We start from the raw sequence: 72,089 nt of genomic DNA on the forward strand, positions 1-72,089 counted from the left end.
AACTTAAAAAAAAGCACATCTAAATTATATGCAAAGAAAACTATAATTTCTTGATCAATTAACACTATAAAATCCTCAATTTTTCCTAGTCTAAATGACTACCACTCAATGCTGCCACTTTTAAAACAAGTTAATCCATTGAATGAATGATGGACTCAAATTTATTCCATTAAAATGGACAAAAATATAAAATAATGAATGAAAAAAATATGTATGTACTTTATATTCAAAGTTCACTACAATTATCCTATTAAACACTTCAGGTCATAGATTTCATGAAAATATAAAAAGTAATTACTTCCTAAAATTAAAACTTGATGGCATGTAAAGGTACACATTTTTGCGAACAAAATCAGATATATTCAGTATGATTTTGTATCGTTCCGCCTGCAAAACCTATTTACTCTGCATATCCGACTTTAAATCCTATTTCCAAAGGATTCTACTTCTTGAGTATTTCAAAATTACACCATTTGATCGTCAGCTCAGCATTAAAAAACAAGTTTATGCTACCTTTTGACTAGTGGTGATAATGGTTGCTCTCTCTCTCTTCCTCTGTAAAGTCACAGTAAAGTAACAGGAAGCAATTGAATTAAAAAAGATATTCCTGCATCCTATAATTTTGTAAAATCATCAATTAAAATTAATTGTTCATTTGGAAGCCAATGTATTTCCAACGTGAATCACTTACTAAGGAGGCCAATTTTGATTCCAAAACACATGTGTAATAGGACATTCTATCTCAAGTGAAGTAACATTCCTTTCGAACGAAATGCTAGAAAGTAGAAAAAAAATGAAAACAAGGGGTGCATTGGGAAGAGTGAGAGGTCAGAGTGGGAGCAGACCACTACGTGCGTACGTACGTAGCAACCTCCTGGGTTGCCTGAATGCTGAAAGTCGTTTGAGTGCTATGCTGAAGCATTTGATTTGTTAAGCAATACACCAATGGCCACCAAGAAAAAATATTTGAGCTTCTGCCAATCAGTGCAGATCAAGTAGCAGCCAAAAAGACCGCTCTTAGAAATGACCGAGTGCTCATACTCAGCCGCTACGTAGCAGCCGTCAGCAGGAAATTTTGCAAATGCTGTGTTAGTACCCTAGAGGGCTCACTCTCCAATTGCACCTACAGTCTTTCAAAGATTGAGAATTGCTACAAATAGTTTGAAAATTTAGAAGGTAATTCTACATATTATCTATAAAGTGTAACATTTCTCAAAACTAAGTTTGAAATTAGGGCTTTGTAGTCAAATGAACGCATACTATGATTTAGGCATTCTATTTAAATTGCAGTAAATTAATGAAACAGACAGAATGTAGTGGGAGTGCTCTGACTCAAAAGAGCAACTTCTAAGAATTTACCATGAAGATCAAGATGGTCCTTGAAAACATTACCCAGATTTGCACATTTAGTGGGATGAACAAGAATCGGTTCAAAGACTTTTGAATGATAACCAGTCAGATAAGCTCTCACTTAAGTGATATGGTTCATTATTTTTAGGGATGGTCGGATCAGATACCTTGGTTCCAAATATCCGCAGATATTGCCCTTCATCGGATACATCGGGTCCAAAGTCACGGAAGACATTGGATCTGGATCCTATTTTAAATACTAGCTTCAGTGAATGCAACTCCCCATAAGGATGGAAAAAATTCCGATTCTCTCTTCGAATGTGCCGTCGCATGCGATTCTTGTTCTACTCATGAACTATTTTGTTTGAAAGCTCTCTTAGGAGAATTTCAGCCGTGGAAAATAGAAAAAGGCAAAATACGACTGGCACATAGTGTGTCTCTTCCCAAGAGATAGAACAATCATAGGGGGAATCTCAGCAACAGGAATTTGAAAATGCATTTGGATCCGAAAATTTCCAATCCGAAAGATCCATCTCCGAAAATAAAGGATCTAATCCGAATCCGGATCCGAAAAAATCCTGGATCCGTCCATCCCCAATTATTTTAGGACAATCTGGAGATATGTAAAAAAACTTAGGGTAGATAAGTGAGCATTTTAACTATCCATTACATGCTCTTGTTTCTGGATAAAAAAGAAGTGTTCTAAATTAATAAATTGATAACTAACTAATGCCTATAAGATTTAGAGGTACACACCAATATGTTCTGAAGTCACTTAAGGTGATAGTAAAAATATTGATATATTTCAAGTAATGACTATGACATAGATTTCCTGCTCTATCATCAAGCTATGGAAGAGCAGCGCACAGAAGAACTTAGCACCTTGGTTGTGAAGAAAAACTTAAAGCCATCAAATTGGCTAATGGAAGTGTTTCTGCACACACAAAAACCTCCGAGTCACAATCACCAATGGTTACAAATAACACACTGGGGAATAATCCCAACGATTGCAGTCATTAATTGTACTCTTAAAGCCATTGTCACAACACAATTAATGTTCATAAAAACCATCAATTCATTTTACATAAATTATGGTCTAAATATCTTCAGGTATAAGTCACACCTCACTTTCAAGTGAACACTAAAATCTGACTAAATGATATGCAAAGCTGCCAATCATGCATGAAACAGACTTTAAGAGACTAACTTAAAACAGAATCATTTAAAACAGACTCCCTAATTTTGATCCGAAAACATGAAGTGAAATACAGTAGACCCCTGGAGCCCTATTTAAAATGGGAATTGACCCCATGGCGAATTTCACACACGACCTGAGCTGATTGTACACGTGATTTTTTAAATTTAATATTTTGCCTATTTTGTATCTTCTAGCACAACATGTCATCAATTATCAAATTTGATGACTTATTTGTTAACAAAACTGATTTTTAACAAAGAAAAATTTACATTCCCTAATGCTCTTTAGACTGATCCTTCATCTAGAAGATAATAGCATTAAAAAATATGATGGAAACTGCTCATCAGCCCTCAAGGAAGGAAGGCAGAGGATACGGCGACTACGAGAGGTGAGAGAATTTGATTGGCCCATTTGTTGGTGATGAGCCCATTGAATCTGCGCCAAGTAGAAAACTTCCACAGCAAAATTAGGCTCTCGATCTCAAGAAAGATGGAAGTGAATTTCACAATAACTAAACTTCCCTCTACTTTTACATTTCAAGGCTCTACAGCATTAACATTATCAAGCTGGATGTCAGCCACATTCTTGGTGAACATTCTTCGCATCATTTAGGAGCTGAGACATAGCTTCATCCTCCTTAAGTGATGATACCCTGATGCCAGTGAAATCAACTTTCTTCACAGGCTCAAGTGCATGTTACACATTGTTAGTTTTGGAAACCGATAAACTAGAATTGTTTGACTTATACTTGAAGATAAAGAGTAAGGTGATCTTTTTTTAGCATAAACTATTATGAGGAACAATTACCAATGGAACTTAAGAATAAACTTAGCTCTGAAACAACCAGAAAAGAAATCATATAAAAATAAGTATAAACAATATACTTTTAAAGAGAAATGACAGTTTGTGACAAATATATTACAGGTAAAACTAAAAAAATATCCCTTTGGCAATAAATGTTCCCCCAAGAGAATATTATTCTTAAAACAACATCTGTTGGAGCCAAATACAAATGTAGAACAGACACACCATACTTTTGTGGTGAGGAATGTAAGAAAACTATAACAGCAGCACCAAAAGAAGTTTTCTGAGGATTTATTCATTGACAGGTACTCTTTAGCAGGGAAAGACGTCATGTGAAAAAAATTCCCTCGAACTTTATCAGAAAACTTTAGCCTCATTAATTGAAATAGTAAAAATGGAATCTTTACTTTAAGGAAGGGCACTACAAAAATCATATTTATGCTGCTCCATTGTCACGCATAACTTAAAAATATTTACAAAAACATCATAAAATATGTTATTCTTGGAATATATGTATACTGCAATGAGTGTGCTTCTCCTCCGTTAACAAGCAATAATCACATCATTTTCACAGACTTCAACATTATGCACTCACAAGATCTCTAAATTCACAGTCTGACCTTTAGTTCTTCCATCCTTTGCTTGATTCTGCGGCGCATTTCCCTGTACCTGCAATGGAAATATAAAAATTGCATGGGTCGCAGAAACAGCACCAGGAAATAATCGACAACTAACTTAAGGTCTCACAGGAACAAGCTGAGTTTTGGGGTTATTTACCATGTTGTTTTGGCATGTTGCACAACATGTTTCAAATGCATTTCAGCACAGACCTACGAGCAATCTAAGAATTTGAGAGACAGCTCTTGAGAATGACAGGTGAAGTACATGGAAACTAGTAGAGGAAAAAAATAATAAATGGTGTAGAAAATGAATACGTTGTCTCTGAATCTGCTATTAAAGAAAACAGCCTAATAGTGAGCTTACTTGGCACGGGTCCTCTTTGCTTCCCTCTCTTCTTCCTGGTTGAACTGCTCCAATATGGCTCTGCACTCGGCGATGCTGAGATTCAGAAACTGCGCAACTTCACTGCTTATCTCTTCCGTGCCCTGCCTATCCATCAAGAACAGCTTGGCCACATCCTCATGGGGACCCAACATCACTCTCACCAGCAGAGGATACTCATCATCACGAAGTCTCCTTTGCTCTGCAACGACCAATGCATGCATTGCATCAGCAAACAAGACATGTGTAAGTACGTTTAACATCAAACACTTCAGTACTTTTCCTATTTTAAAACAGACATTTATTATCTTTTAATTCTTTAACATTCAATTGTTTTAATAATATGGAGGTGTTAATGTGGATGTCACTCATTAAGCAAAAATAACATTTATCTCAGCTTTACAGATCGAAAGCATTCAGATACAACTATTTTGATTTATTTATACGTCTGAACATTCAATTGTTCATATTTTTTGCATAGTGTATACAATTACAGCCATAGGAAGAGTGAAAGCAGGAGCAGATTTGTTTCTAGCTGTTCTGAAACAGCTGCTTTCATTAACTTTAAATAGGAACATTTAATTGTTTAAATTATTTGCATAGTGTAAGCATTGATAGTCAAAGAAAGGCATGTTACAAATGATGTAAAATTCAGTTTTAGCAGCTAGAACTCTTTCTGAAACAGCTGTTTAAATATATGTATTTTAACTTTTTAAACACTAAATTTTTAAAATGGTTTGACAGTAAAATGCAATTGCCAAGGATTAAGCAGCAATGAATACATATTCAGCTTTAGTGGATCCAAAACATCGTAAACAAACATTTCAGAAAGGGATAAAGTACAAAAGCTATCGAAAAAGTGTTCAGAAGATGGAAATCGTTTTGAAATCCGAGCTCAATCGCACACTTGGGTTGTTTGACTGTTAATATTTCTCATACCCTCCATGGTTTGATTTCATCACTGCAGGTTACTGTTCAGCCTTTTCATCAACTGCCATGTTTATGAAATAGTCGGTTACGATTTGTCTGGTTACCAATTTTTGCAGTTATTAGATGTTGTGATTACAAACTGTCCGATAACAAGATGTCGATTATGAGATGTCAGTTACAAAATAGCCGTTTACATATTGATGCTATCATTATCTTTCTGGGTAAAAAGGACAGCCAGCTTGGCTGGATGGCATCATGAAGGGATTCCTTCCCACTTTTGTGAGTTCTGGCCTTCTACGAACATGAGTGAGCACCACTCTCATTCATCCACACCAACCTCCAGGTTGAATCACTTTAAAAATGAGCAAATGCACCAAAAAGATAAAACCATTTACCTCCATTGTCACGAACCACAAAGAGAGCAAAGTTGTATGGCTTGCTGTCAACCTTGTACTTCTCCAGCATGAGGTTGATGACTTCGTTGGTGCTCACCAAAGACGTCACCCATACACTCATTTGACTTCCGTAAGGGGGAGTGAAGAAGCTCGTCTCCCGGTTGTAGAAGTGGCCGTTGATGGAGCAGCGCCTCTTCAGCTTTGTCCTCGAGCGCAGCCTCCCTCCTGGCCGCCTCCGGATCGCAGTGCTCCCCGTCTTTGCAGGCACGTGCGGCGGCAAGTGGCTCATTGGTCCATCTTTGTTCCGACCCCCGTTCTCCACCCCGTTCCTAGAGCAGTTCTCATTTCCCACCACACTTTCATCTGCAACACACAAGAAATATATATTTATGGCAGAGCCCCAAAAAAGCCAGGATTTGAATTCTGAATATGGTCGCCTAATTATGTTTCACTGACTGGCAGCTAAAAACTAAACTCTCTGTGCCTGAGAATTGCATTGAAATAAATATATACTTGAACTATGTACCTATATATTTATTCCAATTCCAAGTAAGAAGTACTTGAACTAAGTTCAAATTTGAGTTACAGGCCAACATAAGCTTCACTCTTTCCACTACGGGTTTGCACACCAAAATTTTTATTTTATAAAACAATTATTAAATTCATGATAGTGCTACCCTGTTTTACAGTTTTTACATCCGAGTCCATTTCCCCCAAATCTTACATGGATGAGCCCACCAATTTCAGAATGTCATCTGTGCTTCCAAAAAAAATTAAATAACCCAAAGAACTGAAGCCGGAGCAACAAATTGCTCATGATAGTGAAGACGACACGTAGGAAATTCTTGTGGCAGAGCTCTGAAGAAGCAAGCATTCATAATCCATGTTAATGGAAGGTTTCCGAATAACAAAGTGAAGGAGAGGTACTGCTCGTCAAGCTGTGTGTTGAACATACCGCAAACACAAGATAGCCAACACTCAAAGATTTAATCTGTGAATTAAATAAAAACTTAGAAAGCAGTAAAATTCATAAAAACTGCTGTGAGTAGGCAGAGAGCATTGTACAACCTTTTTATAAATTCTATAGAGAGCAGCTATATTTTGGAGGCTACATACTAGGCTGAGACTGCTTCAGTGATTAAAAACAGATATATCTTTGAGAGCAGCCCATAAATAGGCAGTCACCCATTGTCATCAAAACCTGAGAAATCAAGATTGAACTCTACCCTGAGTTGGCATGAAATGACGTGTTATGTATTTATTTTCCCTCACAATCCACACTTTCACAACGCTATGGAATTTCTTGACTATCCAGGTTTTAAGTTGGGAGGGTGGCCTCCCAACTGCTCGCATGATAAATCCAAATAGAAGAATAGCTCAGAAACCACTGAGAGAGAAATAGAGAGGTATTGAGAGAAAGATACCAGCGATTCCAGAGTTTCATTGTTAAACACAAACCTACACGCATCACTGAACACCATCATGTCATGCTTTCAGGTTGAAACCTTAATGGAATCAACAAGATAACCACTTCAAACTCACACCCTACAACATATTATCAATTGCTACCATTAGCACACCAGCTGAGCAAATTCTTTTGGACCACTCCACGCTGCAAAGCAATAAAATCAATGCGTAGCACACTGAGATCTTAGTAAAGCAGTCACAAGTGACACTCAGGTTTTGATTAAATAAACCATTCATTTAAAAATAATTCTTATTGCAGAGAAATGTTAAACATTTACAAAAAGCTTACCTACATAGTGAAGACTAAACAAATGCATTTTGAAGGAGGGTTACAGCCCAACCGATCCAAAAATATTTCGTACTGAATGAACTATGTCCCGAGGTATTTCTTACTTTTTCACATACGTACATTAAAATGAACTTTCCTGCTTGTAACAGATACAATTTAACCTCAAATATCATACCTCAGACCAACTACATATTAATTAACTTAGGATATGAGATTTAGCGAATTTGGACACACTTGAACAAGAGATTTTTTATAAATCATCTCATTTTAAGAAACCATTAGCTTTTTTGCAAAGCATTGAGGTGTGAACAATTCCTCCATTTTACTTCTGGGAGCAATTTCAATTGGCTTTGAAGACATTAGAAAAGCTGGGAATATAAGCCATGGGAAGTCACGACTGGGATTTATTTCAGTTAGTGTTATTGTAATTATAACTGACGAACTCATGCCTACTCTTATAAAGGTAAGTATGCATGCAAACAATATCACACACAACAAACTAAAGGTGTTCAAAGATTAAATTCAATTCAATAAAGAAAGACTTCTCAAACATTAGTAGAAAGGCCAGAGTTAACAAAAATATTGTAATTTCAACATGAACAAGTACTTGTATGTACATTGAAGTTTGTATCATAAAGTCATCATTCCTAGTGCAAAATTCCAATCCAAGTATACCACCTTAGTGTATACCATGTACTAATTCAAGTTCATCTGGGACATATGTACTAGGAAACAAAAAGATACCTTTGTCCAACCATTGAGCTCATACAATAATGCATGGACCGTAAACAAACAACATGTACACCAAGCTTAAACATAATACTTAGAACTACACTGTGCTTAAGTACCTATATCTTGCAGTGTATGCATCAAATTTACGGATTAAAAAGTGTCATTTGCTTAAGAGTAAACTTGAGGCATATGTTGATAAGGCATATACATATGATATACGGCAAGTCGACTGATAGTAGATGAGGGCATCACTGAGAGAATTGCATCCATTCACAGGCTGGAGGAATTACTTTTGAAACAGGATGATGGATGAAATATTTCAACAATGATCTTCAATTTTGGAGTAGTATGCTGTACGTATTAATGTATTATTAAGCATGGTAAAACAGAAAGAATATGCCCAATTTAATTTTGAAACGCTATATTTATTGATCATCCAAAGGGAAAAACGTGATGTCAATTCCAAAAATTGGATACATGTAAGTACACCTACAACACCTCAAAGGGGACTGGAATTCTGCCTAGGCGTTTGCATTACAGAAAGCCTCATGCTTTCATTAATTTTTTTATAACCAGAGATGATTAATACCAAACAATGGCAAATAAGATTTGAAACACATAGAATGCTCTTCTCAACTTTTTGGTTTTAATTCTGAGGATTTAGCAAAAGTTTTTACTTTTATTCAGCCAAACTTTTTGACATAAAAAATCATTGTTTAATAAAAATTGGATACACAAAAGTGACCAAATAGACCATAGTATTTCACTAGTGCAAACATTTCTGAGATCAATATCACAGACCCTGTCATATTCTATTCAATCATCAATTATGTGCCAGAAAAAGAGTGCAAGAATTCCTCAAGGACATCAAAACATCTACTGACATACGTTGTTCTTGATGCTCCATTCATGATAAACATAGATAATAAGCGTATCACAGGGAAATTGTTTACCCAGTTAAGAAAATATATATAATTTCCCCAAAAATGTATCAACTTGTCTTTCTAACACCAACATAAGTCCTTAAAGATTATAAATTACTGATCCTCTACAAAAAAGTCCTTGGCTATTGAAAAAAAAAATTCTAGGGGAGCTATCAGAAAAAAAACCTTGGAACAAGCCTTTATGTAAACATTTGTAGGCTGTAAATGAGGGCCAAAATGATCAAGTACTTAATGTTAAAGTAAGTCTCTTCAAAATACCTATATAGTGAGGCCAAATATGTTTCAAATGCATTTCCATGCATTCAAATAATTGGGATCTACAGGAATGGGTAGCGTTCTCCAAAATACATCACAAACTTTCACAGGGCAATCTAAAGCACACTCGGCAAGACAAAATCCTGGGAGGGAGAGCTAATCAAATGCACGTTGAAAAAGATAGAGGTGATTCAGGTGACAAACCTTGAGTCATCAACTTTGTTGAACCACCACTGCACCTTACCGTGTTCACGGAGACAGGGGCAAACTGAAACCTAATGGGAGAGAATGTTGAGAGTGCAAAGAATGAAATGAATTGAAGAGAAACCAGCCAATAGCGTAGAAAATGAACCGCAGTCCAACAAAATTTTTTGAATAAACTCATCCCATCCTCTGTGGTTGCAGCAAAAAGCTTTCACGCCTGCCTAAGTATTTTCAATATAATATTGTGCCTCTTTTGTGTATCTAACACAGGATTTCTCTTAACACTAGGTTACCACCATGGATCACACCACATCCAAGTGCTTCAGTATCCACCGAAGACCCACCCACAAACTATTCAATCTATAGTCAGAAAGGACGCCCTATAGTCTAAAAAAGTCAAAAGCATTGGAAATTTCACCATTATAAGGAGCTTGTCACCCAGGAATTTAAATACTCAACTCATTTTCTAGTTTGCCTTTAAGGTATTGTGTACACTGGATCAAATGGTTTTAGGAAATCTATAATATTTTCAGTATTTTAGTCATTAACACACTCAAAATTTTGCTGTCATTGAGATTCAACGCAAGTTTACCTTTTGATGAACCCTGAAGACTTTAACAGAACTTCTAACAAATGGACCAGGCTTAGTATATTGCCATGGAGTTCAGCAGAACTCTGCTTTACAATGGGTTTGACTTTTGATGAATTTGCCATATTATCTGAGCTGATTTGGTACATGCATTTGAAAATTTCAATTTTAACAGATTCCGTTTTCACTTGCACCATACCTCATCAATTATGTTACTCAACATCTCATATAAAATTCCTCCAAGAGCAAGATGGCTCAAGAAAGCAGCTCCTCACTCTCCCCCTCAACGCATGACTGTGACTAAGGTCCGTATTCTTAGTTGACCATACATATCCATCCCTACAAAACAAGAGGCCCTAGACCAGTCGACCCTACATAAGTGGTGGGGGGTAATTGCATCATCAAGTTCTCAGAAATGACGTACATGATGGCACAGTACCAGTATTCCCCTCTGGTTGCGTAACAAGACCCAACTACGAAACTAAGAAAAGACGTCCGATAATTGTTAGGGCAATGGCTCAATGTAAATAAAAAATCGGTGTGGTCCGCCAGGTCATATTGGTACATAAATTACCACTACAAATGCTCTAATATCGAGCCAAAAGTGAAATCAAATTGTCTTCAAAATTAAATGCGATGGTGGTTGGCGTAACATGGTGGAACTCCTCCATGATGCACAAAGATTAAGAAAAAGACTTTGCCGTTCCACAAAATAAAATATATTTGCGACCGGTTTCGATACAGCGTATCATCATCTGGCAATTACAAGTATCAGAACATAGAATTTATACCCTTGAAGGCGTTGAAGGGGCGGTGGAGTGGAGGTGTAGAAAGGGGGGGGGAAATGGAGGAGGGGGTAAGGGAAGGGAAGGTAGGTTTGGGAAGTACGTCGCTGATGGGTCACTGCACCATTCCCCCCCTTTCTCCACCTCCACTCCACCGCCCCTTCAACGCCTTCAAGGGTATAAATTCTATGTACTGATACTTGTAATTGCCAGATGATGATACGCTGTATCGAAACCGGTCGCAAATATATTTTATTTTGTGGAACAGCAAAGTCTTTTTCTTAATCTTTGTGCGTCTTTAAATTACTTCAAAAGCGGTATGTACAAGATAGTGATAAGTACACGACAAATATGATCATTGACGTGAGAGCTTACTTGCATCATCAAGGTTCGTCATTCGCTTTTACCTTCCGTAGTTAAGTTCATTATGTGGCAAATAGCACATGAAAATATGTTTTCTATGGTTATACCTAAACAGTATTGGTTTTTCAAAACTGTACCAAGAGCCACAATGTGAAAAAATTAATATATATCCACAAAAACAAGGTGATGTATACCACTATATTGTACATATTATACTTCAGACAATTTTATTATTTATTTCACTTGATGGGTATAATGTGGTAGCATTATTGCCTTTCTGCTGTGTTACTGTACATTTTAAAATGGTTCGTTTGAGCTCGTCTCCCTTAATATCCATCGTAACGTAGATTCTTTAATCGATGTGATCAGCGGAATAAATTTGGCCGCCATGTTTTTGTAGGGTGTAGGGCTTGTTCAGGCACTCTACATCAAGAAGGGCCCGTTTAGTTCCAAAAACGGCCATGTGTGTGATGTGGCGTATGTAGGGCGAGATCTCTTTATGTAGCGGCTGATGACGTATCCAGGGTCGGTTGGCCCCACAGGGTCGACTAAGAATACAGGCCTAAGTCTGGGGTGAACTCTACCCTTACCAACTCAAACAATCCTAATGTTGAATCAGAGAGTGAGATCCACAACTAAGACCATGTAATTGAAAACCATCTCCATGGAACACATGGGAAATTGAGGAGACTTGATACTATTCAAGAAACTTATTCATTTATTGACCAGAGAGAAATGAAATATCTCTGATGGCACTTTTCTATCGAGAATATCTCACGAGTGGGATGGCAAGGCGAGCAAGCACCGAGGGGGCTCAGCTGACGCTAGCTATGCCACCCACTGCAGCAAGGGGCAGAGTAACAGTAGTGCATCCATTAACATGGTCCCTACTCCAGAATGAGAACTTGACTAATCGGCAATTATGGTAGCTCTCGCGGAAAATTTTAAATTGGTAGATTAAAATGCATTAATATTACTTACTGGTGATATCAATTTATTAACATTATTAATGCATCCATCCAGCAACACTAAACTGAAAATACTCCTCAGGAATGTAGGTGTCGAGTCCTTGAAATGTTCACTCAGATACAGAATAGATGAGGTGGTTTCTATAGAAATAGTAACTGAGCAACAGAATGAAAAACAAATTAACCCTACCAATGAATTTCTAGAAGCATGATACCGACAAAAATTATTGCGAATGCTGATCAACACCTTTAAATACTAGTCATACAAGTACAGATCAGAATTAAACTCAGAAGTGCTGCCAAAACCAGCCAACAAATGAATTTGAGTACAAATGTTTTTCTATGCCTATAGCCCAAGTAAGGCAAATCCAGAATAATGTAATTATTGCCTTCCAAGGAGGAGTATCAAGAAATACGAATTCGTACAAGCTAGAGAAAATTCCTAAGGACATTTCTGGATGAAACTTAGAGAAGGTTAGTAGAGAAAGTGGATGCCAAGTGGTTGATTGAAATTCTTACGGAGGAAGACCAAACAGTTACATCAAAAGTAGTGAATTACTTCCAACTCATTGATTTAAATCTAAACCAGTTGTTGACTTCTATAAAACCTTATTACCATTAACAACAAGCATAATACAAAAAGTTGCATTACATTTGCTACCTACCATATTTCTAGTTTTCTCTAATACAAATGTGACCGTCAACTTCATATTACTGTTTCTTTTACATATTTCTACAATTGAGGATTACCTTCCAAATAATTTTTAATCATTCTATCACTAAAACTTAGCCAAAGGCATATATGTATGTACTAACCTAATTCTTCTTCCACACTCGACTGGGACGATATTGTGGGCAGCCCACTGGGCATTGTTCGAAAGACTTTTTCACCTTCCTCAACCTGCCTCTCCACCTGCAGAAGATCATCCAATTCATCCCATTCCATTTCCTTTTTACCGAGCTTAACAGGAAGTGTCAGGCATTTCTGAACGTCCGGACTTTCTTGGGCATCTTCAGATTCCACTACAAGCTCATCGGCGTCAACAATACTTTGATCTCTGTCAACATAATCCATTGACTCAAGCTCGTCGTCATCTTCATCATCTAGGCCATTAACTATTGCACTACGATAAGAATTACGTTTCCTGATAGTAACAACTGTTCTTTGGTCATCATCTTCCTTCAAATGTATCATATTCAACACACCCCAATGAATCCGGAGAGCACCTTCGAGCACTAATCGACCGTTAACCTGAAATAAATTGTGGAAATTGTAATTGGAATGAAATTATCTTCAGCCATTTACCACAAAAGAAGATGTTAATAAAATGAAAATGCAAATAAACATGCATACTTCTCTACTTCGGATTTCACCACTCTTCCCATCATAGTATTGGTTGAATGCTTTGATTTTTGTCTCCAAGTGTGACCTGCAACGAAAGTAGTCAATTTGTGTAAGCATGGAAAGTAAATACCTACATAAGAGAGAATGATGCTTGAATTATATCAGGTCCCCATACTCATAGAAAACTAAATCATCAATATCTTACAAAGTATTCCAGAGGCGATTAAATATAATTTAAACTCATAATGTAAGGATATGGCGGGCCCTAGGATAAATAATTAATAATATTCAATAACATTACTAACACATTACATATGCCATTGAATTTTTAGTACGCCGAATAACGAAGAAAACCCTTTACCTTGACATGTTGGTCCCTCCAATACGATTTTCCACTTTTCCAAAACTGGTATGCGACTCCACTCGGGTGCCATGACCGAACAATTGGGGACCAAATAAGGCTCCATAACAAGGTACATGGCAGTACGGTACACCCTTGTGCTGCAACATAATGGCATTGATAAAGTATGTACACCTTGATTGCATTATATATACTAACAAATAGCGATTAAGTGAATTAAATAGTACCTCAGCGTGCTGCCCAGGATTTAATCGTTTACCACACTCTTCACACCTGAGACATTCCGGGTGCCAATCGTACCCCAGGGACTGCTTCCGTTCGGCTGAAAAATCAGAGCGGCTTAGGCATGCAGTAATAAATATAATGCACTCCATTAAAACCTCCTGTAGTCTTTCTTACCGAAATAAACGGGTTTTCCGCACTTATGGCACTTCCACATAATGACGGAAGTTATTATATCCTATGTCACAGTGCGAATATACAACATAATAGCCTTTAAATAACTGAAATGAGAACTAAAAATGCTACCCTGAAGTCAAACGTTAACATATTACAGTGCGTCAGATGAGACTAAGACAATTGTTTGTCTTTTCCCTTATCCGAATTTAACAAAGCTCAGTTCCCATTAAGGACAAACGGGGGCACTGCACGACGAATTTTTCGATATATTCGCTTCTCTTTTGTTTAACACATTTGGCACGTAATTAAACTGCTTTGATTTGTAATCATCAGCAATTCTTACTTATCTGGGATTGTGTGTTGATTTTATACCTATAAAGGATATTTATTTCATTGATCCTTGTTATTTTTGGGATTTGCATATTCACATTTTGCACAAATGAGTCGTAGGAGGAGAGGATCGTCCGATTTACACAGCACGCCTGGAAGGACGTCATTGCATTCCAGTGGGAAAAAGTCAGTGGAAATTCCCATTAACGAAGAGCCCGACGAGGTGACAGGCCCTAGCTTTAAGCATTGGTACCAAAGTACGACAGTTTTCCCTTAATTCTCGTTTTCAAAGGAAACTTACCTTTTTTTACTAATAATCTATTATCACTGTCTTAAAGATATTCTGCGCACAAAGCAGACGACTAGCCAAGCAGATGTAGGAACCTACGTGAGAATTGCTGTGAAAGAATTTATGATTTTTGTTTTATTCCTGACCGTTCTTTGTATATGTGAGTAGAACCACCAGTAATTCTAAATATCTATTTTAATACCTTTGGAAGAGAGATTAAATGTCCATGGGCATTAAGTAGGTTAGCTACAACTCGTGAAGCATAGGCTTTATTAAATTTCTTCAAAGATTAAGCTGTAACTTTGATATTTTGGCCTACTAACTACTTTGTATATTTAATATTCGATGATAATTTTTTCAGTGGCGTTTAGAATTGCTGGTTCTGAGAGATTTTACTTCAAAAATGCCATATCCTCTCTTTTTCTGGATTCACCATTTGATGACCAAGGAGGCAGCTTTCGAGAAGCTTCTCAAATCGAAGATTTTTGGAATGTAGGTAACTAGTTCAATCACTCATCGCTCATGTTATTAATAATGATTGACACATTCCTCCCATCTTTGAGCAGCATGTACGTTCCAATGACAATTTGGTTAACAACTTTTTGTACGACTCTCACTCCCCTCTTTTAAACCTCCCACTCCTAAATTCCTGGGCGAACACGACATGATGAGCCCTTTCCTCAGCCTCTCTCTCTCAAATGAACCCCCCTCCACCTGTCATACCCTCCCTAAGGGAGCCTCCTCCCCCTCACTTCTTTCTACAGTACAGTAGAAAGAAGTGAGGGGGAGGATACGTATGACCAAGTTCTTTCCCCCTCCCTCATCTCTGTAGACCAATCCGTTCAACCTAGTTACCTTCCTCCCTCCCCCTCCTAGCCTGGTATAAAATGATGTGAAGGACCTCTGTAAAGTTCACCTGATGATGACGTCTTACGCTGAAACCATGGTCTTGTAAATGTGTGAATAAATATTTCATGTGAAAGCGAAAAGTTTTTTGTTTTTCATTTAAGAAGTAACTAAATGCTATTGAAATTACCAGCTATGCATCCGAAGGACATGCATTTTCATCAGTGCTTCCAGGGAGAGAAAGTCATCATGAAAATAATAGAAATTTAAAGTTAAAGCATCTCATGAAAGTTGCCAAAATTGGTGCGAAAACAAATATCCTCTTCTTAAGTTACATTCAGAGAGGAGAGCCAGGAGCCATTTTATGAGGAACTGCTGCTACTGCGCTTCTCATACATGCGAGAAAAGCAAGAGCTAAAAAACTTTAATCAAGAGAAAGAAATATGAGCTGTCCTGCACCTCCCACTGTCCCATTCCTCTGTTGTTTCCCCTATCGGATATCTATGTAAAATTTCCAAAGTACATATCCATCATGTAATGACAACATGTTTTGGATATATCAATCTCATTTAGATATCTGATGGATATTGTTTGCTGCTTGGGAACAGACAATTCAATATTTCAAAAGTCATATTTGGCACTCACATACCTATATCTGGACTTCTATCTCAAATAGCTTAGGGTCTTATCAAGCCTAAATCTGACCGTGTCAGCCTCTCTCTCAACTATTGAGGTAAGAGGGATTTATAGATATCTCTTTGACCCTATCAAATAAGAAGTCGAATATAATACTGCAGTGTAGTACTTTACTCCTGAAGTGACAAAAAGCAATAACAACCCCCAACAATTTCTTGATTGTAAGTTATACAAGCATGATAAAACATTTGCGCATTTGTAGTGGTGATTTTGTAGCTAACTAATGTGAGAGGAAAAATAAAATATTGGCACCTCTCTTTTTTGTAACAGTTTGCTGAACAAGTATTGGTCAAGAAACTATACTGGGATTCTGCGCAGAAGAGTGCAAGCAATGAATCTGATGCAGAGAGTGTTAAGGTTTTGTATGAAAATGAGCTTCTGGGATTACCACGCCTTCGTCAGGTACCAATTTTTAAAGTATTTTTTCTACCATTGTAGATTAGCTGGATATATGTGCATGGCTATTCCAGCTACAAATGGTATGACTAGGAAAAAGAGGAATCTTAGTCATCCCATCGATTTTACCCAGTGAGAACAAATTGGTGGAACCCCTCAGGGATCAAGTGGATACAAGTGAAACGAGTCCCCTGGGTGGGCTCCAGGGGTCACACTCCCGAGGGCAGGGTCTATAAACCTTTGCTTTTCACCCTTACTGCACCTTGGGAGGGGAAGGGAAAAGGATAGGAGGCGCTGCCATGATGAGAGCTGGATGACACCTCCAGGGAAAGGAAAGGAATGGAAGGTAGGGGGGAAGGGGCAAACCCGCACCACCAAAAAGATGACACGGCCCCGCTACTAGCGAAACCATTACTTAATTTTCCAATGAAATTAGAAGATCATTCTATAATGAGAAGAATCCATCGATAATTTTAGGGGCATAACTATGTGGGGGATGAGGGGATATATCCCCCCCCTAAAGTCTCAGACCAAAAAAAAAGTTATTTAAAACTTATGTCTATTTTTGACGTATAATGACTGCATCTGCTTTAAGTTAAATTTTAGGTGCCAAAATTATGTAAAATGTATTTCCATGCATATCAGTTTTCAAAAATTTTCCTAGAAACCCCGTAGCCTGGGGGGGGGGGGGTCCCCATCCCATGCCCCACCATCCCCCCCCAAAGCATATTACTAGTTACGCCACTGCATCATGTCATTGGATTCCAAGTGGATTCAAGTGATGAGGTGGAAATTTGGTGACAAACCTTTCGTGGGATTTATGTAAATATGGCCACCAGATCCACACAGTTTCTACTTGGATGCTGAATTTCCAAGTGGGATCCGCATGGATACCATCATATTCCTAATTATGGGGCCATTCACTCAGGTCCAGAGTCTAAATTTTATAAAATAAATTCATAGCTGGTTAGGAATGATCAGCGGGCCACGTGGCATTGCTCGCAAAGGATTGTACCCAGAGAAGTGGGAACCTTGTAATTTAGAATTTATGATCACATGGCAGGATTTTTAGCTAAAGGAACAAATCACGTACATGATGATGGTATACATATGGAACAGCAAACAATGGAAAGAATGATTTCGGTATACAGCGCATGGGATCAGCTTGTAACCTGCTCCTCAACATTGATCATTATGTGTGTCCGTACTTATATATAGACAAAAAAAAAACAACGTTTGAATATTTGCATCGAAAGGATTAATAGAAGAGTGTAGTATCCTTTGAGTAATGTTATCCCTTTGAGCGTGTCTAGAAGTGTGCCTACCACGCAGGATGTCCAACCACGGAAGTTGTATGACGTGACGTAACAAATGGCAATGAGAAAACGACGCAAAGGACATGTTAGACACTACCAGAAGAAGCACTACAGGCCAAAGCCTGGGAGCATGAGATGAAGCCACGTACTAACTTTGGTTGCAACTGTATGGTAACATGCAGCTGTATGGAAATGCATACGGGACAGACAAACAGACACCCACTTTTGAGCATACATATACATACGTATCTAAATATTTACATGGTGTATGGATAATTGACCATTAAAAATAGCCTTCTTGTTGAAGCCATTTTCTCATAACTCCAAACTTAAAAAATGCAAAAGTTGCTGCCCACATTTCATCAGTTGGGGACATCATTATAGTGTTGGCTCATTCGCCCATGCACAGAGGCCACAACCTTGATGGAAAGTATTGCTCACTGATCATTATTAATACGGCTCACTTCCTTTCATTCTATGTCCATAAATCCATATCTTCCCCCTCTCCCCCCGCTGTCTCCTCCGTATCTCTACAAGCTGCCTCCACTCACCCCACGTCCACCACTTTCTCTTCCCCCTATTTTGCATGCTTCGACTATGCATTCTGCTGTTATCCAGTTGATTTTGCACTTGTAGATTTATTCAAGGATAAGTATGTTGATAGAAGGGTAGGTTTTTATTTTTTTTCTAAATTATATATCCTATGTAGGGGCCATAAGATATAATAGCTATTTTGGGCAAGGGTTGCAGAATGTTGAATCAAGTGTAATGCCTTTTCTACTTAGGTTGCAGCCTATAGACAAGTGTTATGATTAATATTTTTCAGATAAGTGCATAATTAAGGAATGACAAACAAGAGTTATGAAGGATTCGAGTCCCGAAACGGGCATCAGTGACAGGGCCGAAGTCACCTTGGGTCTCACCTGTCTTGCCACAAGCTCTCCCTCAGAAATAGAACTTGCAGCCTTCTAACAATTCTCCGTAAGCTCCTGGCAGGGCCTCCTAGAGAAAAGAGCTACATAGGTACCTGGAGGGACCAGAGGGGAAATTTTCTCTTTGATTTTAAAGATTTTAAATGAACAACTGGGCTTGTTCACCAATTTATGTCGATTATTGATTATGATAGAGCTTAGAAAATGAGGAGACCCATTTTTTTCAATTTCCTAAAAAATCCAAACTCCTTAAAAATCACCAAACTCTTGAGCTGTGCCTTCATTGATTGCCTTCATTCACCCTTTCACTGATGATTTGACGTTATTATAAACACTTTTTGAGCTGTTTACCTCTTCTTCTCAGCGTCCCACATTTAGTTTTTTGTTGTTTACACTCTTGAGAGTAATTCTATCAATGAGAGGTTCTCCCAGAAAGAGCTAAGGAACCAAAGCTATAATAACATCACCAACCAAATGAAAAGTGGACTGCAACTTCCACATTTTTTTAACTTAAAATTTTGGAGGATTGGCCCTTTGATTTTTCACTAAGATTTCTTTTTTGTAGTCAATTATTTAGCCCTTACATCTACAGAATTCCCTTGATGACTTACGATTTCAGGTCTGAGTGAATTGGCCAGTAAGTAAGCATCAGTTTATTTTTTAATTGCTCCATTTTTTGTGTATTGAGTACCTGCTAAAAAATTAAATGATAATTTCAAAGAAATAAAGTATTTTAATTTCATTGACATCATCTTGGAAAATGGTGAAGCTGAGAGTATCAAACGACTCTTGTGACATACACAATAACTTCCGACGGACTTTCCTTTCGTGTTACGACTACTTCTCCTCAAAAGCGGAGGACAAAAAGCCATTCGGCCCAGAAAATGGCACTGCGTAAGTTTCCTCATTTATGTATGCTTGCAAAACTCTTATGCTTGTGATTTGTCTTGAAAGTGAGAGATCTACAGGAATTAATCTTTTCAGGTGGAAATACCACTCAGAATCAGAGCTTGAGGGCTCAAACCACTGGGGCCTCCTCACCTACTATCCTGGAGGAGGATATTACCAGGATTTGTCTCGAGACAAGAACTCAACCTTTGAAATTATTGAAAACTTGAAAGCGAGCAACTGGATTACAAGAGCCACAAGAGTAATATTCTTGGATTTTGCTCTCTACAACAGCAACACTAACTTATTTTGTGTCATTAAGTGAGTAATACTTAAGTTTAACAAGTGGAGTACAGATATCAATGGTTTTCAGTTTTGATCCAAAAATTTGGTATCTCCTTTAGTAAGACATCATTTGAGTGACTTTTGATGAACAGTAAAACCTCTTCATAAGTCCACCTCTATATAACGCTCACCCCTGTGAATGGCCGTTTTTTCCTGTAGAACATAATGATTTCCCCAATCATCCCTATGTAAAATGACCTTGTATTCAACAGCTACTGTTATTCCTGGCCAATGACCAGTTCTTAGCAACTGAGAAAGCTCACCTCCACTAAATCCAAAATAAATCTAGGGGCACAGTATGAAGAAGAGTAAGTAAAGCCTGATATATGTACTCACGTTATCATTGAATTCACCTGGAAAGTGAAGGGAAAGAAAGGATTAGAGGGTACCAGTCCTCTACGACTCATCAAGTTTCCCTAGGGAAATGAATTTTCAGGGCTAAAAACTGGCTTTGCTAATGCACACATCATTTGCTTCAGGATGAGTAAATGTCTCGGAGGAAAAACATCAACCATATTTGCAATTGGCACTCTGTGTTGGGTATTCGTGGGTGCTGAAGATTTGTAAGTGACAATGCAAAATGGGGTGAATAGACAAAGTTACGCCGTAGCTGAGGGAGAGAAATGTCATATTAAATAGAGATAAATGAGTGTCATCAAGGAAAGGTATTTAAGAAAGTAAATACCTATGTATAGCTGTTGATCGAATATGTGATCAGAGGTCATGAAAAATTAGCTCAAATTGGTATTTTATGAATGCTCATTAGTATTTTGTAATTCACTGCAAAATCCCGTGTTTAGCGGCCACCCCTCCATACAGTCATTTTTTCCTACAAGTACCTGCCTTAATAATAATAATAATAATAATAATTTATTTGTCCGGCGATTTGTTCTCACAAATATAGGACACGTCAATTATGGTACAAAAAATACACAGATACAAAAAACTACAAGGTATTACCATACATCATGTAAAAAGCAAGGTGTTATGGATGAAGAAAATCATCCACAGAATAAAATAACTTTTTCAAAAGAAACTCACGAAGCTTTGATTTGAAGAGATATATGTTTTTGACTCCCTTCACTTCTGGTGGGAGTTTGTTAAATAGCAGTAGGCCCATGTGCCAAGGTGCATAACTTGAGTTCTTGGTTCTTGTAAATGTTTGATGGAGGCTTGTAGAACTCCTTGTATAATGACAGTGGTAATCACCATTTGTTGCATAATTCGAAAGATTCTTTTTTGCACAGACAATTACAGCATACATATATACACAGGGGAGAGGTAAAATGTTGAATTTCTTAAAAAGAGGGCGACATGGAGCATAAACAGGCACCTTACCGATAATACGGAGTATCCTCTTTTGAATTTTGAAGATTATTTTGGAATTGGGTCTAGGGCCCCAGAAGAGTATACTAAACATTACATGTGAGTAGAATTCACCATAATAAATTGATAATAGTACATCAATATCTACAGTTTTTCGGATAGACAGGATCAAATAACAGACGGAACTCAATTTACTGCGAAGCTTCTGAATATGTTCCTCCCAAGATATTTGATTATCAAGAGTTACACCTAGGAAAGAGGAACTGAGGTTTTGTGGAATAGGTTTACCATCAGTCTTGACAGAGATCTGTGATTGCTGTTTATTCTTGTTGCAAAAGTAAATTAAATTAGATTTCTCCACATTGAGGAGGAGAGAATTTTGATTACACCACTCTTGTAAGACACGTGCTGCATCATTAGATTTTAAGGTCAGGCTTTCCATTGATGTGGCAGACACTAAAACATTGGTATCATCAGCGTACAATACTGGAAGTACACCTGGTACATATTTAAACATATCTGGGAGGTCATTTATAAATAAAAGGAACAGAACTGGTCCCAGAACTGAGCCCTGGGGAACGCCCATGACAATTTTTTTCTCAGGGGACATAAAATTGGTTCCATCCCTTCTAAGGACAACACTTTGTCGCCTATCACTCAGGTAAGACTCAATCCACTTGTAGCCTGCACCTCTAATTCCAAACATTTCAAGTTTTTGCAGTAATAGACCGTGATTGACACAGTCAAAAGCTTTAGAAAAGTCAAAGGAGAGAATAAGTGATTCTAGTCTGTTATCCAGATCATCTAATATTTTATTCACAACCTGGTAAGTGGCAGTAGTAGTAGACCTTGATTTCCTAAAGCCATGTTGGGCGGTGGATAATAATTTTAGAGATTCCAAATAAGCTATGAGACGTGAATAAAATACTACCTCAAAAATCTTACTGAACTGATTCAGTAGAGAGATTGGACGATATGAATTCATCCTCTGTCGACTGCCCTTACCTTTGTACAGAGGGATGATCTTTGCTACTTTGAGTGGACCTGGAAAAATGCCTAACCGTAAAGATTCATTGATCAAGAATAATAATGGGGACATGATTGCATGGAAAGAACGCTTTATTACAACCATTGGAATCTCATTCAAGGCCAGCAGTAAACTTATTGCTTAGTTTCCGGATAACATTCCTTAATTCTGAATCAGAACAAGGCTGAAGAAATAAGGAATTACAAGGTGTTACTGTTCGGGAATATTTAGTATGTTGATTCAATTTGGGTAGTTGATGTGACAGAAAAAAATCATTGAGGGCAGAGGCCATTTGAAAGTTATCATCCAAAATGGTATTGTCCTGGGAGTTCAAGAGTTTAAAGTCTGACCTATTACTCTTGCTATGTTTCGATTCTTTAACAATTTTCCAAATTTCTTTAGTTTTATTTGCAGCATTATTAATTCTTTGGTTATTGTATGTCTTCTTGGCATTCTGAAGGATATACCTATAATTCTTTTTCAAAACAGTATACTCGCATCTATCAGTGGGGTCCGTTTTACCATTGAAGTACAGAGCCATGTCTTTCATATACCTCGATAAGTTACGAATTTCTTGCGAGACCCAAGGTTTTTTGTAGCTTGTCCTTGAATAACTTCTACTTTTTACTGGCAAGATGGGAAAGCAATAGTCGAAGTACTCTAGGTATGATGAGTAAAAAAGATTAAAGCTGTCATCAAAAGAGGACATGTGATAAATGCTAGACCAATCATGAGAATTTAGCAATTCACAGAAAGTGATAATATTTTCTTCAGAGAAGAGTCTCTTATATGAGGTTGAACTCATTTTTGAAGAACTAACTTCAATTTTGCAAAGTAATGGGAAATGATCTGATATATGAGACACAACAACTTTAATTTCAACAGACATCGGGTCAAAATTCGTACAGATGTAATCAATGAGGGTCGCGGAAGTATGACTAACTCTTGTCGGTTCATCATTTGTGATATTCAGATTGAAAGAAGAAAGAATATCTAACAATTTCCATTTTTCTCTAGAATCTTGAAGAACATTGCAATTGAAGTCCCCAGTAATGATAAGAAAAGGATTCTCAACGTCATTATGAATTAGTTCTAGAAGTTCGGATAGTTTGTCGAGAAAAATATTGAAACTGCTGGAAGGAGAGCGATAGACGGTCACTAAATAAATTTCTCTCTTGTCAAGTTCAATTTTAGTCATGCAAGATTCAAACACTTGTTCTTCGTTCAGCCTATCATAGGGGACTTTCACAGGGATGTATCTTAAATTCCGAGATACGAGGATTAAGACGCCACCAAGCCGCTGGGACTGCTTAGAGAGGTTTACTGTATTTCTTACCTACAGTGAGAATGGTAGTGAAAATCACTACTTTCTCCACGTTTCTTAATTCCCCTTCCTTAATATGTACAGTGAACCGAGTGGTGTCATGGTACCGGAATGCACCAGAACGCCATTTCGGCACTGGTTAAGAAAAGATATACATAGGTACGTCATAAAATAACACTTTTATCAGTTATGGTGCCTCAAAATTTCTGAACTGCAGTATATATACATTCGTAAAAAAAACAAAAATTTATTTTAAATAATTCAGAGGTAACTTGTACTAAAAAAACAAACAGAGTAATATTTCATTTATAAAAAAGTTAAGGAGAGTGCGTTCTGGGACTGCTAATTGTGCTGTGACACCACTGAATGAACCTTGATATTGGGCTCATACACAACTGTTATCAATCATTGTTGACAGTGATACAGTTTGAAAATGAGGATATATATTTGTATTTTTTCATTTTTCAATCCAATTCCTAGTTCTTGAGCTATTCAAAGGGAAATTGATGACTTTATCCCTTTAGCTGAAAAATTGTTGCCCTTGCTGATTCTTGCCAAGGGATTCACTGCTTCTCTGCTACTCCTTGGGCTCGAGGGTCCATCTCATAAGGTCAACACCGTAGTGTGCTATTCTTTCCATGAACGATTGTGTTTCTATGAATGAGTTAATGAGCTAAAACTCCAATGAAATCCAGCTCATGAAAAGTGGGCAGCATATTTTGTATTTTTTCAATTTGAAGTTGTAAAACAATGACTGAATGAGGAAAATTTTTCACTGTCTTCAGTTATCTATTTCTACAGTCTGCCACATTGTTTTAATAAACTGCGATTTTATGGAAATCAACGAACCTTGATGGCATAGTTGTGTTCACATTGGCTCTGAAAGCCAAAGGTCCCTGGTTCGATTTCCGTTCTGGTGGAATTTTTTCTTTAGGCAATTATTATGAATTTGAGTGACTAGTTTATCTTTTATAACGGATTTGACTCAAATAAGCTCCTTGCCATAGGATTTTCCTGATGCTATATTCAGCTGCCTTGGGAGCTATTTCAGGAGGTTCTTCATCTTCCAAGCTGTGGCACCCTCGCAGCAATATAGATCCAGGAAAGGGACAAGGGAGGGTCTGGGGGATAACCTCCTGGCAGTAGTAGGGGTCGGAACAAAATTACCATTCTATCTAGTGTAAATTGGATACCCAAGGGGGGCATATATAGCCCCCCTAAGGCCCTCTCTGGATCTACCACTGCACCCTGGGCAGGCCGCATCTATAGACTAAAATGCAGCAGACAATGGATGCAAAAGAATGATGACAAAGTATAGTGTAGTGGTCCCTAACAATGTAAATTAAAATAACTTAGTCTAAAACAAATTTCTCTGTACAGTAAATCAAAGCCAAGAGTACGAAAATCATTTTTATTCTAGGCTGGTGTTGGAGATCCCACCGACTGGGGGAGTGATTCCTTCATGGTCTTTCCATGTTGTTAAACTACTGTATTATGAAACTATAATTGATAAGTTCTTTTTGGGTTGTGAAATATTATTTGTTCTCCTCGTTGTATTTTACACGATAGAAGAACTTTATGAAATGAACGTAATGGGGCGGCAATATTTAAAGTGCTTCTGGAGCTATTTGGATCTTATAATTTTGTTGGTAAGTAAAAATAAGAGAGTTGAAAGTGACTTTATGAACTTCAAAGTAATACAATTTCTGTCCATCATTGCAGACAGCCTGGATGGCAATTGGATTCAGCATATACAGGATCATTGATGTGAATGAGATGATTGAAAATAAGCTGCAAGATAAAAATAAGTATTCAAACTTTGAATTCATAGGGTTTTGTCAAACCCAACTTAACAATGGTGTAGCTGTCTTAGTGTTTTTTGCTTGGATTAAGCTGTTTAAATTCCTGAGCTTCAACAAGACAATGACAGACCTCAGTAAGACTCTGTCAAGGGTAAGTTTTCCCTCCTAATTTTGAAGATGCTTGAAAACCATGGTTAACCTTATTTCCAGATTAGTGTTGTGGAAATCAGTCTGGTAGTTGACTTTCGGTTTTTTTTTAACCAAGATTTGAGAGCTACCACTCCATAATAACTTTAAGCATAGTTTTGCAAAAAAAAATTACGATTCTCTTTACTTCATTTACTGGCCAATGAAATGCAATTTTTGCTCTTTTTTAAAAGTGATTTAAAGTGTCCATTCCCAGATTATAGGTTTTCTAAGTGTCAACCACTCCTCCCGGCTGCATGTGCTCAGGTGTAGATTAGGGCTGCAGTTTTAAGGGTGGGGGTGCAGTTCTATACTCTCATATCCTTTATCATCAATTATTTTTAAGCTTTGCCCATTAAACTGGTGAAATAAAAACTGTGATTAGTGAGCCAACCTTGAAGATTGACATCTTTTCAATTTTTCAAATGGCAGATTATGGGAGGGGTCAGTCAGTCCCTCCCCTTTCTATATTCCACCACCACATGTCCTACAATTTAAAATAACTAGATTACAAATTGATGACTATGTCCAAAAAGAGCAAGTTTTAGGCATATCTGAGACAGCATCTCATTTCAGACGCATGGTATGCAAATTTGAAAAACTTAGCTCATTGGCCTCAGCAATGAACAAAACTCTTTATTACTATTTGATCCCTATCAACATTCAAAAGATAAATTTTCCAATAAAAAACCCATTGTAAAACACTAGAATGTTTCAGGATGGGACAGAGAATCCTCGCCTGCTAGTGGCAAAATGACCAACCACTTAAAAGAAATCAGCTGAGCGAGTATCTAAACAGCGACTACTCTCCCTAGACATGCATATTGGAAGAAATCTAGCCATAGAATGACTACTAAGCCTCAAGGAAACAAGCAATGACAGTCTCATGCCTGGCAGGTGGCATGAAGTCTCAGCGTAACTTGAATAGTGGCGTGGGTTCCAGAGACCATGACTCAGCCTCACTAGCAAAGCTTATATTTCCCTATTTTTAAGAACAGAGGTCACAAATGTGGACTAATTAACAGACGGAAATCTGTAAAAGTTACTTAACAATAAAGTTGCAGAGAGGAAATAAGGTGCATGTTCTCAGGGATTTGTATAACATGGATGGAGAGCTAACTTATATTCACTTTTACTTTCCATCATGACATTAGTGTGCATTTGTGTCATCATGACAAGGATGTAGCCAGAAAATTTTTTTTTAGGGGTTCAATCAGGGAGGTGGTACATTATAGGGGGTTATTTGCTTTGTATACTTCATGAGTCAGTACTTTTCAAACATTTTGGGCACGTTTGAACCCCTCGCTTGCTATGCCTTGCATCATGGCTGAAATTCTCTTACTTATTTTCCCTGCTTTACTCAAACTGTAAGGGACATTTGCACGAGAAATATAGGAATACATAATTGCTGAATCAGTTGGTATGATATACAAGAATTGCCATGAGAAAAAATTTCCCTGGACCGGGAATCGAACCACGGACCTTTGGCTTTCCGGGCCACTGCGCAGACCACTACGCTATCCAGGTTCTTTAATTCTCATGGCAATTATACCGAGGCTCTCGGTACTAGGTGTTAGGCCCTCGCGGTCCATCAAGGATGGCAACGCGAGGGAGAAAGGATTTCCAAGAAGCCACAACCGGTTGAGAGCCTCAAACCTGCGCTAAAGCCGCGCAAAGCGGTATGTGTAATATTTCAAACCCTGCCGCGTGAATGGCGGTGAAATATACAAGAATTGCCATGAGAAAAAACCTTAAAAAATTAAAGAACCTGGATAGCGTAGTGGTCTGCGCAGTGGCCCGGAAAGCCAAAGGTCCGTGGTTCGATTCCCGGTCCAGGGAAATTTTTTCTCATGGCAATTCTTGTATATTTCACCGCCGTTCACGCGGCAGGGTTTGAAATATTACACAGATGGTATGAATAAATTTAATCTCTTTACTAATTGGGGACAAACCGTATGTGTATTCACTCAGACTGTAGTTTGTCGGAGTCAGTTTAAGATACACGTGGCTTGTCTGATATTAATTGATAGCAAAATGAGGAATGGGTCAAGTCAAGGCTACAGCAGTTTATTTCTCTTTGATATGATCATAAAATCACTTTATCACTCGAAATTATTGTAAATGTGTTGAATGAAGTCCTTATTACTTCCACAAGTAGTGAAGCTTGATGGTGATCTGACTCACAGAATAACTAAAATTATTTCACATTAAACATTCATTGTGAATATATGCTTAGTCATACATTTGTGAATAATAAACCAGGCATCACAAACAGTAAGTTATTACACCGAGCTGAAAAACTAATCAGGAAACATGTTACATATTAGGCATAAATCACTGAATTCTGGGAATGGTCCACTCATGAGCCTTCTAGAATTTCCCCCCCCCCCCTGACTGCTTGTGTCCGCACACCAAACCTTTCAAATACATGCAACTCATCTGAACATGACATCATCACACAATCGCCCATCGGGAATCAGATCCATCACTCTTTGCTTTGCGATAGGCAGGTTAACTCTTGTCCTCCACCTCTTTTGATGATTGCCTACGCTAATTGCAAAACTGATATGTATTCCAGATATTTTTTCTTCCCATTTTAAATGGCTTTTGGTTTTCCCATCTTCAAAACCAATGGCATCACTATCCTTTACGTACCCAATCTTGCCATTAAAGAGTAAACAATTACATTACTGACAATAAACCTATGAATCCAAAAATTACAGCACAATAAACCCATCCAACTCGTTAGCGCATGTTCAATCGCTGTGTTTTTTATTAGTGGTATCAGGGGTGCAGCTAAGAATTAAGGTGGGGGGGGGGGGAGTGGTTTAGGCGCAACTAATACTTAGGGGTTTGGGGGTACTGCATACCCGCCAGGGTAAGTGGAAGTTGCAGAAAAATTCAGAAAAATTTTAAGATTAATGGTTAAAAATGACTATTTTTACCGCTTTATGAGATATATTTGATTAATCCTAAACACTATTCTGTAAGTAACTCTAATCCATTAAGTAAAATGGATTAAACTTAAAAATTTCTCTTAGCCTTGGGGTTTTGGGGGTTTATCATCACCCAAAACCCCTCCCTCGCTGTGCCACTGAGTGGCGTTAATCCCATGGTTGGAAATTAAGTCAGAGAGAGAAATACCGATTCCATGTGAATTTTCCTTTTCTACTCATTTAAAAAGAAAGAATGTAATGAGGCACCCTCATGAAAGCTTTGCCTGATGGCACATTTTTCTTCTTGCAGTCATCCAAGGATATTGCCGGTTTTGCTGTGATGTTTTTGATAGTATTCTTTGCTTTTGCTCAACTTGGATATCTCCTTTTTGGCACCCAGGTGAGCTATAGCTATGCCTAGTTTTAATTATGTAGTTTGTGTACATAATCAAGATAGTGATGTGTTTACAAAGACAGTTTTATTTTTAGGTCAAAGCCTTCAAATCGTTTGGAGACTCTTCATTCACCCTCTTGTGCATTATCCTGGGGGAATTTGATTTTGAAGCAATGCAAAATGCTAACAGGATCTTGGGACCAATCTTCTTCTTTTGCTATGTTTTCTCCGTATTCTTCATTTTACTGGTAAGTACTTTTCAGTATAAATTAATTTTTATGTCAGCATTCACAAGTTACGATAATTTATAGTGATTTTTCGCCAGAGGAAAATTTTGAAATGTATTGAAAAAGGGAGTTGGTGCCTATGCTCATGCTAGGGTATCAATTTGTCTGAATTTTTCTATGTCCTTTATATTAATATTGCTTATTCATTAATTGTGTGATTTAAATGAATGTTCAAAGTAAATGAGCAACAGTAATTCCAATATAATTAAGGATATACTATGTGATCCATGGTCCTCTTTCCCACAGAACATGTTCCTGGCCATAATCAATGATACTTATACTGAAGTAAAAACAGAGATAACTGTAAATAGACGAGACTTTGAATTTGTGAAGTATTTCCAAAAACTTGCCCGTAAACTGAATAGTAAGAGGAGGAGAAGAGAGCCTGATGCAGACAAAGCAGTCCCTGAAGGGAGAATATCATACAAGGATATCAAGGACAACCTGAGAAGGTAGAGATTTAGTACATACCTATTATCTTGTAGGAACAGTCCATTCCCTCTCATTGAGAACAGTGGGTAGTCCCAAGGAAATGTCTGAAAAATTTGTAAGTGTCCCTTTTTCTGTGTTTCTATGTTTTAAAATCTAGTTGTGTATTCATTTATTTAAATTGCCATCACTCGAAGCATTTTACTCAGCATTTAATCAATAAAAATTCGTATCATATGTGAACTATACTCCAGACAAAAATTGAGGTATTTACACTCTCAACTTGAGCATAGGTATAAGCATCTCATTTTAAAAATATTTTGACAAAATTGTCATATCATGGATGTGTTGGTACTTTGATGCTGTTATAGAATGGATTTAAACGATGCAACACTGTGCCAGTTTCAGAAAACATGTACACTTTCAATGACAAAAAATTGTATTTCCAAAAGTAATGTTGAAACTACCTTATGAAAATTTTCTCTGATACTAGAGAAGTTTTGAGTAACATGTAAAGTGCCAATCAGGAAGCTTTTTCTATGATAAGGAGGGCTAATGACGATTGCTTGTGAGAATGTCAAGTCTGGTCGGGGACGCTGACTTACAAAAAATATTGGGGGGGCCCAAACCGGGGATCTTGCTCGGGAAATTTTTAAGTATTGAGTTTGAAGTTTTTTAAGCATTTTAGAAGTATGTCGTATGATCAAAATTAGAACCATTATAACTCGAATCTCGATATCTGGACACTCCGGGAAAAATCAACAAGCCTTAAACATTTTTTCCCCACACCCATAACGAATTTTTGAGGGGGCTCGGGCCCCCTCAAGCTCCATGGAGTCGGCGCCACTGAGTCTGGTACAAGGCCATTTTGGAAGGACTTGTGGAATTCAGTTAGGTCCTTGCTAGGTGTGTGGCCATCAAAAACTTCTACCCATGAATATCTTGGAGAAAAGCACATTAAAGTATGTTATTTGACATCTGTGGAAGGGCACCCGTCACATTTATGGAGAGTAGGAATATGAAAAAAATTATATATGAAATTTCTTCTAGGTTCCACTTCACAGATTGGGAAATCGAAGCATTCTTTGCAAAATACAATCTGCAAGAGGATGGCTATTTGACGAAGGATGAACTGAATAAAATGGCTGCTGATTTGTACTTGGCCAATCCCAGAGGTTTGAAATTTTACAGTTTCCTTTCATAAATATAAAAATTAAAGTAGGGAGAATTAGAAAAACTACTCAGCGAATTCGACTTTGCATTCAACTGTTAGGAGCACAAAGTGGAATATGAAACAGCTTTAGTGGGTGTCACTCATGAGTGGTGATGGGCACTATGTGAGAAAATCAGAGAGGATGTACAACTCCACAAAAAGGGTGGAGTGGCATTTAAGTCACATTTCATGCGACTCCCCCTTCGAAAGCGTCTCCCACTGTGACTCACTCTTTGTGCAGTTGGCCTGCGTGTGGCTCTAATCTGTGCACCTCTAGGGGGCGCCTTCTGTTAGGCAACCGGCAATGATCTGTACTGGAGGCGCCTCGAAGGGCACCGCCGTCAGCAGGCTTATTATGCTGGTTCCGTCTGGTTTGCCTGCGGGTCCCCTCTTTGCTAGGGCTTTAAATGTGCCTAGTTAGGATTGTAGCAGAACTTGAACTGCGATGGCATAATTAATGACTTTGCTGAAAAGAAGACAAGATGGAAACTTTTGAAGTAGTTTTCGTTGTGCTTGAGGCAGGCCCCGTTATGCCTTCATTCATGTTTTTAATCTGCTCCTTAATTTCCCTTGAAGATATTCCAGAAAGATATGCTGTTGGCCATATTTGTATTTTGGAGGCTTTGTTGAATTGAAAATGTAGTTCCTACCACCAGTGGCGTAGCGAGGGGGGATTTTGGGGGATAAAACCCTGCCCCAGAGCTCAGAGAAATTTTTAAGTCTAATCCATTTACTAAATTGGATTGATATTCCTAATAGAATAGTGTAAGGATTAATAAGATATCCCTCAGAAAGCCGTAAAACTCACCATTTTGAACCGTTTATCTTAAAATTCCGCAATTTATTAATCTCGCACCAGCCGCTTATCCTGGTGGATATTCCATACCCCCACACACCCCGATATTAGTTGCACCTACACCCCCCTCCCCCAGCTTTAATTCCTGGTTCGCCCCTGCATACCACTGCTCTTCAAGCGTTTTAAAATTAGTTAATTTTACTGTATCTCATGCAGTGGCGGCTGGTGGTAATTTATCTAGGGTGTGCATTAGAGCAGATATAGGATGATTTAATTATATTATGTTAATCCTAATCCATGAGCGTCATATTTCGTCGTAATAGAATACATAGCAAGAAAAACATATCACTGGTACACTCTACCCTTAAAATTGCATGAACAGAAATAATATTAGCATGTATGAAAATAATTATTCTCAACACACCTTTACAAGTGACGGTAGTTGAAATTCATTCTCTTTTCCTTACACCCTTTGAGGAAGTAGTGTAGAAAACGGCCATACAGATTGGCTCTGTAGACGGACTAGGATCCTGGGCGCAGGTAGTGTAGGTGGCGGCTACACCACTACACTACCTGCTAGTCAGTCACCAAAAACATGCGCGTGCGCATTCGCATGGTTTTGAGTCTGCTCCAATCGCCCCTTTGAACAGCACATACCCCCCCGCTTACCTCGTCCCGCCAGAGCTCCCTCAAGCGATCGCACAGAGCGAAAATGCGCCCGGCATGATGCCACGGGATCGCACACTTGTAGAGCGGTGAATTCGAAAAGGAGATAGCTGTAGCGTTCGGAGGCTCATGTTTCTTGCATATGCAGACAGAACTTTTATCCTTCGCGTTGCAAAGGAATAGTTTTCTTTTATAATTTATTCATCTTTGGGTGTGCACTTGCTAACATGCGTATACGCACGCACCGCCACTGATCTCATGCTACCGCAGTTCATTTAGTTACAGCAGTGCGTAATGATTCTATTTTTGGAGTTACTCTTCCTTTTCGTTGTATGAATCAAGACATTATTTTTGGAAAGGGTATTCATTACGTGTTTTAGTTGCATATAAGTTAAACTTTTTCATATAGTTTTACTCCAAGCTGTTTTTAAAATTGAATTTTTTATGTATGATCTTAGGTTTTCCCGGCATATGAGGTGCAGAAAAATTCCTCGGGTTTTCCACTGGTTGATGTTTTCCATGTCTCCCGACGGTTCGAGCAGCGACTTGACTTTTGAAATTTGACAAGAATATACACACTATATATATTTGTCAGATTTAGAAGAACCGCATTCAGAAGATTCCCAGAAGATGAACAGCAATCGCTGCTTGAAACGTCGGGAGACATGGAAAACATCAACTGATGGAAAACCCGAGAAACTTTTCTGCACTTGAATTGTCTTTTTTTTGTTTCCCCTGCGTAAAAATTCAAGCTTAAATTTATGTTGTCAGCCATATATTTTTTTATTCCTTTTCTCCGAAACTCACGTCATGCCAGTGGCTATGCCTTATCATAAAAATCAGGGAAAAGGGGGGGGGGCTCAGGTGAGTAGAAGCGCTCAATGGAGAGAGGTGCCTATAGCATAACTTCAGGTAAATCCGACCCTGAATATGGTGTGTCTCTGAATATATATTGTTTCTACATTGCGTATTTATATGCTAATATTTCTACTGAAATATTACTGTCCCATTCTACTCTGTTAAACTTGTTGTTTAAAATATATAAATAATTAAATTATTTAAAAAATGTACATGTGAGAAACAATAATATATTTATTGTTATATGTACTACAGTAATTCAGTTCAGTGGAACCTCGATCTATCGTTTTTCAGGTGGATGGATGAAAAAAACGATGAATGCGGGAAAACGATTAATGCGCGAATGTTTGACCAGGTTGCCTATGTCCCAGGAAACGCTGGATTTTTTGCGAATTATGATATTTATTAATGGATTCAAACAAGATTTTAGCGGATTACAGGATTATTATTACTTTATCGAACCACATAGGTCATATTATTGATTTGACTTATATCTCTTTCAAATATCCTAAAGGAACGCGTACGCCACCTTGCTAAAAAATGTTTGCACTCCACTCGGCATTTTCACTGCTATTATGGATTTCTGTCCATGTCTGTTTGATTTAAAAATTCTTATCCATCAAATGCCATTTCGAGTACACGTATTTACGAGAGCAATGTGCATGTTATGCTTAAAACAACCGCTTTCACCGACGCAGTGATTGGTTGCGAGATGGATCAAAAAGGCCAAATATAGTTTATTACTTGAAATGTTCCCTTCTAGCAATTAAATTTTTAATATGATTGAGGCGTAAAGCGTTAACAATGTTGCGTTAATTGTCAGCGGCACGCCCTTCAGCCCACTTTTATTTTCACCAGGTATCTCGCTCTACCCCCACCCCTGCCTTCATGTGCTAGCGGACAACCCGAGGCGCTCTACAATATTCGCGCGCTTCTAGCCCGGATTCTTTTCTTTGTCTTCAATTATTTTCAATCCATATTTTAAAGTTCTCACTTGTTTCTTCGGAAGGGCCATGGTCCGAAGACGAATAAAAATAAAACTAATAAAAATGAAACCGGACTTTATTGAACCCACACGGAAAACACTCGCTGGTTTCAAGTCAACTCACCCTGGAAAGTGCGGAACCACTCGTACGAGGTGAAGTTCGACACTAATGCTATCGCGTATGGCGTGAGCAGAGCTTACTGCAGAGCGTGAAGCATGACCATTTGACTGCGCCATGAATTTTTTTGTTCTAAAGATAAGGCAACTTACCCATTATTTTCTAATGACCTTAGCGCCAGATGAGCAGATGAATTCCAATGCTAGTAGAAAGAAACAAAATTTCCTGAGAAGACATCTCTTCGTTAGCAAGTCTGACTGTGAGTAGTGAAACTTGTATAAAAACTCGTAAATTGTAACCTGACGCCCTGTTTTCGAAAAAAAATGCCGAGAAGCTCGCAATCAGTTGCGAGGATATCGAGATCCGCCAGAAATCACCATCGTATTATTCTAACAATTTCCTTGCTTAAAATGCTTAAATAACGTTAGAAATACGTCGTGTTTGGTATCATTCTTTTTTGAATTACGTGCACATTACTAATATTTCAATGTAATGAAAGTACAATACCAATTGCCGAAATTCATTGTTAGACACCTTTTGGGCTAGTAGGTGAATCATAGGCTGAAAAAATTCAGTGGGCGAGAATCGGAGAGCGGACACGATTCTATAGTTCTCGTGCAACTTGATATTTTTTTCGAGGATAAAGTCTTCGTAATACGATCCCTGCGCGAGCTGGGACCTTTTTTTTATCTAGGAGAAGAGGAAAGCTTCAGAGGAGGGAGGCGAGTGTTGAATGAAGGGAGATAGCGGATCTTGGGAAATGCGCTAATGTAACTATCCCACGGCTCTCAGCTTCTCCATATAGTATTTCAATCTCCTATGGAAGATTCAAACTGTGTCTGTCATTATTAGCAACAAATAACACGTTGTAGACACTTCGTCTCATTTTCGTCAAACGATGGATGCGGGAAAATTATACGACGGGACCGCGATCTTCAAACGATCAATGCGGGAAAACGATACTTCGGGGAACGATGGATGCGGAAAAAATTACATTGTCTTTATAGAACTTCATTTGGGACCAGGAGCGGCGAACGATGAATGCGGGAAAACGATCAACTATAGGTCGGGGTTCAACTGTATAATAAATTGCTTACAAGTATTAGTCCTGCTAAGTTATTACATATGTGTACTAGCTTGTCTGCAAGTTCTCAATTTTAATTATTCCTCTTATTACATATGTCTCTTTACACTTCTTAACATTCCTTAAACCAATAAATCTACCCTTTTTAATATTGTATAAGCTAATAGTACCCTAGAATTTTCAGTAGAAATACTCAGTTAATTGTTCCATTCAAAAAATAAATAAACAACAATATATTTAGTGTTGTAGTACTTTGCAGTACACACATTGCTGAAAGTTTGAGTCCTGCTAAGCTATTCAAGGCTTGTTAGCTGGTTCTCAAAATTTTTATTTTTCATCTTATTATGTCTATATACCCTTTCTAACATTGCAAAAGCCATTTTTTAACTTCTCTTTTGACGTCACTTAATTAATCTAGTATATTAAACTCAAAGGCATATTATTAAATGTTTTTGGTTCTGCAACACACAAATATTTTCACCATGAACGGTGATACACTTTTTAACTTTACATTTTACTTTGTCCCTCAAGGAGGATTCCATATTAGTTACACAATGTACTTTGTATTTTTCATTATAATACTTTTCGATGGTAATAACAAACTTGAATAATTTGTCTACCGGTAGTGAATCCAATCCTTTAAATAATACATCATCTTTAATTTCATACGTAGAACCATGAAAGATTTTTCCTCATAATTTTCCTTTCCTTGTTTTTTAACCATTTCTTACATGGTTTTCCCACTAAATCCCTATTCTGTAATACCATATTTCTGAATACTCTGTACTACTGCAAGATACAAGATTCTCATCGCGCTTGCATTTAATGAGATCGAAATGTAATGTTCTGGCGTCTTCCACGTGTATCTTCTTCACATGGGATTTTTGAATAAAATGTTGGTAATCACTATCCTGAGTACAGTGCAGAATTCAAGAAAAAACTTTCCGCTCTTTTATTCAAATATTTTTCGGAGCAATAAAAAATCGGAGGATTTTAAAAATACATGCTATGTGCATACGTACTGATGGGATGTTTTGTATCTATTAGGGCGGAATGTGCTGCCAGCATTTGGTGGGATGGGGACCATTATTCAATGTTGTCGATGATGCTGCTAATTTACCCCTGTAATGGTATTTGTGCCATTTCGCAATCGAGAACCTCATGCATTAAGCTAATCAATGCAATCTTTACAGTTCAACCTGAGCCAGCCAAAGTTGACACAGAGTCCAAAGGAGGGATCTCCACAGAAGAATTTGATGCGTAAGTCACCAATCTCTATCACTCACATAGTTAGTTATTGCTTAGCCTTGATTTCTGGAAAAAACCTGATTTAAAGATGTTGTTTCTTTGCCACAAATTTAGAAGAAGCAAATACAAATACAGTCAATATATGCCAGTAATTATTTTATAATCATTATTATTTTCTTCAAATATTCTAGGTTGACGGCACGGGTTAATCAATTAGAAGGTAGCTTTGAATATGTTGTGAGGAGGGTTGAGGAGATTGCTCAATTACTTGCTGAACAAGAAGCGTTAGAGCCTTAAAATATGGAAAAAATTTATTTGCATTAGCATACGTGCCATATAACTGCATTGTGATTCTGTTATTTATTATTCAATAATTATTTAATTGTTAATTTGTCATGGTAAACTTCTTTTGCGCCAGTCACATGTGTTTTCTATCTTGCAATGATATGTAATATAATTATTTGCTATTGTTGCTGATCTTCAATAAATATTAAAATAAACTATTCATGACTTTTTCTTTCATTCTGTTCCATTCATGATATCATGCTTAATGTGTTACTTCCCCCGGTTTAAGGATAAATTATTGGTGACAATTACTTTATCAATCCAATTTCGTGAAAATGATATTGACTCTTATATTTTACCTCTGTCAATCAACTCCAAATAAAGGCTACAAACCAAGAAAGCAAATTCGTGGGTCTTGTCAATTTTCTTGCCTCACTAGAACAGGGATAAAATATTACGGTAGGCTAGTACCATCTTGCCCCAACTTCCCATCACTCCCCTGCGCATAGCGTTAAGTTATAAGTGTTCAAAGAAAGGGAAAAAGAAAATATATTACTATTTAGCTGCTGAATAAATTACATAAACAAGTGACCAGTATTCAATTACGCTCATTGGAGCAGGGGTATAAAAGTTAAACATTTTAATTTGATAATGATAAGAAACCAAAGTAAAAAATATGTAGCGCAAAAATCATTTCACTTACATAGGATTTGTAATGGGATCTTATTCTTTCCAAATGATTTTTGGGATGGTCAAAGAAAAAAATGAAAAATAAATAATGTACCCGTAAATCAGCAGACAAAATGAGAAGTAATTGAGGCAGCCAGATATTCAGGGGGGCACTCACAATGTTGGGGAAAGTATGGAAAAATGGAAATCACACTCAATTAAAATTACACAGTCAAGTTAGTAATTAATTGTAATAAAAAATTACAGTTTGAAAAAGTAATTACTCTGATTACAATTACTATTAACTTTTCTCCTTTACATATATGATATGCAATCGCTGTCAATATTTTCAAACAAGGAGTACTAACATATAAACCAGCATTTGAATAATTATTTTAATTTATACACCTTTGGATGAGGTTAATATCACTGGAACTGCCTTTCGATGAGAATTCAACTTTTCACTTTTGTATATAATCTGAGGTTTCAGGCGAGATGAAAAAGCAGGAGAAATTTCCACAACTAGTACTATTTAACACATTAATAATACACTACATTAGTACTATTTCCACAACTAGTACTATTTCCAGTACTATTAAATTTAAAAATTATGGAATTGCTCCTGCTTTTTCATTTTTCACTTTTGATTGCAAACATATGAAGATTAATTGCACGGGCTTAGGAGTAGGATACAAGAAGTAATAATTGTAAAAAATGAATTGATTAAAATAAAAAATTACTTAATATGCATTTGTTAACAGTAATTCGATTACTGCTGCTGCGTTACATAACATCACTGAATGTAGATGACGAAAGCACTCTATGATAAGGGTTCATTCCACACACACTATAATTTTCAAGGGTATTGATGTCGGTAGTTTAAAACGAGTAATTAGCCCTGCAATAAAAACAGCCGATGTGATACTCCCTATTAATCCTTTGGCGTGATTTAGGGGATCTTAGCATAGATTCACGTCCGTTCTCGAAGGCTTCTACTCGCATTTTCTATGAATAACAGCCAAAAATTTGTTATTCCACATAAAATAATTATTTGTGGCCTATTAGGTTTTCCTCAGGTGCAGTCATAGTTCACTCTTCCTGGAAAACCAGTGGTGAAGAGAGTATACGCAGCCAGTGGCCTAACTATGGGGGGAGATGAGGGGATAGATCACCACCAAGGCATCAGAGAAATAAAAAAGATATTTCAAAATATTGCCTAGTTTTGAAATACAAGAACTGCTTCTGCTTAAATTAAAATTTTTTTAATACTAAAATCATGTGAAATGTAAATGGTAAAATAATTCTTGGAGTGTAGGTCAAATATAAATAATAAAAAAGCATAAATTAAATGTAGGAATTGCACTAAAATTTAGAGCTCTAAAGGTGAGCGATAAAATATTTCATGGAAAAAACCTTAAAATAATCGAGGATATTCCGAAAAAAAAATCATTTTCCAAAAAAACTTATACATTCTATACTTCACACAAATAACGCTATATATTCTTATACTAAAAATTCACCAAATAAAAAAGACCTACATTTGACCTACAGTCCAAGAATTATTTTACCATTAATAAATGAGGCCAAGGGAAGAAAATAATTAGTTGTAAAGTGTAAATTCAGGCATGTCATTTTTCAAACCGCCCCAGGCCATCTCATCCCCCCCCCCTCCCCCAAAGCAAATTCCTAGTTACGCCGCTGTGCCCAGCAGTCGCGGGCGCAAACATTGGCTTCGCAAAGGGCAGCCCTTGATCGCGTTTCGGTTTGAGCGCGTGCGGGAGCGACCCCGACGTGCGATGCATATCGCTGCGATCAGCCCCACCGTGATAATAGGTAAGGGGGCCGTCCAACAACTCAAGCACTGACTGACCCCAATGCATAGCGGATGAGCGTCGCCCTAAACGCCTCACAGGGCCACTCACCCTGGCCCTGCGTTTCCCTCTCCTCCATCAATTACACTCTCCGCCACGATCGCATTTCCAAACGGTCGATTGCTATATTTTATACGCGCCCATAATTCATGGGAAATGGACCGACTCCAACCGTGAGCTAAATATCTGTTTACGTCGTCACGCATTCGGGTCGAGTTTTTCAGGAATATTAAAAAAATAAACAAAAATAAGAAAGCAACTAAGCATTCGAAGTCTCAAAACGGATAAGTTATGAGTACAAAAATAGCAAAATTATGTCTCCCTTTACCTTGGGCTACAACCTTGTCGCGGTGGAAAGGCTTGCGCGATCCTTTGACCCCTATAGCTGCACTGGCGGGATTAATTCTAAATTGTTCCCGGTAGGGCCACCTATGCCAGATAGATCGAAGGGTAGGAGCCAGACGAAAGGTATCCCACGTGATGGTCACGTCACGTGAAAAACACTGTTGGAATGGAAGTGGGAAACCCTACCAACTATCTCTTCCCTGAAAACATGGAGTACAGCCAAATGGGCCTCGGAATCTCATCGACCGGGACCCGTCCGCAAACGGCGGGTGTCGGTCATGGCAGCGAGGTCGGCAAGGTCCTCGGGGTCGTCAACATGCGAAATCCTTGCAGAGACTTATCATCGTCATCAGCAGCAGCAGCAATGAAGAAGGAAGAAAATAAGACCAAGAAGATGGAGAAGAAGAAGTCAGCTATAAATGTAGGGACGTGGAATGTGAGGACTATGATGAGGGCGGGGAAGTTAGAAAATATCAAAAGGGAAATGGATAAAGGTAGAGTAGATATCTTAGGATTATGCGAGGTGAGGTGGAGGGGACTATTGGAGTGATGGTTATAGGGTTATATACAGTGGAGGGGAGGAAAGCCAGCGAGGGGTAGCTTTAGTATTACACGGGAAGATGGGTAAGCGTGTGGTAGGCATAGACCAGGTAAGCGATAGGATTCTGGTGGTAGAAATTGAGGCGCGGCCCACCAACCTTGTGGTGGTCCAAGTTTACATGCCCACTAGCAATCATAGGGAGGAAAAAGTAGATAAGGTGTATGAACAGCTCGACGAAATAATTAGAGACACACCGAGTAAGAAAAATCTGCTAGTGATGAGGGACTGGAACGCCTCAGTCGGGGAAGGGAGGGATAGACCCGATATAGGAGATTTTGGAGTAGGAATACGCAACGACAGGGGAGAGAAAGCAACAGAATTTTGCAGGAAAAAAATTATTCATCACAAACACGTGGTTCAATCATCATAAAGGGCGAGGGGACACATGGAAAAGTCCATGGATATGGAGAAATATCACATAGACTACATGGTGAGACAGAGGTAGAGGTTTTGGAATACTGAAACATTCTAGCAGCTTCCCTGCTGCGGATGCGGATTCAGACCACAACCTAGATCTCATGAAATGCAACGTAAGATTCAAAAGACTTATGAAAGTTATGAAGGCGAGGAAATGGAATGTAGAAGCGCTGAAGGGGACTATTGGGATAGAATATCAGGAACTTGTGGATAATAGTATGGCGGAGATTGGAAGCACACAGACTGTACATGAGGGGTGGGATAATATTAAAACGGGAACAGTCAAAGCGGCGGAGAAGTGAATTGGCTACGTTGACGGCAGAAGGATAAAGAAGCCCTGGGTTACGGAGGCAATGGAAAAAGAAATGGAGGAGAGAAGGAAGTGGAAGAACGTGGACACAGAGCAAGGTAAAAGAATGTATAGACAAATTAATAATGGATTACGGCATGAAACTAAGAGAGCAAGGGAGGCTTGGTGGAAGAGACAGTGTGAGGAAATGGAAAAGTTCCAAAAGGATGGAGAAGTAGGCGTGTTGTACGTCAAAGTCAAGTCGCTATCGGGCGGCAAAAGAGGACAAGCCATGTCTAAAATTAAGGCTAAAGATGGGAGGATGCTAACCGAGCGAGAAGACGTAAAGAGTAGATGGAAGGAATAAGTGGAGGATTCTTATGACGGAAGAAACAGGCCGGAGATATTGACATCAGAGGAGGAAAGTGCAGTGGCGGAGGACGATCTTGGGCCGGGGATATTAGATTCGGAAATAGAGAGAGCACTTCGTTATACGAAGGATAGGAAAGCAGTGGGTTGGGACAATATCCCGTATGAGCTCCTAAAGAATCTAGGAAAGGATAGTAAGAAAAGGTTTTTCGATCTAGTCCACAGGATCTATGAGGAGGGATGGTAGCCGGAGGATTTCGTGAAGACAGTTTTAATTCCGCTTCCGAAAAAGAAGAAAGCTGTGGAATGCGGATATTATAGGACTATCAGCCTAATATCGCATGCAGCGAAAGTGGTACTGAGGATAGAGTTTTAGAAAAGGGAAGTCAACTCGTGATGCAATAGCAATAATTAATTCCCTCGTGGAGAGGAATCTAGAATATGACGAGGACGTATATACTTGTTTCGTGGATTTTGAAAAAGCATTTGATAGGGTGAACTGGGTAAAGTTAATGGATATCCTCAAGAGAATAGCTGTGGATTGAAGGAATAGACGACTCATTCGTAATCTATATATGTCCCAGACTGCGCAAGTGAGGGTAGCCGACGGAGAATCTGGGTGGGCAGGAATTGGCCGAGGTGTGAGACAAGGTTGACCTTATCGCTACTGCTTTTTAACGTAGAAGAAGAGAAGCGCGGGACGAGTTAGAAGCTGGAGTGAATGTGGGAGGAATGATGTTGAAATCCTTGAGGTTCGCGGATGATCAGGCGCTGATTAGGCAGTCAGTGAGGGGGCTTCAGGCTCTAGTGGATGCGTTATACGAGCGGTGCGAGGAGTACGGGATGAGGATTAATCACAAGAAGACAAAGGTATCCCAATTTGTAAAGCATTGCGACCGAGGAATGTGAAACTCAAGATAAAAACAGGTGGGGAAAAACTTGAGCAGGTAGAGCAATTCAACTATTTGGGCAGCACATTAGAGGAAAACGGACACAGTAGCAAGGACATTGGAAGCGAAATGTACTAGCAAAGGAGGCGTTCATAAACAGGAAGGAGCTTCTGAGAGGATCGTTATGTAAGAGTTAAAGAAAAGGTTAGTGAAGAGTTGGATTTGGAGAGTAGCTCTCTACGGTGGGGAAACGTGGACACTAAGGAAAGAAGACGAGAGAAGATTGGAGGCATTCGAGATGTGGGTATGGAGAAGAATGGAGAAGGTGAAATGGACGGAGAGGAAAAGGAACGACGAAGTGCTGGACATGGTGGGTGAGGAGAGGCAGCTTTTAGATGAGACACGGAGGAGACAGAAGGTATGGATGGAGTTAGTGCTTAGCGGAGAGGGAATGTAGAAAATGGTGTTAGAGGGTAGAATGTTAGGGAAACGAGGGAGGGGAAGGAAAAGAGTAGGATTTTAGATAGATTGAAAGGGATTAGGCCTTACAGTGAATTAAAGAAGGCAATGCTGGAAGGAAAGGGAGGCTTTCAGATCACTTCTTGAACACTCCATGGAAATCTACCTCAATCGGTGGAATACTATAATAATAAATAATAATGCCTCAATAAAAATCGTGCTCACTTGGGGAGTAATTTGATATTGTGCGAATTCAAGTTAAGGTCCAAAATGCCAAAGTATTAAACACTTTCTTGGAGTCTCTCAAGGCTGTTATAATTGTGAGACAGCGATATGCTGAAGCAAACCAAGCTGCAAAAACAATAAATTATGGAAACAATTTTGTCAATAATGAATGGCGTCAAGAAAATAATTATTCCCTTTAAAAGATGACAGAAGTTTCCATTAGTTATAGAGTAGGAGGTACAAAATAAGCAAGCCACTATAAATCGAGAGTCTCTGAGACTAATTACAGTAATTATTTAGATTTACGAAGATAAGAACAAAGGTATTGTTGTTTCGATTAAATTCGAGCTCTCTAAGGGGGCAATTCGAAAGAAACCACTCCCTAATGTAAGCTTTAACGGAGTAGGGATTAATAGATGACATAACAGTTCTAAACACTTTCTTGGTGTACCTCAAAGTACAGTGCCAGCCGCAAAGGATTGCCCCCATCCCCCACATTCATGCCTCCTTCGCCCATTATGTTTTCCCGACCAACTCCACCACGATTACAACCCTTCTCTACCAAAATTTAATAGTTTATACGGAGGCACATATTAGCGATATGTTGATGCAAATTTAAGTAATAAAACATGATCACTATTTAAAAAAATCTGTTTCAGCAATGAAGGCCACCGAGAAAAAAATTTTAATTAAAAATATTGAAAGTTTCCAATGGATATGTTGAAACAAATAAAACTATGGTATATTTCGTCAAAGGTCTCGTGGTTTGAATGGAGGACTTGTCAATGATGCCAAGATTCATTGGTAGATTTATGTAAAACTTGGGTTCATTTGGGTACTTTGAGAATAACTACTTCCGAATGCGCGTTTGGGCCGAGGTAGGAGAAGGATACATATATTCGAGGCACACTTTTGTTGTCCCCTTTCCTCGCTCTCCACTCATGCCTCTTTCGCCGTGCACATCCACTTCGCTTCCTCACCTCATGGTACACATGCCCCTCTACTTTATTTGATTTAAGCACAGGGTGAGAAATAAGAAATGTATAAGTAACTAACAATAAGTTACAAGATGAATTTAGGATCCTCTGTCAGCAAAAAATAAAAAAGAAAGGTATTCAGAATGACTTGAATAAAAAAGAAAACAAATCTGTTTTAAAATTAATGTGACGTTAAGTTTTACCATTATAACAAATATCCTGTTGGTGTTCCTCAATGTTCACTGATGGAGCCAAAGAATTTCCGTCATACCCCGCGGCTGCAGCCATTCATTAATGGCTTATAAACCCCTATGCCTTTCTTTCCTCACCTTTTCCGCCACTAATTATAATTCCCCTCCCCTCCAGCGCCCATTGGTTGAAATTAAAAACATTCAGCGTGACAAATTCTGGTATTATTTTTACGGGAATTCAAGTAGAATATAAAAAAATTAATTTTGTCCAAAAATGAGAACCACCCGAAAAATTGCTTAGAATAGGTAAATAACTATACACATATATAAAGCTGGAAGTACAGACGAACGTCAGAAAAAAAAATCCTTAGAAAATGAATTCTATAAATTGATTTTAGGGATAAAAAGTAAATTAAAATATCCCTATTCTCTGTGAAAATGAAGTCTTCGGAATAATAAGAAGGATTAAATAAATAACTTACCATAAAATTACTTGCGGCGCTTGGTTTATTAAGTACCACTTCTCTAAATGCTATTGTCTTTATATTCTTTATATATTTATATTGTATTATCTTCAAGATTCTTTGTTTGCCTCAAAGAAATATCTTCAACTTTTGTGTAAACAGCTCTCCATTCGTGGCCTCTTCACATCCTACCTCGTACACCCTAACTATTCATAGAATTCCATTAAAAGCTGATACAGTCGTTGACCATTTGTATAAAAACATGTAAAACTATAATTTTCATTAGAAATGAGATATCTAGACTAATAACTACATTCAAAATGATATTTTGTATCTCTTGAAACCTAAAATACCATCGCTCTGAATTCGCTTTCGTGGCGTCCCTTAGTGGTGGGTCGCAAGGATTTCCTTTCTCTCCCACACCAACAGCCATTCATGTCCCCGTCACTCTCTTAATACGAAGGCTGGTGTGGATAGGTGAGGGTAGAGTTCACCCTGAACCAAGCCACAGGCGCTTCAATATATTTTAAATTCGCGGATTCAAGGCGAGGCCTTTTACCAGATCCACCTCGTATTTTACTTGGAGGTATCCGAAGGATATGTTCCCATTTCAGTCCGCCAAAGCGGTGTCCCCCGAGCCTCGCCCGTGATGTGTATTCAGAGAATTTCCTTCGACCCCCGTGCTCCATTCATGCCTCATCCACCCCCCTACTATGCCTTCATTTTTCCACCCCTCCTCTCCCCCACCCCTCTCATTCGCAGCAGCGCCCCCCCCCTTTCAACGGCCCCCCCTTCCCCCCTACTTTCGTCTTCAGTCGGCTGCGCGCTTCGGACCGTGCTCGTGTGATTCGTTGGCGGCTCTCTCCTCACCTATCGGGCGATCGCCGCGAAGGCAGCCGATGCTGGCAGTGGTGGTGCGCAAGGGACTTTTCTGGCTGTTGGGTCTCGTGCTGGTCACCTGGACTCTCGGCCTTATCCTCTCCTTCTCCTCGCTGCTGCACGCTTTCCTTTACCACGAGGACATGATCTGAGCAGCACAAACGACAACACCGACTGCACGTGTCTCTCCTCCCTTCCAGTGGATTCGTCTACTCCAGTGAGGAACTTCTCCTCCTTCTAGCACGCAGAGATCGTGAGTAATACATCTCATTTAAACTCCTTCGTGTTGACCTTCTTCCCGGGGTATTAGCGTTGGATGCTTCGGACAGGGGCGCAGCTAGGCTGGGGGAGGGGGTATTGGTGCAACTAATACCGGGATGTGTGGGGGTATGGAATACCCACCAGGATGAGCGTTAGGTGCGAGATTAATAAATTGCGGAATTTCAAAGACAAATAGTTGAAAATGGTGAGTTTTACGGCTTTCTGAGGGATATTTGATTAATCCTAACACTATTCTATAATTAATACTAATCCAATTAAGTAAAATGGATTAAACTTAAACATTTCTCTGAGCTCTGGAGGGGGTTTTATTTCCCAAACCCTCCCCCGGATGCGTCACTGGCTTCGGACAATCTATAATAAAATGTATCACCTTGGCAGAAAATACTTGTGAATCTATTATTCATAATTGTTTTAGATTATCTTGATTTTATGTCAATTATAGTTTCTGTTACGTTTTGGGCGAACTCTTCGACAAATCCTCATAATTTTACGCAATGAATTAAGTACATTACATAATTTGTGAGCTAACAAATAGTTTTTAAAATCTAGGAGCTTTCAAATGATGTTCTAAGATGGCAAAGAGATTTTGTTTAAACGTTAACTGTTAAGAACTTAACACTAGCTATTATGCACCGTTCCTCATGATTAAGTGAAAACTTTATATTATCTAGGGGGTCAAGTAGGAAATTCATTGGCTATTTTTATATACCTCTCCGTATGCGGATTAAAAAATATTAAGTTTAAGTAGTAAATGATGATATATGATTTTTTCGGTGTCTGAAAATTTTATACAGTTATTGCAGAAGTATAAAATTGAACAATATATTTAATGCAACCTATGTATCGGCCCGCCAACCTAGCGGGTATATTGGTGCGCAGGTGTGGTGTTTGAAGATTCTGTGGTGGCGAAAAGACCCTTTAAGTGGTGTCCAGAGCGGGAGTCCTATTGTGGTGCTGTGCTTGGATTGATCCCAATATTAAATTTTGAGCGTTCCATCAGATACGGCATTCGGTAAAATAATTCTGTAAATGGAACGAAAAGATCAGTTTCGACGAAAAGGTATCATTTTCCACTCAGGCATTCCCTTTTTTACAAGTTTAAAATAATAAAAAAAAACGCTGAAGTCACCGACCACTTTTCATGACTCATTGTTGTATCGGATCGTTCATTCGTTCAAAGAGAACGATTCCCATCGAGGGAATGCATCGATCACAAGAGTGTAAACAACAGTGAACAACGTGAGGCCGAGGAGTAGTCGAGAGGCGGTGGCAGGCTCGGAAGGGCGACATCAACTTATTAACAAAAGCGTTACACACCGTCAATATTTCTAAAAGAATTGCTAGAGAAATGGGTGACTGTTCGGAAAACGGGAAAATATAGATCAGTATATTTTTAAAGCTATTGGTCAACGACGAGAGAAATTTGGAGAAGGAGCTAGCACTCAAGGCCAATATAAAATTCTAGTATAATATGTGACACGATGCGGATAGAAGTAATCTAATATGAGTTAAACCAGACATTGCAATATTTCCACTAAGTTCCTTTCACTTTCAATCCATTCCACAACTAATAAAAAATGTAAAAAGATTTATAGAATCGTTTTCAGTTTTTCGGATATCGGAAGAACCAAAAAGACTGTTACTTAAAATTGCTAATAAAACTGGTTAGTTGAAGTCACAATTGCATGCACTTCCAAATGTGATCTCTCCTTTTGGCTTTGCATTACCGTTTTGAGGCTCTTTGGCCACTAACAGCTAGTCGCTGGGACCCTTTGGAGTCGGCGCCTGTGCTTGTGGTGTGCGCTGTCTCGCTGCAGAGTGGTAAAGAAGCTGTCGCTGGGCGTGGCAGTTCTGTTCGTCAACGTTTCATTGTCAAAACATGAGCTTTTTCATCATTTTTTAAAAAATTGTTATTTTTGGTAGATAATAAAAAAATATTGTATGGATATTTTTCCGATCCTTTTCCATCACCTCGATCTATTTGGAAGAAAAAATTGACTACCTTAATTATTGGACTACCTTAGCGGCGATTCCTCCCTTCCTCGCATCGAACTCACGTGGTTTTCTGCTTTTTTTTGCACTGTTATAAGATATGATCGATACCTTCCCTCAATGAATGGTTCTTTATTGCTATTAAAAAAATCATATTCATCACTCCGGAGACAGAATTATTAATAGTCCTTTTTATTATTACTATTTAGCTATTATTGTTACTCCTTTACACCGGGGGGGGGGGGGGGGGGGTACAATAACAACGGACTATCACACACTTCCATACCGTGGATAGGAGCCAACTACCCATCCGTGACTCGAACCCGTGACCTTCGGTTTTGTATGCAAGGATAGAACCCCGCCGCCACCGAAGCCGGCAAATTAAGACTACATTAAGAGAAATGTTGACAACGACGATGAGCAGCGCGCTCTTCGAAATGATTGCCAGGATTTTTAACCCGAGCGGATGCCCGAGAAATATTCGGTGCTCACCCACGCCGGGAAAGAGTCTCTTCGCATATGAATGCGCATTGTTTTCCCACGAATCGGAATCGCTCAAAAGACAGCTATGTACTTTAAATTGTGAATCAAACCTTATTGCTTAAATCGCACAAATATTCTCTTCGAAATATGCTCCAGCGAGGGGGGGGGGGGTTTGGGGGATAAAACCCCTCCCCCCCAGAGCTCAGAGACATTTTTAAGCTTAATCCATTTTACGTAATTTGATTGATATTACAAACAGAATAGTTTAAGGATTAATAAAATATCCCTCAGAAAGCCGTAAGACTCACAATTTTGAACCATTTATCTTTAAAATTCCGCAATTTATTAATCTCGCACCTACCGCTTATTCAGGTGGATATTCCATACCCCCACACACCTCGGCATTAGTTACACCTAAACTCCCCCCCCAATCCAGCCTCAATTCCTAGCTGCGCCCCTGGGGTGGAGCTCTTCTCTTCTGCGAGGTCAAAAAATATGTGGTCTTGTTCAAGATCTTTCTAAAACGTCGAATCTGATAGAGTATAAAAAAGAGAGAGAGATAACATATTTTTCCGTTTTTCGATACGTCTGCAGCGTGTGGACCTATCCGTGGCCAAACTGGCCTCGGTGGTGGCGGTGTAAAGTCCTCGCCCAACAAACCCAGGGTCAACGGTTCGAGTGGGGTCGGTTGCCCTTATTCAGGGCTCAATATTAATTCTCCATAATCCTCCGATGATAAGGCCTTAAATTTGCTTTCTTCTAAAAGAAATAATCATAAAGCCTTTACGCAGTTGAGTTGATGACGTCACGCGTTATTTCCGAGCGGGTCTCGCCTCTTCTGAGCGACTCCTCGGTCTCGCGGCGAAAAAAAGACCGCAATGGCGATGGTTATTGTCGTTCCCCTAATTCAGGTAGGAGGTGATAATCAGCATGAGAACGCGAAAGCGTGAGTAAAGTTGGCCGCTTTCAATGCAATGAAATTTGTCTCTATACCTGATGCTTGAGAAAGGTGGTGGATCACAACAGAGTTCACTGGGATACGAGTTATAGTGTTTCTTTCGAAAGTTTAGTTACCTAGTTGTTTTGCTTGAACCAAGTTCTTGATTTGGGCTTTGATTGTGCCATCCATTCCCTTCCTCCGCTGGGAGAGTTGGGCCAGTTTGGCGGCGCAGTGGGTGGAACATTGGTCCCGGGTTAGAATCCCAGATGAAGCCTTTGGGGCACTCCCAAATAAAATCCTCGAAGAGCGAGGTGGCCCAGAGAAAGGAACTGGCCCCCCTCCCACCTTGATGGTGTGAAATACACATAACTGTGGCTTAGTTAGAGGTGAGCTCTGCCCTCACATTACCATATCAACCTTCGGGTTCAATTCCTGAATGGATGAAGAAGTTTTTGATACATGATCTCAGCATTCTCTTCGGGTTTTCACCGCGTCTGTTGGGTTTTGGCGACAACAGTTTCGCTGACTGCAATGTCAGCGAAACTGCTATCGCCAAAACCCAGGGGACGCGGTGAAAACCCGAAGAGAATGCAGAGATCATCCGATCAAATCCGCGAAAATCTTCGATCCTATGCTTTCGATACATGCTCATTTGGGTCAAATTACTGCAATAGTGGTGGTAGCAATTATATGTGGCTGTGTGTACGTTTGGGACTCAAGGAGCAAAATATGTGGATGGTTCTCTCTTGGGATGGGTGATCTCCTACACCTTTAGAAACAATAATTCCAGTTTCATGGGTTTTGGCCTTCAAATGACTGGCCAAATGTCAAAATAAGTTAAAAATTACAAAAAAATTAAAACCATGATGATGTAAATGTATGTAAATGTACTTGTAATGATATAAGTAATTATTTCAAAAGTAGTATAATAATTTTTCTAGTTAGATAGTGAATTTTCAAAGAAATAATTTCTATGGTAATGTTGTGGAGTCGGTGTAGACGACGCGCTCTAAAAAATATTAAATGAGTAAAGCAGAGTAAAAATGATCTTTTAGCATCGTTCCTACATTTTTTGCCCGAGAAGAAAATTTGCCAAGTGAGATTGTAAGAAAAGTTGTAATTAGGGAAAAAAACATTCAGTCAGTAAAAAATCGTTAACTTTTCTGGCTGAATTTTATTTTTTTAAATGATGGAACCTAAATATACCCTTAATAATTTGACACTTTTAATAATTATTACCGCACAATAAAAAATATGGTTTCATACATTTCTGAAGTAAAACTTATATAGTAATTTGACATTTATTTTCAAAAGGCAAAAAAATAAAATCGTTTATAGAATTCCGCAATGAAATTTCTGCTGCTGGTACTTGCGGATCCTATCTAATTAAATAATTAAAAAGTACCTGACTTTGTGTGCCTTCCCTAATACTGCAAAGAATTATGTATTGTACGCAGACACTTTTTTTTGCTAAACTCGACACGCAAGATCAGCGAAAGATCCGACATGGTTCTGTATACTGTCTAACCTTGACTCAAACGAAAATATAAACTAAAAATTGCAATAATGATAACCATTTCACTGCGCATATCCTCTCTAAAAAAATGCATTTTAATTAAGAACAGTGAAATATTTATAAGGATTTAAAAGTCTTTATGACTTATGAGCCTCGCCCCAATGGTGTATCCACAAAGGAATTCGCCCAGGACTTCAATCCAATTGTAAGTTGGGGTAAATGCTCTCAGTCCCTGCCATGTCCTCTATTTATGGCTTGTAACGTGTCTATGAGAAGGTGTCAAGATTTTTATAAGACTTTAATTGAATATGTACGAGTCATATAATTGAATATAGATATAAGAACGAGCCATGCGGGTTAGCTTCGTGGGCAACATATGCTCCGTGAGCTGACACTTACGGTAGGTAGCAAGATCGCCTAAGTAAGAGTAACAAGAATTTGATGAAACATTGGTCACGTATACTTTGAAAAACGCACTTTAAATGGCACAAAGGAAAAGGGATTCCCATGAGCTCTTTTTGAGATATTTTACGATAAATTTAGGATAATTTAACATGGACTCTTATGGAGAAATACGGTTTTATCGAGCTATAAAAGCTGTTTTAATAAATTATTGAGACGCAATTCATTAGAAGTAATATCTTGTGACAAATCACAATATGTACGGGAAAGTACAAGTTCCACATAAAATAAAATATTTGCAAAAAACTGCTTGAAACTGGCAAGATCGCAAGGTACGCCACTCGTACCAACATCGCAAAACGAAAACGACAAAACCGACTTCGCCTGGATGACGCAAACATATTTAGTTTCCCATCTTTCACCTACGTGTTGCATGTATTTTGTTCATAAAGAAATGCATTTTTTAGGCTGTACCACTTAGTTTGTGGATATTTAAACAAGATGTGCTGTCAACAGGTCAGTGTGCAAAGGTTGGAAGCAGTGTTGAAACTAGTCAAGTTTACCTCTGTAAATACCTTTTCAAAAATCATTTTTGACGTTTGCATCGTGATGAGGTGCAATTTTCCCCTCAAATTCCATTCATTATTATGTTTTATTTTGTTTATTTTTTTGGCGACTCTTTTGAGTTATTAATATGTATCTCGAGTACATCACTTGACTTCAGCCGATTCCAATTTGACTACCTTAATGGCAAGATTTCCGGCAATTGCCACGCAATGGAATATTTGCAAGGACCGGAGGTGGGCCACGAGTGATTTTATCATCAATGCTTTTATATCTGGAGAGAGACAATTAAGAAAATTTTACTTTTTAGAAGGTTTGGATGGAGTGAGTGTTGATCGGGGAGGGGATATTGAAAACAATCTGTGTAGTGTGTAGAAAAGAGAAATCACTTGTACCCCTTGGCATCTCAACCACTCAATTGTGTATAATATTATCTTCATTGGTGGCCAACCATCCAGCAAATGGTTTGACGCAGCTATCCACCCAATTGAGCCATCAGCGGATCTTTGCACACCTACGCATTTCTTTTCTTCCACGTCCGTTATTTACCTGCCCCATTTGTTTCATTCGAGGTCTTTCCTTACCGTTCTTCCCGCCCTCTTGCCTCTCGACGACTGTCTTCATCAGGTCATCATGACTCAAGATATTGCTGATTAAGTTCTTCAGTCTTCTACCTAAGGTTTTCCACGAAGCTTTTCTTCTCCCTTATTCTTCATAGGACTTCCTCATTACCTACCCTTGTTAAAATCAGTCGATCAATTTGACCCTCATAATCCTTCTATACACATTTCGAGAGCCTCTACCCTTGGTTTCTCCGCTGCCATCATTGTCCATGCCTCTCTACCATAGATAAGCATACATTAAATGTAAGTTCTCTTACATTCTCGCCTTACTTCTATGCTTAAATGTGTCGCTGTGAGTAGACCTTTTTTTTTGGAATGCTCCCTTGCCTGGAAATTCTACTTTTAAGTTCTTCCTTGCTCCTTTCATCGCCATTTATTCGGATGTCCATCCATAATAAATATACAAGTAATATAAGCCGCTAAATTATTTTTTTTCCAATCGATTATGATGAAGCAATAAGGCGCTCTTGCATGGAATGTGTTCATATTTGATTTGGACAGCACTTAAAATATCATAGAAGCGACGAAAAAGTTTCTTTTCTGCGTCATGCGCAATTGCAAGAAGGATTTTTCCCTTTAGCTCTTCCTTCTTGTCTTAATTTACTATTGTGGGGCGGAAGTGCTTTCCGAATATATTTTAACCCGATTACTTGTATCAAGAGACCCATTATCATCAACACTCATCACCAAATAGGAATATAACGAAAAGAATTATAATGAAGGAATAGGTACATAAAAATTGGAGCAAAAGAAAATAATCATTATAATTTGGGTAATGGAGTCATGCGATGTGACGAAAAATTGTTTGAACTTGCAAGTGCCAACATATTTACGACTATTCTGCGCTGAACCTTTAAAGAACAATTTCCCTTTGTGCATCCTAAACATTTATAGTTCAGCCAAATTTTCTGTAGATGCCTTTGTATCACACCTCAAGATACTCAAGCCTCACGACATGTGCATGCAGGGTATCGGCTAGCATCATCCTCTGAAGAATAGATTGATAACCAGATGAGTTTTTGAATGAGGGCCAATTTGGGTGATACAGGAAAAGCACTAGAAAAGCGTTAGAGAAGCAAACTTAGCCCTACTGCTGCTCATCGAGAAGAGAATGGAGAATAACAAACTACATGTCCGTGGACTCAGAGAAGGCTTTTGATACTGTGAATTGGAATTTAACGCTTTGATTTTTAGAATTAATTGGAAGATTCCACAGTCACGGCAGGATAATCCTCAAAATTTATCAAAAGCCTGTCTGTACCATTTATTAAATCTGATTTCAGAAGGATCTTAATCACATTTAGTATGGTGAAATAAATAAAAGATTTACTTGAGATAACTTACCAATAAAAGATCGTAGCACTTTTCCACAAAAGTTTTTACTGCGTACAACGCGCTTCGGCTCACTGAGCCATCATCTGGTACAAGACACTGCAAAACATTTGAAAATCACCTTTATACCCTTGAGAAAGGGGGTTGGGGAGGTTTTGACATCTTTGAAGAAGGGGGTGGGAACAGGCATACAGAGTGGAGACAGTGGGAAAAGATACAAATACGGAATGTGGGGAACCCACATTGGAAGGAGGACTCTAGTCATAACTGTAAACAAACTTCCCACGTGTCGTTATTTTACTTATTAATTTAAATATGTCTAACTTACACCAATTGAATCTGTTGAACTAATAAACAGTATGATTACTTGACGAAAAATTATCGACAAATCGACAAATCAATCCTAGGATTGGTTTGACCCAGCTCTCCACTCATTTCCACAGTTGGCCAATCTTTCAACACCTACAAAATATCTATTCTGCTCAATATCACTCTGTGTATCCCAATCGCAATACACCCGTGTCATTCCTCCGTCACATGGTCGATTAAATTCTCCCGTCTTCTACCCAAGACTTTCGTTAGACTTCTTCTCTCCCACTATTCTCTGAGCTCCCGCATTACTCACAAGATGCATCCGTTTGATTTTCATCATTCTTGTTTAACACTGAATTTCGAGCCTTGATTTTTCCGCTGCTGTCAAACGTCCCTGCCTCACAACAATTAAGAAGCATACTCCAAATGTACTTAAGTTCTAATAAATTGCTTCCAGACGTCATCGCTTTTATTTGCAGCTGTAAACTTAACACCGAAAATAACAGGTTAAAAAACCGATCGTAAAGGCACTAAACGTTGTACTAAGTACACAAAGTGATTGTAAGCAGAGCTCGCAGTAGCTAGGAGAACGTACCTACAAGGTTTATTTATGTCACTAAATGACGAAGACACTACTGTTTGTCTCAGTGCAATATATATATATATAGAATACAATTGTTAAACTGCTTAGTACTAAATGATTACGACATATTTATGGGAAAAGTTCTTACATGAAGTTTTTCCCGTACAGCTTTTTTTCTGCTGTTTCAAAAAATTATGCAAACCCACCATTCGACGAATTGGTACACTCGCCATTTAGACCTCAAAAGTCTCGAGCTTACGATATTGAGGAGGAGAAATTTATTGGAGGTTTCCTGGGCACGATTCTTGCCAAGAGTGGAGAAGCACGAGAGATCCGAAGTTGCCCGCCTCCTGTAAGGTTCACGTGCAAAGCAACACTTATTCACCGGCATGAATACACGGTCAACCCCTTCAAGGCTCTAGACGGAAAGAAAACGCCATGGCGCGATAGTGACACTTAGAGTTTCTCATCATCCCCCAAGGTCCTGGCCTCCAAGACTTTAGTCGATAACTTAGTGATACGCCAATGCAAAACAAGTATGTAGTATAAAATGAATTCTTCCCGTGTTTCCAACCAGATCAGGGCTTTTGCTACCAATAGACGTTTCAATGGCTTGAATATTCGCTCTGTCATTGTCAACGGTTGGTGCCGGTCTGGAGTTTCTCGTCTTTAAATGTGATTCCGTACCATAGAGGTCCAAATGGAGGAGATGAAATTGATTATACTCTGAATATGCTCTCAGCCAATCGTGGAGGCCTATTCGTGGGAAAATTATGGAACAAGGAAGGAAGGGGAGTGCAGCCACTCAGAGCTGACGGATCGGAAACATGTATGAAGGTGATAAAATCTACAACATACCACTCACGCAACGTAAAATAATGTGCTTTATGACATTGTAAACTGACTTGTTGTGGTGAACATGGTTTAGTTTACCGGTACGGCTCCAATTCCCGTGAGGAGCACCAATTAATGAGAGTCAACCGTCATCAACACCCCGAGATTGATGGCTGAGTTACGCATTGAAACGTATATTATCAGCAGAAGAACCCGACTCGGAGAGGAACACGAGAATAATTCAATTATTTAGTTCGCCGGGAAAGAATTAAATCCTATGTCAAGAATATTATAATCAGTCAAAGTAATTTATTATTCATCTGATGACTCGAAATGAAAATTCGAACATATTTACTACGTGTTTATACCCGAAAAAAGTCGTCTTTAAATGGGAAAATGAAAAAATTTCTGCACTAAGCAGTATTCTTTCGTCCATCAAAATAAATGAAAAGCTGTAGTCTCTTTTTAAACGAGGAAAAATGGGAAAAGTTTCTTATTACAACGTTAATTTATTTCACCTCGTTTTCTGTTCCGGAAATTACTATATCCTACTCGATTTTTCAACAATTGTATCCTCATTTTTAGAACGACTTATAAGACGATCGCCAGGAATGTTTACGGTGAAACAGCGTGCTTAGAATTTCTTTGCACTTGTTACTGCCTCCTTGCATTATTCGAGCGTAAATCAATGTATATTATGTCAAAATTGAGCATTTTCAAATTAAACAAAGATCTCCATCCTAAGCAGAGATTCATACGGTGGTTCATACCTCACCAATCATTCACTCATCCCTCCCTTCCCGACGCACCCTACACCCTCACCTCACCCCCCCCCCTTCCACCTTTGCCACCCCATCAGTTTCCAATCACGCGTTTTAATGCTCTTATATTTATGGCATTCTTAATATATGCGTGAGGATGGCCATGCCAGTCGAAACTGGTCGCAAAATAAATTTTGCGTGGAAAAACAAAGTTTTTTATTTCATACATAGGAAAATCATACTATTTTTATTCTTTGATAATGATAAAACCTGACTATCGATGCTAAGTACCGAAAATTTGTTAGATATCCCTAAATAGTCAAAACCCTGGACTTAATTAAAATGTTTGGCTTACGATAGAACAACTAATCGCCTTCTATTATATGATTAACAATTATTTATCCATGATGCTCCCTAGACCAATGGCTCATTTAGCTATATTTGGATTGAAAGTTGAACTTAATCAAGCTAACTATCGAGAAGGATTCATCAAAAGAATCAATTTTCAGCCAATTGGCTTGATTGCACTAATCTTTTTCACTTTCAACAGTAATATCGCCATTGATATTAACAGTATTATGTAGTACTTATTCTTGATCTCCAATAGACGTGACATGGATACCGTAAAACGTTAGCCGTAAAAATAGCCTCGAATGCCATGCTTAAGTTGTAAATAAAAAATTAAAAATCAAAGAGACGGAAACAGTCGAGTTTCAATATCGAGTCTCATAATCGATATTTGTGTTTTCATCTTTTTTTTTGCTCGATACAGAAGTTTTCCGAGCTGTTCAGCCAAATGTATTTGCCAATCACTCAATGATCAACATGGAACTGCGCACCATATTTTTCAAATTTTTACCCGATATGATAGATCAGTCGAACAATTAAAATTTTTATTTACCCTTGCGAGCTAGTTTAAATCAAATGCCTCATTATGAAAGTATTCCAATGAATTAGGTCGGTTTCCATGCAGCGTTTTGTGAGTTAGCTAAGACGGCCTTGATTGACCCTTTTCAGTTCACAATAAGGCCTAGTCCTACTCATTCTATCAATGAATCCCACTATCCCTTATGTCTCTTCTGTATCTCCTTTAGCAGCCGAGAATACTTATCTCATTCCTCTCGTCACCTACCATGTCCAGCACTTTGTCGTTCCTCCTCCTCTCTGTCAATTTCATTTTTTTCCATTCATCTCTGAACCCACATCTTGAGCTTGCCCAGTCTTATCTCGTCCTCCTTTCAAAATGTTCGCATTTTCTTTCCGTAAATCTCTACAACCCAGTTTAGAACGTGATTGAATAAAACCAAAGATAATTGATGCATATCGCTCAGTGGAGCCTTTGCCTCAATGGCTACCTTGCGTCTTACATTCATCCATAACCCTCGCAATAATCAGTTCACCCTCCCTCCCCCTCCCACGCCCACTTCCCCCTCCCACTCCAGCCCTATTGCGTCCCTCACTTGACGCCTCCAACCAACCCTCCCTTCAACTCTTCCAATCCAGCCCAACGCCCCCCTTCCGAATCTTACTACATATGTCAGGAAATTATATCTATTATAAGTGCCTGATAATGCATCGAAACCAGTTGCGTCGCTAAATAATTGTGGCATTTCCTTAAATTTCTGCTCTGTCTTAAGTCCGCTGTTGAGCAAGCGAACATTCTGAGGAACGTTCCACAACCGCTGCGCCACGCCACGCCACGCTACGCCACGCTACGCCACGCCACGCCACTCCCTCCGTCGTCACAGCTGAGCGGAGCCATGTGCGTAAGGGGAAGGAGAGGGAGGGGGGGGGGGGGACAACAACCCCACGCCCCCACTTCCGCTTCACGCAACTCCGACCGTCTGATCTCCCCGTTTTTATCATTAGATACCTACTATTGGCGCAATCGTTAAACCAAGGGGTTGATGGGAAATATGGAAAGGGCCGCCGTTGCACCTGACTCAGGATGGTTGGTATTTTCGTATATCTTTACAAATACTAAGAAATTTACTTCTACATAATACCCTGGAAGCCGCCACAGGAGCTTGGTAGGGGGTGTTATGACACCATCCATCAATGAAAAAATTTAAGTTTAAAGTGCGAATTGGCGATATTTAACTACTGCGTCCCACCATGAGTTCATATGAATCACTTATTGTTCGAGAGAAAACTGAATTGCTATACCTATCCGTTCGGTAGAATATATCTCTTGTTTTATCGTTTTTGCCGGACAAAACAAACATAGCGATGGTCCAAGTTAATGTTCTCCGTGACGATCTGAAAGATAAATGTGCTTCATTGCTTAAAAAAATTCCATCTAGTACGTAGCCTCCGGCTGTCTGGTGGCTCCCTGCCAAATTCGTGTTATAGTAATGTAACGCAATCGAGAAGAATTGATTCTACTCTGGCAGTATTGGGTTAAAACCGCTTGTGAAAAATCAGAGTGTTTATAGAGACGAAATTTAAAAAAATACCCTCAGATTTCCAGAACTTCCAGGAGTAAATTTTGCTTTGCTTTCGAGGGTGCTATACAAGTCTTGATATGGGCTAGTTTTTGGCTAAATATTGCCAATAACAAAGTAAATACTGACCATAGTAGTAGTTATCAAGTCATCGTAACGCTGTGAGTACAAATTTCCACTCATAGAATTAACTACAATGAAATGATGTTCAATAAAGTGTCCGCCTATATATATCACAAAACTCTAGGTCATACATCAACATATGAGGTAAGAAGAGAACATGATTACCGTATCATCCTGACCTTTACAAGAAATCCCATGGAACAAGCTCCTTAATATTTATCCCAACAGTTATTTACTTTAGACAAGATAGTGAAATTAACTCCGTGAAATATTCCCGTTAGACCTAGAACTGAAGTCTGAAAAATAGAAACAGTTCTGCAAATTAGTTTCCAAATGTGAGCTGCAAGTATGTCAACAAAAGCAGAATATCAAATGAGCAATTATCCAAATATTTAGATTTCAGGAGAAATTAGGACAAAAATAAACTTAAATTTATTTTAATCTACGTTTTTCTGCGGGTGCGTTGCGAAAACTCGTCGCTATGTGTTAGTTTTCGCTCTGGATGATGCACATATTTCAAAATCTTATTATCAGACCTCTCGCCAAATACATTGAGGTTTTCCTGAAGACCGAAATATCCTCAGTATTCCAGTTTTTTTTGGAATTCGCTGACATTCTGAATAAGTGCACCGACATCGAAATCAACAAGTATTGGAAACCTCCAGATTTGAAGTACGTACGTGTTTTTTGTGGGAAAGAAATTTTCATATTTCAATTTTTCCTTTTTTTACTTATATTCATTAATTGATTTTGTATAAAAATTGATTACTGCAATTTCTAACGTGCTATTTGTGTATTTGTCTTTGCTCATGTATTTTCCCAATTTGATTTTTAAGCGTACTGAAAATTTACGTTTCTTTATCATTATCATGAAGTGCCAGGGCATATAATTAAACCTCTACTCTAGAGGTGAAAACAGGAAGAGTTAGCCATGGAAATCTAAATGTTGTTGTGCCTTTGAAGACACGTCATTGCATGAATTTTTGGGTAACATTTGAAGGAAAACGAATGAAAATAAAGGTCTTTTGTTTGTCAAACATGGGCAACATTGGAACCTAAGTTCAAACGTTGCCTCTTCAAGTTTTCTTCATTCAATGCCATGTGCATTTCTCTTCTCTTTACTTTTAACGTCAGCCTTGTCCTCCTATCATTATAGAAAGCGTTAACGCGTGGCATGCAAAGCATTAACAATAGAGATTAGTGTCTGTGAGATTCCTGCATGAGGAGGGGGTACAAATTTCTAGTTTGTTTGGCTACTTTTTTAAGTAGAAGGATTTTAACCACATGGTGTGCATTTTTGCTGTAGAATATTTGGGTACTACATTAAAAGTGGGTAGGGAAAACGTTGTGTATCAGCTGAGCCTCTGTCTGTAGAGAGCTATGACAAATAGGAAAAATTGAAAACTTACAATTTTTTCCCATCCCCCGTATCTGTGGGAGACTTCACAAAAATTCGTAATTGTAGTGCAGAATATAATTATTATTGCCGCATAAAAATCCTCTAAAAAGTTAGAGACGTATGTTGACTCTTATTGAAATTTGAAGAAGCAAATTATATACATAGAAAATAATATCTTTAAATTATAATGGAATCACAGTGTGATTAATATAATTCAAAGTTGCCAGAAATAATCCGAGGAATCATCGATGAAAATTCAATTCTTAGGTTTGATGCTTGCGGAATTAGAAATTTAGTACAAACATATTCGCCAGCCCGGGTGGTGGCGGGGTGAAGACCTTGTCCCAAAAACTGAGGGTCGCGGGTTCGAGTGCTGCCTGGGTAGATTGTCCCCTATGAGTGTTTATGACAGTCCATCGTTGCTAGTTAGAATCACCTCATGAATAAGTCATAAATGTGCTGTTTTCGGGGAGGTAAAGATAAATAAAAATAATAAAATTATAGTTTAATATAACACAGAAACCTCAAGAGTATGGGTAATCGGGGAAGAATCTCAGAGAACTAGGGTCTCTTACTTCCAAGTCCGCTCTTCGATGGGCTCCGTATAAAGCAGGGAGGGGTTGGGAAAGACATTTGGGATATTTCTCGTGCGGTAGGCAAAACATTCTGTGGTGGAGGGGAGTGATATCCTGCCACATAGCAGAGGGGTGGTCTGGGGTTGAAACAGCGACGACCAGAGTCCTTGACAACGGCCGCCAACGCCACCACTCCCCCCACAGTCTAGCACACAGTCAATAACTCCTCGGTGAGTCGAGAGGACACGGCCCCTACCCACCTATCTACCCATATGCATCATTCGACGGAGACCACGCGCTACGGCTCATACCCCCTTCAACTTCTCCTAAACGATCCAACTTACCCTTTTCGAGAGTTTTCAAAGGAACAAACTCGCCAATCATTTGCTCACCCTTTTCGGGTGTTTTTATCAGCCTGTCCCTTTAGCAAGAAAATAATGCACCATTTTTTATCATGTACTTACCTATCACACCCATTCATTTCTCTTTTTGATTCCCTGTGATTAAACCCGAAGGTTTGTTTGTTAAAGTGAGGCTAGAACTCGCCCCAGACTAATTCAGAGGCGCGTAAACCACAATCATCTAGTGTATGGGTATCGGTTACCGGCTCTGCCATCAAAATATTGTAAACTCTGAGGATTTTCGATGTAATATTACCAGTTATCAATGCAGATTTTTTCTAAATAACTTTTTCCCTTCATTCATTGTCCAAATAAAAATAGCTCGCGTCTTAAGCGAGTACGCGTGGTTCGCACATGAGAATGAATGTATACACGAAGCCACATGTACGTGATCTGCGAAATTTTACGAGCTTGAATTTTGGAAACTCAAATATATTTCTAAATAATTGTATTAAAACTTGGTGTCCTCCAGTTACATTTTATTTGATGAATCCCTTAGCGGTTTAAACACTCGCGCGCCATTCTCAAAGAGAAATTACAACTTGCGTCTCGTGGTGAGTGCGTTGGTACACCAATGCCTGCGAAGGAGGGGGAGAGGATGGTTGTTGAGGCAGAGAATGGCTAAGGTGATATTGAAATTAAAGGTGAGTGTCCGCGCTGGGAATGGACGTGACCAAATTTTTTTTTGAAGTGGGATGGGGATTTGGTAGAGAGGGGAATGGTGTTAAGTTGTCAATTAAAGTAACAGACACTTGTCTGACAGTTCAAACTTTTAATCAAATCCAGCTTGTGAACTTTGTAAAATAAAACATGTAAAAATCCAATTTAAAATTACACATGCAATTCAATTTTATATATATGGCCAGCAAACGTAAATATTTTCCCATCGTTGGTAATTAATTCCAATTATTTGTTGTCCTTTCATTACGATCATCAGTTCAAAATCAAATGCCGGGCGCAGAGGACCAATGTTAAAAAAATTTCATACCTGAATAAAACAATTGAAGATTGGAACAGATTGCCTGCAGAGTTATTTGAGCCCTTTCCTAGTAATGTAAAAATATTTAAGAAAAAGTTGAAAAAGTATTAATTTTTTAGAAATTTTAATTAAATTTTAAAATTTGTACAACTGTCTAGTTGATATGTGACTTTGTGGGGATGTTGTGTTTTTCTTTTTTGTATATACATGTTACCACCTGGCCAGTTGCCAAATTGTAACTTATGCAATAATAATAATAATAATAAAAACATGGTGACATTTGTCAAACATAGAAATAAGTGCAGCCCTTAATGTTAAAGGTCAACATATGTTCACCAAAATATTTCTTCATTGCTCAAAACAGTCTTTGGAATTAAAAAATATCGACATAGTACTGATCAATAATAAAAAATACATGGCTTCACTCAAGGCATATCTTAACTAAAATGGCAATGCTTTTAAGAAAGGTACTTCCTTGAAAATGAAATCCAAAAATTTATGATATTTCGTTGCATCCCTCTCCTCTCACCTTTGACCTCCTTCAGATCTCAGTCATTCTCTGCCTCTACAACCGTCCACTCCAACCTCCCTTATAGAGATATTAACGAAATCACAATGGGAACCAAGTTGTTATTTCCTTGAGAATGGCACGTGGGTGTTGAAACCAGTTGTTTAGAGACAAAATCAAAATTTATGTTGAATTAAATAGAGGTCAATCTATTAATTTCACCGTGAAGAAAGTGTTGATTTTTGAATGGAAGGATGATGTATTTTAGACACAGCTCATTTAAAAATTATTTTAGAAACTCCGATTTTTCCATCTTTTACTCTTTATGTTCATCACTCGTTTTCCATGCGAATTAGACGATGAAACCTAATCATGACAAGAAACACTTCTTCCATCATTATGGTGGCAGATTTTCCTCAAGATAAAACGCGAGCTATTTGTTATAAAACTAACTTGAAGTTGTGATGTAGTGGTGGGGTGGAGTGTCTTGGTTACGATGCAAATAATTTTTACTACTTCTATAATTAATTCCAAAAATGTAATCTGTTCATTTATTCAATGTGTTTGCTTCGGACCTCAAGGCAGCCTAACAGCCTAAAACCGGTGGATTTCAAAGTAAACAGATGGAGTCACAAAGTTTTTTTATTGTAATCATACACATTTATACTTATAAATCGTCTTGAAGGCTTTTAAGTTAGCGGAGAAGGGAGCAAGAGAGTAGGATTCATGGGTTAAGTAAGGGGCAATTGGTTTCATGCATTGACAATTGAAGCGTTCATTAGAGAGTTATCCTGACGGCCTCTTGACGTTTGGTCATCCTCAGTGCATTTCAATTCCATTTGAATCCCCTCTCATCTTTTTGACGGCTGAATTATTCCAATTTCAACGAGGCACGAACCGAAAGCATTTTCTTTGAGGCGACTGCCCGCAATACGTCTTCCGAGGGAACAACCACTGCCACACTCCGTTTTCCGATAAAGTTGCATTTCGGAATTTCTCCCACAAAATCCAGTGGAAGAAAAAATAGAATTCTATATTCTTTGTAAAAGGGCAACGTATAGTGATAAATGCATGGGAGGATTCAGAGTGTGAAAACGAGGGATGATTATCGCTCAGAATAACGTAAACTTTGTGTTATAACGGAATAAATAAACTTTGAGAGAAAGGAAAGACACAGGTGTAAGATTGGACTGAAGTGCAGGCCTTCTGGCTGGAAGAATGATTGAAGACTGCTCCTTCATTAAAAACCAAAAATGAACATAAATTTCGGAATAATTCAGGCGACATAACTGGCTAATTTCATGAATGCATGGTTTCAAGATCCGTGCGAGTTGACGTCCTTATGTGCATTGGCTGAGGTCGATTCGAAATAATGTAATGTGGTACCTTTTTCTAAGTATGGCTGTCCTGCAGCTATGAGAGCACTGAGAATTCAAAGCTTTGAAAGACATCACTGATTGGCCTCTCTTCACGTGATTAAAATTGGTTTTAACAGGTTTTAATCGACCGCTAGTCCGAGAATGGGAAGGCGCCATGAATATACTCCCATTCAATGTCCTCTTTTCGCACCGAATAGAGAATGAAATTTTAAGAGGGAGAGAAGGTGGGGAGCGTATTTTGGGGTCATTTTGTCTTGTGTTCCGCTTCGATCCTTCCCTGCGAGATGGCGGCACTTGACGGAATGCATATTCTCTATTTACGTGGTTTATTGCTCGTTTAAAAAATAATCTCAGCTAATATCTCGAAATTTCAGAGTATTTATTACGGAAGATTGTGCATATTTTTTAATTTATCCCAAATATAGACATTTTGGTACATAAATACTCCGCTAAAGTTTTCAAATTTGACTCTGGCAAATGTAGAAGAGTGCCTAGTTTATATGTTCTAAAAAATGTTTTCACGATGTTCAAAGTATTTGCTATTCATAAGAATACCATAGAATACGTATTAACAAAGCTCTGAGCATCACTCTTGTAGCAAAAACACAATTCACAACAACTGTCTCACCGAAAAGCTCATTCGGAAAATGAAAAGGAAAATAGGAATAGCTGTTAATACAAAACAAAAAAAGATATAGCAGTAAATAAATAGGTGGAGCTAAATACTAAAAAAATAACTGCACAACAAAAAAATAAGGATTTAAAATTTCCGATACTCGAAATTTTTAGGCAGTGGTATATTCTGTACATAAAGGTTAATTTTGTTCTGCTTTGCGTTGAGACATGTTAAAAAGACATGTTCGTTTTTGAAAATAAGAATGGAATCCCTTTGTTTAAAAGCCTTCAAGAAGAGAATTCCAGAATTTAGATGCCGTCCTGAGAAATGTTTGGCTAGCAGTTGCACGTGAATACTTCTTTGTGCGAGATGTCGTCTGAGTGGTTTCTGACCTATTTTTTAAGAATTCCCTGAGGTAATTAGGAATTCCCTCGTAAATATTTCCTTCGGTCACCAAGAATCAGCCAAACTAGGTGAATTCCGCACAGTGATACACAACCATCCCTTCTTAAATTATATAGGTAACTTACTCATGAATTTAGTTGCCTTTGTAACTTTTTATCCGGCTCTTTCGACATGCCATCATAAACTCTGCATGTAATATATATCACAACGTAACAGGGCCGGACTGGGACCTCTAAAAGGGTGCTGCCTTCAACTTAAGAAAGGGCGCAGTCCGAGGGTAGGGCTGTGGGATATTGCTTTGAAATTTAAAAAGTAAATTTTGAAAAAATAGGGTATTTTTTTGCAATGGTTTCAAAAAAGTTATTTAACTATTACAACACGTATGCGATAGAAGGTACGCTAATTTAACAAGCGAATACTCCAAATGATCATGTGTAATTGGCTTCTACTTAACATGGATATATTCTAAATATTTTATATTTTAACATTTTCAAAGATATTCATTATTAATATTACAAATTACACTACAGCCACTATTTACAATGTTTGAATAATGGAAAAGATAAAACTTGTAAGTAAGATTAAGGCTATAAATGGGTTTTATTTATGTATACATTTATGCAATCCAAATCATACATGAAACAAGAGACGTACTAAACTGTTTTATGAGATAAAATTAATACAAAATAAAACATATCTTTGTAGAAATACAAAACAGCCTCTGAAAACTGAAGTTATCACTAATTATTGTGAAGGCCACTTTTTTGGAGTCCACTTTAATTATCAGAAGGAAAGTAGGAGCTTCATTTCCTTGCTTCGGAAACAGAGTTCATCTATCATTTTTTCATTGCTTATCTTTGTGACTAATTCTCGTTCCGACTGCATCAAGAGGAGAGCTTCCAAATTCTCATTGCTCATGGATGAACGAATTCTCGATTTTATGAGCTTGAGCTTTGAAAATGCACGTTCGCAGCTCACTTGGGTCATCGGTATTGTTAAAAGGAACTTGTAAGCCTTATGGAGTTGCGGATACATAAATGAGTACATATTGTACTGATAAAATATCTTGTATGCATATTTAATACAGGAGTGGCATTTGTTGTTGCTTTTAGACCAAATTATTTCTTCATCTTCATCTTCTGATTTAGAACTTAAATCCACATCAAAGTCACTGGAGTCCTTCTGAAAATGATCTTGTAAATTCATATTAAAGATTGGCCATTGCTCAATAAATGATTACAGTTCTTCCTGGAGCTTGCCTTTGTCAATGTTGGGGATCACAGAGAATATTTTTTCCAATGCATGTTCTGGTATTCCATTTGTTCTTAACTCAGAGAATCTTACAGGATCAAAGTATGAAAGATCTTGGTAAACCCGATTTTGATCAGAAAACCTTGCTTCCATACTGGCGTTAATTTGGTCAACAACCACATAGAACACATTAACTTTAAAACTCTCTTCACTGCTGAATGGAGTTTCTACGACCTCATCACTTGTTTCATCTGGCATTTTTTTCCGTTTTTTCTGTCTTCTGGCTGGCAATTCACTCTCTATGCTGATGTTGTTGGAATATTGATCCAAAATTGGATTTTCTTCGATTTTATTAATCAGACTTTTTGACTTGAACTTGACAAGTTTTTTGCAGCATGGACAATGCCTGAAAACTCTTCTCTTATTCTCTTAAGACTGTCTTGAGCTGATGAAATCAAATTCCAAGCCTGTGCATAATCTAAATTTTTTGTTTGAAGATAGTCCGACAAAGGCGTTGTTGATTTGAAAATAATCAAGAACATCATAGCAGTTAGGATTGTTTCAAACGACAAAAACTTTTGAAGAAGACTGTTTGCTTCATTTCTTGTTTTGGAACTGAATTCTTGGGTATTTGCCACGATAGAAAGAGAAATGATCAGCTCTATGCACATAGTTTTAGGTTGTTTTCCTTCATCTTCCGCCAATTTCATCCAGTTATGGAAATAGCCAAAGTTCTTGGAAGTGGCGTCACTCTTTGATCTCCATCTAGTTGCACCCATAGCACCCAACCTATAACTTTGATGTTGCTCCAAATAAATATCTAGTCTCTTTTGAGATTCCCTTACAAACACTTGAGTTTGCTGCAGTAAACCAAAAAACGAAATCGAAGCCGTCACAACTTGTGATGTGTCTACCATAACCAAGTTTAGGGAATGGGAATAACACCACGTATGAATGTGGTGTGGGATCTGCTCTTGCAGCCTGGCTGAAACGCCCTTATATTGACCACTCATCTTTGCAGCTCCATCAAATGAGTTGGCAATGCAGTTGTTGATATCAAGTCCTGCTTCCCTGATTACTTCGGTAAATGTCTTGAATAAACTTTCTCCTGTTGACGACGACTGCACGTTCTGTAAGCCAATAATTCTTTCTTCTACTTCCGTTCCCAACACGTATCGTAAAACAATGACACATTGGTCAAAACCAGAGACATCTGTAGTTGAGTCCATTAAAACAGAGTACGACATAGCTTGCTTTACTTCATGAGTGATAATTGATTTGATCAAACATTTTATAATGCTCATTATTTTATTAACGGTGGTTTTACTCAGAAATGTCACCTGGCCTCCCCTTCCTCTGGCTTTAGAAATATCATCGTCTGCTGATTTTAACGCAGCTTTACTCGTTTGAATGATTTTTTGCACATGATTTTCTAAGTTTCTGTCATAATTGCAGAGAAGAAGGATTATATCTAAAAATTTCCATGGTTCAATGAATGGTTATCAAGGGAATGGGCACTTTCTTCTGATGCCCTATAAGCAAGGCCTTGTTTTCCAATAAGTTTTATAACATCTATAATAGCAGACACCACTTGCCTTCGATCAAATACTTCTTTTTGTCTTTTTGCAAGCTGTTTTTCAAAAATTTGCTTGTCGATGGTCGATCCCCTGTCATGCGCCACCTTAGCCTTAACTGATTCTTTGTGCGATATTGAAGCCTCATGTTCAAGTACAGTTTGTGTCAAATGTCTGTAACGGTCAAACCCCTGGCAGAAAACTGATGAATAATCCGTAAAAACTAAGCATATACTGCAAAACAACTTTTTTGAACTAGTGTTGTAAGTAAGCCAGCTGCGTTTAAATTTTTCGCCATCAATATCTACCGTGAAAATGCTTTCACTAAAAGGCAATCGTTTGGCGTTTCTGTCACACTGAACAGGATGAAACTGGAAAAACGAAGCAATGTCCAAGTCTGTCCGATTTGGCTTTTTATAGTACTTGTCATTTTCATTGTCCAACATTAACTCTTCATTTTTTTGACTCTGTACTGTCAGTGAAACTTCATTGTCTGTTTTGTCTGTCGCTGCTGCCGGTTCACTTGGCTGTACTACTTTCACTTCGGAAACTAACAAATCCACTTGAATATCACTCCCCGGGTCATCCTCCGCCACGGAATATTCTGAACATGAGATTTTTTTTAAGTTTTCGATAGTCCTCCCAGATTCTCCATCAGCATTGGAAGAATAACTTGGCTGTAAACCATGACCATAAAAAGTGTTTATCTTTGGCAAATTTTGAGCAACTTTTTCCCTCTGCCTATCGTATTTTTCTTTTCTGTATTCATTTCCTGATTTTCTTTTTTTCTTTGGCCTTTCTCCTTCCATTGTGCCCTAAAAAAGAAATGTATGTATGCGAAAATGTCCTCAATAATCGCTTTTAAGAAATATGTCTAGTTTTGTGGATCAGTCCACCATAAATTATTGACAGTGACACGAATGTGGGAGTGAAGGTCTAAGGCCAAATATCGGCAATACATAATTATTGAAGTGTCTTGTGTAGTCAGAAGTAATCTTACAACAAATTAATGGATATTACCAAAATCAAGTAAATCAAAATATAGAGATGGGTCGAAAAGCAGATTTCTCAAACTCGAATATCGAATTCGAATATTAAATCATTGCCCGAATACCTCGAATTTCGATTATATCGAATACTAAACGAAGAATGCGAGAATTTTTGACTCGGTTGCCTATGCAGCAGGAAACACTAGATTTTGGGGAGTAATTTTAATTTCCTTTAAAGGATTCGAACAGGAATTAAGCTGATTAATAGAATATTTTAATTTTATAGAAACAATTGGGCATACAGTTCATTCAACTAACATCTCTTTCAAATATTCTAAGGGGACACACCACCTCGCGAAAAAATATTTCATGCCGTCTAGGCATTTACACTGCAACGATGGATTTCTGTCTGATGTATACCTACATTCTTATCTACCAAACGCCATTTCAGCGGTACGCCCATTTGATACTCAGCTTCATCCAACTACTTATTTTCAACAGGTGATGCGGCCTGCGAGCGACCAGCTCGCCGTCAGGGGTGTAACGCGCTGCTTTAGCTCGCGGAAAAGTATTGCATTCCTGGGAAACTGTTGAGCGGACGTTAAAATGGAGCGAATTTTGTTTCTAAAGATCTGCAAAATCGTGCGTTACCCCTGAAAATGATGTTAAGTACTTCAAAAAATCGGGAAAATTTAATGTTATTGCATTTATGCTCTTTGAGCGACCTCTAAATGTTAAAAAATTGAGCTGAAATTTTTAAAATATCCATCCTGCACCCCAGAGCATATTTTAAGAGGTAGAAATTAAAAATCAGAGAAAATATAAAAAATAGGCAGCACCCTACCGAGCAATCCCTAATAGCCGCTGGAAAAACTCGAAGAACAATCGCCTCTCGTTTGGCGCCATGTCGTCTGCATCATATGTCTGCATCATAGGTCTGCATTCAGCGCCGCCACAGCTGTCAACGTTGTCTCGTAACGCGCGTACCTTAGCAATGGCGCAGCGTGTCATTGCAATCATAGCATGTCGCTGTCGTCTCAGTTACTTTATTATCAGTATAAGTTGTTTTTGTATACAAGTGTAGGGTTTTTAATTGACTGGAGCACCTTTTATAAAAGACGTACTTGCGTCTTGCGGGCGCAGGAACGCTTTTTTCTAAGGGCGCACCCTTAGACCACGTTGGTCAGGGCGCACCGGCCCACGGGCCGATGGGCCGGCGGGCCAGTCCGGGCCTGCTACGTAACCAAAAACAGACGGGTCAAGCGGGAGTCGTGAGGAGATTGTTTGCAGTAAAATTTACCTATCGGATGAAGAATATCATACTATTTCATAAAGAAGTGAATAAACAACTCTCATAAGAAAATCGACCGGCTCAAATGAGATGTATTTTTTGGGCACATGAAGGCTACCTGCTTGAAATAAATTCATAGATATTCACAAAGTAACTGGATAGATCTAAGAAATTTGTAGAATTTTTTCAACTTACCACCGTAATAATCGTAATATGATAGTGATAATAAAATAACCTAGCTACTTTGATCTCTATAATTAGTATAAAAAATTCTACCTTAAACCGGGACATCTTCGCCAAGTGGGACAACTTTGCAAGGTTTTGAAAAAATATTATCTTTGGTGCCCTACTAGGTTCCCTAATTATCCAAGAGAGGGCCTATGTTTTCATCACACGGGCAAGATATTGAGTGATAGCCTTTCCACACACTTGTAGTCTTACAAGTTGTTTGCAGGTCTTTATTAGTGTTTTGTTTTCGTCGAACCAAACTGAATATTTTGGTAGACTATTAAAGTGTCTCGGCCTGCTCATTTTCGCAAACGTAAGAAAAAACTTCTGGTATCGTTCAATGGAGCATATAATTTAATTTCAGAATCGCTTTAAATGGTAAAATGTATGTTGTGCTTAGATTTAATAATGTAACTTGGCAATGTTGCACCAGGAAGATTGGTAGAAATGGGACAACTTTGCCATCTGACAATATTGTTATTTCTCAAATTCTAGAACACTTTTTCCTAAGGGTGCGTTTCTCATATTCGTTTTATAGACCGTTCAGATGCCAAGACGCTTTAATACCAAGTTGGGAGGCCGCAGGTATCGAAATCATGATGACACTACGCTGCAACGTGCTGTCTCTGCAGTGATTAATAATGAAATGAGCAGTGGAAAAGCAGCCCTGAAATATAATATCCCACATAGGACAGTAGACAGTAAGGTGTGTCGCCATTCAAATAATCCCGGGCGCCAGACGGCATTGAGCCAGGATAAGCAAGAAGAGATCCATGAACATGTGCTTGTTTACGCAGACCGGGGAATGCTTTTTAATGCCATTGATTGATGATTGATTCATTTTGTGTTCTAACACCATCGTTCATTCATTTATGACAACCCTTTGATGTTTCAGTTTTCGCTCCTTGTAAAATATAAATGGAGAGCCATACTGACACACCATAAATTTTGGAGCTTTACTAATTATAAAACTCTCGAAAATAGTGCATTTCCAACACTTTTGGCAAAACTTCTCAGTACTTAGGATGAAGGAGGTAAAATGAACTCAAATTTAATGACAGGGTTCGAGAAATGTGGCATCATGCCACTCAATCCCGAAGAATTTAGTCTTGAATTCCGGATGCATAGAAAACTGATCGTTTTGACAGTCGCAATTGCGATGACACTCCCACAAGAGTAGGTGCTTCATTTTTTAATTATCTTCAGTCCTGACGTCGAAATCCAAACAAAAGTTCGCCGTAGAGAAGAAGGCGGAAAATTAATGTGGCCCCAGGG

General features: G+C 38.4%; 2 protein-coding genes across 2 annotated transcripts; one reads left to right on the forward strand and one right to left on the reverse strand.

Annotated features, from left to right (window-relative positions):
• Positions 1-1,849: 1,849 nt before the first annotated feature.
• Positions 1,850-14,583, reverse strand: LOC124161610 (ras association domain-containing protein 4). The gene is made up of 8 exons (XM_046537999.1): positions 14,381-14,583; positions 14,209-14,303; positions 13,982-14,121; positions 13,630-13,705; positions 13,092-13,527; positions 5,680-6,042; positions 4,337-4,556; positions 1,850-4,021 (listed from the first exon to the last, which is right to left on the reverse strand). The coding sequence occupies exons 1-8, from the start codon at positions 14,418-14,420 to the stop codon at positions 3,961-3,963; spliced, it is 1,431 nt and encodes a 476-aa protein (XP_046393955.1). The 5' UTR covers positions 14,421-14,583; the 3' UTR covers positions 1,850-3,960.
• A 91-nt stretch (positions 14,584-14,674) lies between these two features.
• On the forward strand, positions 14,675-37,594 carry LOC124161609 (polycystic kidney disease 2-like 1 protein). Its single transcript, XM_046537998.1, has 14 exons — positions 14,675-14,967; positions 15,049-15,159; positions 15,361-15,491; positions 16,812-16,943; positions 19,955-20,079; positions 20,170-20,394; positions 25,516-25,744; positions 25,818-26,048; positions 29,330-29,419; positions 29,509-29,661; positions 29,947-30,152; positions 31,180-31,304; positions 37,043-37,109; positions 37,289-37,594. Exons 1-14 carry the CDS (start codon positions 14,820-14,822, stop codon positions 37,392-37,394), a joined length of 2,079 nt encoding a protein of 692 aa, XP_046393954.1. The 5' UTR covers positions 14,675-14,819; the 3' UTR covers positions 37,395-37,594.
• Positions 37,595-72,089: the final 34,495 nt, after the last annotated feature.

Source organism: Ischnura elegans, chromosome 6 (assembly GCF_921293095.1).
Source record: "Ischnura elegans chromosome 6, ioIscEleg1.1, whole genome shotgun sequence".
In the NCBI taxonomy this organism is placed as follows: domain Eukaryota; kingdom Metazoa; phylum Arthropoda; class Insecta; order Odonata; family Coenagrionidae; genus Ischnura; species Ischnura elegans.

Bases quoted from the DNA above. Each gene is read 5' to 3' on its own strand.
- LOC124161609 (XM_046537998.1), top strand. From the start codon at position 14,820: ATGAGTCGTAGGAGGAGAGGATCGTCCGATTTACACAGCACGCCTGGA. The intron at 20,080-20,169 runs GTAAGTTTCCTC...TAATCTTTTCAG, and splicing joins GGCCCAGAAAATGGCACTGC to GTGGAAATACCACTCAGAAT. The intron at 29,662-29,946 runs GTAAGTACTTTT...TCTTTCCCACAG, and splicing joins CCGTATTCTTCATTTTACTG to AACATGTTCCTGGCCATAAT.
- LOC124161610 (XM_046537999.1), bottom strand. From the start codon at position 14,420: ATGTGGAAGTGCCATAAGTGCGGAAAACCCGTTTATTTCG. The intron at 14,304-14,380 runs GTAAGAAAGACT...CTGATTTTTCAG, and splicing joins CGGAAAACCCGTTTATTTCG to CCGAACGGAAGCAGTCCCTG. The intron at 13,528-13,629 runs GTATGCATGTTT...AATTTATTTCAG, and splicing joins GTGAAATCCGAAGTAGAGAA to GTTAACGGTCGATTAGTGCT.